This window comes from Buteo buteo, chromosome 2, assembly GCF_964188355.1.
Source record: "Buteo buteo chromosome 2, bButBut1.hap1.1, whole genome shotgun sequence".
In the NCBI taxonomy this organism is placed as follows: domain Eukaryota; kingdom Metazoa; phylum Chordata; class Aves; order Accipitriformes; family Accipitridae; genus Buteo; species Buteo buteo.
The window spans coordinates 71,402,345-71,474,433 of record NC_134172.1 but is presented as its reverse complement, the minus strand read 5'-3'; positions in this window follow the sequence as shown (position 1 = coordinate 71,474,433).

Genomic DNA, 72,089 nt, shown 5'->3' with positions numbered 1-72,089 from the left:
AAGGTATTTCTCATGTCAGGCTGGAGGCAGCACAGAACTCTAACTTTAAAGCAAACATATAAGTAAAACAATTAAAAGCAAAAAAACCCCCCACAAGTCAAAAACCAAAAAAACCCTCCACAACCCTCCAGACACATACAAAGCCTGATATTGTCAGCTTAGCTCTAATCACAGCAAAACACAAGGTAACCTTCTCAGTAGGCCAGATGCTGACTTGTGAGCATCACCAGAGATGCTTTTCTTCTGGCTTGACTAAGGACCCACTCTTCTGGTGGCTGTGAGAACGACTGCCTGCAGTGAGTGCCCACGGGGAGAGAGTTGCAGCTGTACCTTTCTCATATCCAAAGACATCTCTAGCCCATTGCAAAAGGTGAGATGCAGAAGGTAGGTGGAGCTGTCACTATTTTAGGATCTAAACTTCCACCCCTTTTTTGAAAGTCCATGGAATATGCCTCACGTAGTTACATTCACTACCAGTAAAAATGGGAACTGGCTCCTAAATCATCATGAGTAACCTTTTAAAATTCAACTCTGAGACTAAGACTGTTTTGCTGAATTAAAACAAGAGACCCACAAGTATCTGCACTAATGAGCCTTAAGTGTTTGCCTAGGTGATAAAAACCAGCTCCAGTTTTTCTGACTGTTCCAGAACAAGGCTGCTTTGGCCAAGGAACATGACCTTGGACTAAACCTGAACTTGTAGTGGTTTAACATCTGTTAGAACTATACCCAACCTGGTAATAAGCTGTTTAGGCTTTGTCCTTCTGGCGCTCATCTGGCTTTGATCAAAGGATACAAGACTACTGTCTAGGAGAAGTCTAATCTGTATAAGACAGAGGCAACCAAATCTGATTAAAATGTGCCTTCTACATCTACCAGTGGGGAGAATCACCTCTCTCTGATTCAGAGGGATCCTTGAGCACCAGTTACACACCAAGTCTCGGTTTTGTTCTCTTCTTCTGACCAGGCCTCTTATACTTACCACTGCTGTTTGGGCAGTAAACTATCCATAAAGGGCTTCAGCTACAGATTTCGCCACTGCCACACAAATACTGCATCCAAACAGATGCATAAATACTGTAGGCCTAGAACAATGATCTTCAGACTTCAAATATGTTCTGAAATAAAAGCAACAGGATCAGGATTTGATCCTGGGTTTCCAAGCTGTCTTTTCACCCACACTCACCTGAGATTTCACTATGCAGAAGAGCAGTCATGTTTCCAAGACTTGCTACCTTTTCAGCAGCGTAAGGTGAAATGACACAAAAATCACCCTTAGTTTTTCTACGTGGCCAGAAAAACTTTTTTTTTTTCAAGAACTTAAAATATTTGAGAAGAACCAGACAGGAGCTGCTTTGTCTATGCACCGCATGAGGGAAAACCTGCTCAAATGCCTCTGCCTCACAATATTCACCTCCTGCCACACAAGGGCAAGAAGGGTTTAGAAGCCAGTTTGCAGGGCTTTCCCTGCCTCTGGACTCACGTACAAAGAAATTACATTCTAATTACAGCAGTCCACCCTTCAAGTGAACTGGACTAAGCCTGGACGGGATACGCTAAAGTAGCACAGCCATGATACGCAGCCTGGGATTCACGAGCTGCATGCAGCTCTCGTGGGGGACTACAGCCTGAAATCTGCAGCGAGGTGATGCTGACGTGGGCACCGCTCCGTCATCCCAGTCCTCAGCCACGCAAGGAAACACCTCCGCAGTGGACATAGCTGCCGAGGTGAAACTGCCTGTTTGCCCATGACCTTGTAACCACCCAGTGTGGGACCCTGGAGAGATGCTGTGGTCACGCAGCTCTTAGACATACCTGAGCACACCTCTCGTGGCTCTCCAACACATCGAAGCTTTGCTCTTAGATTCGTAGGCTCAGCCAGGTGATGGGGACATGCAATTCCCAGTCAGACAGACGCTTGTAACAAGGTCACTGGATGTGGAAGGACTCTTTTCTTCACACTGGACTAACTAAATATAGACCTGGCTATCTGCTATTGTGACAAAAAAGGTCTTCAAAAACTCTTGCTGAGGTGGCCAAAGCAATTAGGCAGCCTCCAAAGGGTTGCTACGAACGCCACGCTAGTTTCCTCTAAGGCCTGCCACTTTACTTGCTGTTAATCAGTTACTAAATAAAACTCTCACTTTCCTATGTTCTGTTTACTCAAAAGAGCTGATGAAACCACTTTAGGAGGTGGTTTAACCCTTTAGGTAACCATCTAAAGTAGTTGTAATTAAATATCTGCCTGTAACTCAACAAATCAGCATCAATACTTCAGACTTCAAGGGAGAACAGGACTCCTCTGCTGCTTGGTAATTTGAAGATAGCTAACGAATGAACGTCAGAAAGTTGAACAGACAATCTGCCCAACATAGCAAACTTTTAATTTACCCTGCCTTGTTTATGAATAAGATCTTTACAGTGCTGAGCCACCTAAAGCCGCAGCATTATTCAGCTGCACAATTGGAACAAAACAACAAACAGTTCAAATTAATTCTGTATAAAGGCAGAACAAATTGTATCATTTGCAATGCAAATGTGATTTCAAGCTTCATTAGCATCTTCTTTAAGGTCTAGTGCCTCAGTAGTGTAGGATAGAGTGATGCTTCCCAACCTCCTAGACGTGTGCCAAACACCCTGCCACTCCTTAGTTCCTTCTGTCAGGGAATAAAACAGAGGAACACAATGAGCATCAAAAGCCAACAGTGGTAACATAACTTGCTTTGCTCTAATTTGGAACTAAACCCGAAAGGCTAGCTTTTGCTTTAGTGGAGTAAATTCCTGAGGAACCCAAACATTGCCATTTATTCTACCTTTGGTTAAATAGCTTCCACAGCAGCGAATGGGGATGAAATCAGGTATTAATTTCCTCAAAAACAACCCAGACCCCTATGAGCTTTCTTTTACTCTCAGGATTGCAAATGAAATCATATACTGAGAAAAAAATTTGTAAAAATGGAAATATGAGATAAGAGCTCCAGGATTTGACTGCTCCCACCCTGTTATGCTTTTCTCCTGAGCATCCCTTGTGCTTACAGCACAAAGGCCAAATTCTGCTCAATCACACAGGACTGCAGCAATGAACAGTGGGGTTGTGGCCCTGGGACCCCAGCAGGGATGGGAACACCAAAATCGTATGGCAAGAAAAAGCAATGTGCGTGCAGCAGGGTTCATCAATACAGGTACAGCATTGTGTTGGTCCGGACCTCCCAAACATGAGAATGACTCTATGGGAGAATGCTTGATGGCTATATAATATATAATCCATTTAATATTGAGTAAGTACATTTAATGGAAGACATGGGAACAAACTACTGATAGATATTTCAGAAACACAATATTAGAGATATTTAAAGGCTGCTTACAGGGGAAACTATAGAGGTTAAGTTGGTTTGTGGATTCAAACTGATATGACTACACCAGAGTAGCCTTCCACGAGGGTACCTGATTTATAAACCTCCATGTAATAAGGATATTTTCATGGACTTCTTTAACTTTATTTGCATAACTGGAGAAGCCTTTACTTGCAAGCAAGCCCTCCAAGGGTGGTTGAAGAGTACGGAAATACCAGTGTTTTGACATTGTGGTCCACTAGAGGTCCTGCTCAACTCAAAATGATCTCAACCTCCCTCAGCTAAATGTGCTAAAATGCAAATGAAAATATGCCCAAACTGTGCACACAGCCTGAATACATAGATGCATATGCTAAATTTAGGAAACGCAAATATGCATCTGATTCATATGCCCAATGACTGCCGGTGCAGGAATAGATCAGTTAATTGGCTCAGGCCAAAGAAGCTACAAGGTAGACAAAACACCGACTGTTGACCAGTCCAAGTGCATAATCACACCAGCTGCATGCACAATTGAATAAACACCTTTTATCAAATCACGCTCTGTACTATTGAAAAAGAAATCTGAATGCCTGGTGTCGCCTTCTGTCTTAAATCAAAAATCTTACCTTGGGTTCGTGAAACAGTTTGCCAAGGTTCAGCATGGGGCTGGTGAGAACCCATCTGGCATTCGGGAGTCTTGCGTGAAACTGGGTGCAAATAGTGCATCTATCAGGAGTCAGACACTGGCAGGAAGCGAGATGTGAAAATCGAGCTCTGCTGGCAATTCCAGAATAGCTGGGTGTGAGTAGAAAGATAGCTGATGCCACCAGCTACCCAGCTAAGGCAGAAGGTACCTTCAGTGACACCGAAGTACACAAATAAAACATCGGTTGCACAGCACACTAGGAGCATTTCTGAGAGAACAAAAAACTCTGAATGGGGAAATAAAACATGGATTATATGCACAGATAAATATGTGCCCTTAGATGGTGTGTCGGACTTGGATCAGCAGGGCTGGAGTTCAGCCACTTTGGGAGCTGATGTGACCCTTTTCAGCCATCCACTTTTTGGAAAAGTGACCTGTGGTTGTTTTTGCCATGGGGAGCTGTGCAAAACCAAGCAGGCAAGTGGGGTGAGTGGCAGAGGACTGGGGTGCAAGAGTGCTGCAAATGCACAGCAGTTGCTCACTGCTCTTTCACAGCTCACTTTAAATCTTACTCTGACAGTGGCAGAGCTGAACAGCCTTACTCAGCTCCTGTTTTGCTCTTTGAGTCATATCTTTTCATTTTATTGACAAAAGCAAGTTTTCCACCTTCTCAGCACTGCAGAACCAACACAGGGAGCAGATTCCCCTGCATGCATCATGAAGACACAGCACAGCTCTTGCTGCCAGTAGCTTTTTCTGAGGAATGGCAGATGCAGACAAATAAATACCAGCTGGTAGAAAAATCAAGTCCTGATGTCTCATCTGAGGCTTAACTTTTACCTTCTCATTTGAGAGGTCTCCTTTAAATCAACACAGGGGGCCTTCCAAAGCTGCACACATGCCATTGCTCCAAAAACTTCTATAATCATATCTTGTGAACAGACATGAGTCATGAGCAAAATTCTGAAAGCCAAAAAGGCTTTAGAATTAATCTAAGTAATCATCACATTACCATCAGTGCTGCCTAAATCCTTCCTATAACTCACTTTGGCATTTTACAGATAAAGATAAGGGACAGAAAGAGTCCAACTGGCCAAGCTACCTTAGCCTATAGGTGGGCATATGGGAGGAGAAAAGCAAAACAATACTGAGGGTTAGCTGAAAATGATCCAGTGACCTGGAAGAAGGGACAGGTGGAGAAAAGCAGGGGAAGCAACTGAATACTTCCTCCCCTGAAAAATGTTTGTCTACCTTGAAACCTAAGCATCCAGACAAGGGTCCTGCGGAGTGTGTGGGGGGAAATCACGTGTTCTCCCCCACTGCCATTTTCATGTCGTTTATTTGGCCTGTTCAAGTAAGCTACGCCCAGAGCCCCTGAGAGTCTGCAAAGCTGTAGTTACAAATCCAGCTGCAGCCCAGAACATGGTTTTACACAGGGCTTTGGCATGGCCTCGCTCTTCTGCGGGAGCCTCTGTATCAGAAATACCCACTGCCTTTCCATCTCTTGGTGGTAGTGTATCATATCCTCCTTATAGCCGAGACAATTTTGCATCCTGAGCCAAAGAACATCATACGGCAGAGTCAAAACTAAAAAAATAGCAGGAACCAAGAAGGACAGAGACCAGAAATTTATTGCGGTTTGAGCTTTGTCTGCACTAAGGCAGGAAGAAGGTCGCAGAGGGAAGAACCCCGTTCAGCCGAGCTGACCTGAGCAAAGCGCAGTGTCTACAGGCAGAAGAATAAGGACAGATGGGGGAATTGTTAATACTATAACCACAGCCCTCAGAACTGGAGGTGAGGGGGTGCAAGGCCTGCAGCAAATATGGGAGAAATTTGAGATACAGTAGGTGCTGTTCTACCAAAGCCCTTGCAGTGTTTTTCTGATAGAAAACAAGGTCTCTCACGTATCACTTCTAACTTTCATAAAGTATCAATGTGAACACACTCTATAAAGTCCCATGGAAACAGGTCACAATCTTCTTGTCAGATCATACCTGAAAGGCACTATACATATATTTATTTCCATCTATTTATATAGCTTCCATCACCATAGTAACTTATCCTTCTGTTAATACTACACAGTATCTTCCTTTAGTCAAGAGAGGTAAAATACAGTTTTCCATTATTAGAACTCAAGGTTACTGCACCATTTTCAAAAGTGATTTCAAGACCACATCATGGCTTGCCAAATTCTGTGCTACCGGTGATGCCTGCTGATTACTTTGGCCTGGGATAGGAGCAGGGAAAGTAAGCTCTCCTCCAACAGGGCATCAGAAATAAGACTGCACTGGAGCACAGAAAAGAGCAATATTAATTCTTGCATTCTGTTCCATCTCATGCCAAATCAACTGCTTTAAATATTGGATTTTTTTTCTTATGCTTAAACCAAAAAAAAAAAAGGCAAGAGAGAGAATATGAGCCCAAAGAGAGGCTGCAGGCACCAGTTGCTGCATATAATCCCTGAAAGCTGTAGCGCTGTGAATATATTTCTGATTATGTTTCAGTTCTTCATTATTAAAAATGGGCTGCAGTTGATTCATAGTTTTGCTGCAATCAGCTGAAACCCAATTACCATCACAGCACAAACCACTTCTGATGTGGACTCTCAGACTGCCAGGAAAAATTACCGCTGTACTAATTTTCCCCAGTGGCAAATACAGCTCATTTGTTTACACAGTTTGGGAATTTTCTACAAAACTTTGTACAAACTAAAAACTGCACGGACTGTTACACAGGGTCTGGACTACTCAATAGAGCTGGATTTTTCCATTTCAGAGAACTTTGATTTGACATTGACCATGGCACTGTGTTACAGCATCACCAAAACATAAATCTTTCCACCATGGGAGAGAACTTGCCCCTGGCCCTCTGCAGAAGAACCCCCAACATAGCCCTACACATACCCTACCTGCACCCTGCAGATCCAAAGCTTGCTCTCTCCTGGCTTTCTTTTCATCTTTCAAGTCAAACCTGTTCTCACAAGCCCACCAATTTTCTTTAGAAACACCATGGGGTAGCAGCAGGGTGGGGAACGTTTATATTTTTGCCAGACATTCAGCATAAGCAGCGTGAGCAATAATGGCTTGTCACTCTGCCCATCTCTTTTTCTCTTCCCTCCCTCCAACCTGTCACTTTTCTTTGGGATTGCCCACGCAAAGAACTAGGAAATGGCTTTCATTTTCCCGGAATATTAGACAATTTCTCCATGCATGTACTTTTGGTGAATTATCCCTACAGAATTACAGCCCAAAAGGTGTTGGTAGGCGGCTAAGATTGGGACTGTGGCAAGAATCAACAAATTATTACACCAGTACTGTGTTCTACCCCTAATTATAGGCAATTTGCATCCACTATATGTATGCATTTATGCCAAAATATAGCCCAGGTTAAGAAAGAAGAGTGATTCGTGCATCAGCTAAAGTTCAGGATGCAGCATACAGAAGCACAGGGAAGAGGGAATGTCAGAACAGGGTTATTAGGAAATGGGCAGCAGAAGAGAAATAAAGCCACACTGCATCTTCGTGTTTCTGTCCTTCTTCAGAGGTTGTCAGTGAAGACATATCTCTATTGGCAACATCACAATCGTCTCCACAGCAACAAATGTGATGCTGCAGAACGTTGAAGTATCTATTTTTAAAAAGGTAGGAGGAAAACACAAATGTGGAGCATGTAGGGGTTGCACAGCCACACAAGTCTAATGACTATAATGGGAGGTGCATAAAAATACTCACTGAAAAAGAAGCCGAGCAAAATCAGCTCCTGAAAATTTCTCCAAGCATAACATCTCCTGGACCCCTCATTACATCTCATAGGCAAAGATAGCAAAGAAGTCACAGAGGGAGCAAAATTGTCCTGCAGCTGGTCTCACTGCCTCTCCTCCGAGATGCTCCCCAGTCCCACAAAGCCGAGCGAGGCAGGTGCCAGGAGAGGTGCTGCACAACCATGAATGAAATACCCATGCGTGCGACTCACGTAGTAAGAGGGACCGGCTTAGGAAAGGACAAGGGTAAGCCAATGTTTCACACTGTGTTAAAGTGCAATTATTTCTAGAGGAAGACCACTTACCCTTAAAAGGGCCTGAAAAGGATTTGCAACCATAAAACATAAGGGGATTAAAGTGAAAGGAAGTTTCTTTTCTAAGTCTGATCCAGATGTAGCCAAAATGCTGTAAGAAGCATTGCCTTTGGGTTCATTTAGCTGTTGCTAAAAATCCTAGGAAATGTCTATTACAATTTGTATCATCCAAAGTTATGAAAACCTCTTCAGGTTAGCTCTTCTTGGAAACATTTCTGACCTTTTGGATTGAAACCTTAAAAGAACAACTCTTAAAATGCACGGGTGTGTGAATCTGAAATCTCGTTGGCCACCTTTCTGCTCAGGTCAGGACTCCTGAGTGGCTGAGAATACCTGCTCCTTAGCAGAGTGGGACACTTCAGAGAAAAGACCCCCTACTATTCATCCTTGAGAAAATAGTCTCGGTTTAAAACATGGGCTGCAAGTACCATGAACGTAGCAGTCTTCTTTAAGGCTGTAGTACCTTTGTCAGTAATGCACTTTATTTTTCCATTTCTGAGACAATTCTCTTTAAAAGCCATTTTGTCATGAGACCCAGTAGGGCTTCCTACAAAAGGGAGAGATAGATGCACCCTGTTCCCCTCTGCCGTTCGTGAACTCTAAATAAGGCTCTCATGCATGAAGAAAGCAAGCAGGACTCTGGTAACCAGCAAGCACATTCCTGGGTAGGACAGGTCCTTCCCACCGCATCTGGCAGTGTTTACCTAGAAAAAGAGCTCAAATGCTTGAAAAATAAGAGCACGGGGTAAGAATAGATTTGGGCAAATGAGTAGTGGTGACCTGCGATGCCTCCACATCCCTTTTATCACATTCTAGACAACATTGCTATTCCTCACATTTGTGAATTGCAAATTGTGAACAAATTTAAGCAAACCAGAATTCTAAGAAGATGAAAAAGCTGTGTTTAAAATTTGTGGAGGAAATAGAGTACTGTAAATATTTTTAATTGGAGCTATGAATTATGTTTTATGTTGCTTTTACCATGCACTGTGTATGTTTTGAAATCAGTAGTTTATCACTGAAACTGGCTGATAGTTTCCACTGAATGCACACTAACAAGAACTGGGATATGAGAGTACAATAACTACTGTAGAATAAATGGGAATACTTTTCACTGCAGAAGTAATATATCTTTCTTCAAAATAAGTCTCTCTCCTCTGTGGCTAGACAACAGAATTTGATTGTCTTCAGCCTATCTGGAAGAAAAAATGCTGTCAGAAAATGCCAATTTCTCAAAAAAAAAAAAACCAGAGTAATGTATGAATTTTTAAAAACATTTCATCTGGAAACATTTTAGACCCTGGGAGGACTTTCAGAGAAACCTGGGAGTGGGAAATGTTTGCTCTGCTGGCCAGGGGTGTCTGGAACCCAGATCTAGATTCCTTTCCTCTCTGGATCAAGCTAAATGAGTGCCCACACTCTAGGAAGCTGCCTTTTGCCAAGCAGGCAGGTCTCCATCAAAGTTGTGAAAGGCTTTCAGCTTCAACCCTACAGCACTGCTCAAACATTTTTTTATGCCACAATGAAAATTTTTTTTTTTCAGGATGGGAAATCAATTTCCTTCCCAACTCCATTTTTAAACAGCAAGTCAGAACAAACCCACCTACTAAAGGCTTCCTTCATACTTTTAGAGGTTTCTGTTCCTCTGCATCTTGTAATGACTGCAATTCAGATATGCATAAAAAATGAGAAACAACAAGGTAATGGCACAAGACTGTTCTACTTTCTACAACAGTACTGCCAGCTGCCTACAAGAAGAGAGCAAGGCAGTAGAGAAAGACAAACCACCCCTCACTCCCTTTTGCAGGGATGAACCCAGGTGTCCATCAACCCCACCCTTACCAGGCCCACTGGCACCAGTGGGTGCACGCTACAGGGATGATTTCTGCATTCAGAATAATATATGAAATTTTGAAAAAAATCTGACCCCAAATTGTCAGATCTCCATAAACTGGGGAAAAAAAAAATTAAGAAAGCAAGGTTTGTGGAACAAGGTAATGCATGCCCTTCACGCAACATCAGTGGAAGCTCAGTGAATTGTTAAATACATTTAAATTCCCTTGTATTAGGGAAGATGAATCCTCTCTGCAAAAGAGTTCACTTAGAAGACTGAAATTACTCTGCTAAAAACCAAGGCACTCAGAGCATTTCTCACATTCCTGTGTTTATGGCATTAACTATCAGGTAGGACTGGCCTGGCAGCCCACAGAGAACAGCACCAAGTCATGCTCTCCATTTGGTATCGCATGTGTCCACCAAGAAATTGTGAGCTGGTGCATGCCAAAACAGGTCCAGGGACTTTCAACAGCAAGAGTGTTTAGAAAGAAACCCCTAAGCACTGATCTTACACGGCAAACTCCGCTGGGCTGCCCTGTCCACCCCAGGAAAACAATAGCTGGGCTCATGGTGGGTGATTAACAGTTTATGTTATTGAAACTACATGCATCCCTAGGGGTTCAAAGATATCTCTTCCGCACTTCTTAAAACACAACTGCACGATCAATCTTGTCATCTGAACTAGTATCTGGTAACAGCCTCCTTTCCTCTTCTCTTACTGCAAGCAATGAAACTACCTCAGAATACAAAAACCTGCAATGCAGTAGAGCAAGGGTTTAGTTTGAGGTATATTTTTGACGGCCCAGTGTCCCAGCCTTCTGCTCTTCAGTTTTACCCTCTCTGCCCACATTTGTACCTCAGTCCTGAGAGGCCCGTGTGTGTGATTGCCATCTACAAGCAGGAAGCTGTGGTTAGTCCCACTCATTCAGCTCTGGGTGCAAAATGGTTCTCCTTTCCTGACAATAGATATTTAGAGATCTACATTCCTCCCAGTGTCATTATTTTATTTCTTATTTTTATATTGATAACAGAACGTTAGCAGGCACAAGTGTAATTCATATTTCATTATTTTCCTGTCTCATAAAATACAGAAATTCAAATCACCAAGGAATTAGAGGAATGAAAGGAGCATTATGTTTGAACAGCTACAAAATGTGGTTTACATCATGTAATGGGACATGTTTAATGCAGTTTTGCACAGCAGCCTTTCATCATTTACATTTGCCTCTGGCTTAATAAACTGTGTCATTCTGTTTATGTTTGTTACGGTTGGATATAAATGCTTCCCAGGCAGCATCCCCATGAATCACACCTGGAACATGGAAATTGGCAATCAACATTTTCATACATCACTTACGTGCTTCTGCCTCTCAGCCTTAAGCTTTAATATTTTATTTAGGAATGTGCCAACTGCTTTCAATTAAACTTGATGGCCAGCCATGAGCACCGATATCAGACAGTGTAAAATGATGGAAGGTTTCAGCCTGCCATCCTCACTCTGTGTAACAACTTGTTCCAGGAGTCATCATGCTGGTGAGGATACATATGCCATCTTAGATACAAAGGAGATGAAACAGGGCCTCTGACATGTATTTTGTCATTACTACAATAGCCAAGTGTCCTTCTCCACAAAAGATGATGAAGTCAAAGACAGAACTCCCACTGACCCCACCAGAGATGGGAACTCACCTCCAGCCTTCTGGGGGCTTCGGGTGCCGACAGCAGCAATGAGCAGAGACACGTTACTGGAGATGGTTCATCTGGGAAGTCACCTTTCCCAATGAAACCTTGCCTTCATGTGCTGAGAAAGTCCTCCACAAATAGCCAAGTTTGAATGCCCGTGCAGAGCAGAACCTCATGGAGACATCGCAGGAGTTCAGCCTACGCTAAGGTCAGTTGACTCAATATATATTTTTAAGCCTACAACCAGAGTAAGATTTCACAAAAGACAGAAATTTGCTGTACGTATTGGGAAACTGTCAAGACACAGCCACATTCACACTACAGCTGCCCTTTGGGATGTTGGAGCTGTCAGAAGTAACAGAAGTGGAAATAGGGAGGCTGGAAACGCTGCGTATGGCCCATTTCTAACCCCGGGCTTCTGCAGGAGCAGCGACTCCAGTGCTTTTCAGCACACGCGTGCAGATTTGCTGTACACCAGCTAAGGCAAAGCCTTGCTGCAGGTAGATGCAATGTGCATAACAGCACAGGGATAGCGGGGGGCTGCCGTGCAGCCTGCAGCAAAGGGAGGTGGCCCTGGAGCTTCAAAGCCTCAAGGGCAGGAAAGGAGAGAGGTATTTGGGGAGTCTGTGGAGCCCAGAGCGCAGCAGGGAAATTTCGGTAGGAACAGGCAGGGCTGCATGGGGCCAGGGCTCTTCGCACGGGCATCACTAAGCAGCCCTGATGGGGCAGCGAGGAATAAATAAACACTACTTTTCCCAATCTACAAGTGGGGAAAATAGGTTTATACACATTTACCACTGACTAAACCACAGTCTGACTTCCCTGTCCTCTTCAAACCAACAGGCGTTTGCAAAAGAGATGCTAGTAGCTTGGTACCAAGGACCCATTTGAAATCTGTGGAGCTCAAAGTGCTTCACAGACCCGAGCATCCCTGGCTGCAGCGTGCTGTATGATAGCTGAGTAGTATCTCAGTACTAGAGATGCAAACTACACAGCACGGAGAGGTAATGCTGTTCTCATAGCAGGGGAACATGACAGTGACTCACCCACAGCAAGTCAATGGTAGTCAGAAAATGAAGATAGATGCCTTGACAATCTCTGTTTTCCAGTGTAAATATGAATCCAAGAACATCCAGAGAGTATTAGATTTAGCGTCCAATAAAACAAGAATAAACATTATGGGGATTTCTTTAAAAATTGCCTTGCATAGGCATTTTTATGCAGGAGCGATTTCTGATGTGTAGAAAACTATTCACTTTATGAAAGAGATTACAAGCGCATAGATCTCTAATCTATTCCATCAGTTTTCATTAAAAATCAGGAGTTGTGCAGGGTTGAAAGTTCTCCAAGACTTTATTAAATTGGGCAAAGCTGGAGGAGGAATAACAAATATGTTCACAGGGATAAAGTTTTGCTCTCATTATAAAATTCACACTTTCCTCTCAATGCTGGGTTTCCATTCTTTCCCTCTGGCACTTTCTGGCTCTTGTTCATTTTGATGTTCATAGTTTTAATTTAAATCTAGATGCAGTGTATATGATATGGCATAACAAAGATCACAAATCTTGTTTGGAAGCTGCATTTTTTTATAGGGATGTCAAGGAATGTCTTTCATAAAATTCTACTTAAAATGCTCTTCATGCTTAAATGATAGAGTTACAAAGTCAGCATAATAATAGAAAAGAGGGTGAGAGGGAGAAAGAAAGAAAAGGAAGTGAAACAGTTAATAAAAGAGATTTTCAAATGAGATTTGGAAGCAAAAGCAGTGCCAGGAAGGCATTTCAATGGAAAGGAACTACCCTGCATGTTAGAAATTGTAGAGGAGAAGGTTCTTGTATAAAACTTACAGCAGAGTGGAGGAGTACAGGCAAAAAAAAATAAAATCACAAGCTATATAGAAAAGCACTATGGCCAGGGTAATTCGGGGATAAAAGGAGAGCCTAGAGAAGGATGTGGCTGCATCCCTACAGCATGCCTGTAACAGAAGGGGCAACATGAAGTGTGTCGAGAAAGGCAAGAGTTTTCAATTAGGCACTAATACTCATTGGCAATGTCCTTAGACACAACTAAATCTCCATCCAGGACATAGTGGAGGTAGGAATTTAGGGCAGCAAGAAGTTCAGACTTAGAACATTACTGGCAAAGGAAAGGAAAGAAGTCAAGAACAGCAGCAAGAAACAGGGAGACAGTAAAACTGTGCTTTTAGTCTAATCATCCCCTGAAGATTACACTGTACTCAGTAATTGCGTGGATGGCTTCCATTCACAGCAAACTTATTTAATTCCAAATAATTATATGACAGATCACAGCTGCAGTATTAACAGATGCATACCCTATCAAGGTATAAGAGGGAAGAGGCCAGAAAAGCAGCTAGTACTTCTGTAATACTTCCACACTGCAATCACTGAAGTTAATTCCCAAGTTCCTTAATCAAAACTCATCAAGAAAACACAGTCAATGAAATCAAAAGAAATATTGCTTGAATAACTCTTGAGATGGGATTGGAGATTTTTGCAGCACTACATTATTAAAAATGATGGGCAAATCCTAATCAGCTTCTAATAATATCAAGTATAATAATCCATGTGATTTTAGTAGCTACATTTATCCATTTTAACTACAAAAATCACTCATAACCATAAGCTGTCAATCTCAAGCAGGTTTGGAAACTCCACTGAAAGAGAAATTAATTAATTGAGCCTGCAAAATATCAAAAGAAAATGGTAAGGAAATATTTTTCACCGGCCCTCATCAACGTTTCACAAAACAAAAAGAACCCCAAAGTGGAGCACACAATTTGAAAAGCATAATTTGACCAGCAAAGTGACAAGCATAATCAATAAGACCTTCATTAGGCTTCCAAGTAAACAGAATAGCACCTAGGTTAAACAAGCTGTAGTTAAAGTTTACAAATTTTGTTTCTTTAGTGAAGATTTGATACAAAATCCACTGCAGCCTCCTGCTGTCGAAATCTTTCTATGGTATGTCAGGAACTAAATCATATACTTTCCAACACAACACTGCAAGAAATATTATGATAAACCCATTCTATGTTGGCATTGATGCATTATATTCATGACTTGAAATGATAAAATATCCCTAATGCAACATTTTATTGCTTTCATAAATCAAATTCAAAATGACATTATATTTCTGGTAACGTACTATGAAAGACCTCACTCTTTTATTACACAGACCTATTCCGTGCAAAATACAGTGTACTCCTACCACAGATCACAAGAAACACTTCCAAAAATTTCCTCAATGTCTGGAGTTTTCATCCTGCCTTTCTAAAGACTGGCTCATTGTGGCTGTTCCCTTTCCAAAGCAAAAATAATTTGCAGTGGTCTGGAATAGCATTTTTTTTTGCATCGAACTCAACCCAGTGACAAACTCATTGTACCATGAAGATGGAGAGTTCAAACACGTTGAAATCCAGGCACGTCTGAAAAGCTTAGGTTTCAAATACTCATCTTTTCCAGGCAGGCCTCAGAATTAGCTTAGGCTCATTACAAGATGAAGTTATTCATCACGGCTACGATGTAAGCTCTTTGTTCTGAAACACGCACAATTAACCATGGTGTCCCATGTATGCACTGCTTGAGGTCCCTCCATCTGCATTTCAACTGTCTCACTGTGCCTATGGTATTTAAATAAATACATTTGCCTTATTTGTTAAAAGCAGGGGCACTAAATGACCCAGTCCTTTAAAAAAAAAATAAATCAACTTTTCAGCACTTCTGGGATTAAACACTTATAACAATGGAGTTACATATGGAAGAGGAAAATGGACACTGGCACCTACATAAATGGAACAGAATTCCCCTGAGAACAGACTTTCTTATCAAGTTTTATGAATTTTCTGCTTCCAGCTGGATTGTGAGCACAGTTTTTGCTATGTTAAGAGAATCTCCACTTCCAATCTGGGTAGGAATCCGGGTTTACAGAGAAATATGGAAATAATTAAACTAGGGGAAAAAGCTACTCATGTTTTAATTTCATGCTTAGGTTCATTCAGAGTTTGAGATGTAAGGATGAGTCATCAGTTCTTATTTTATTCAAACCCAACCCCTGGAGAGGGTTAGATTACATGAAGTTACAGCCTGTACTCTGGCAATTAACCAGTTTTGTATATTGGCTGCCATTTTTCTGATCCTTCACATCCGAGAATTAGCCTAAAATCCACCAGCCAAAAAGCAGAGCCTTGTGTCACTCGCACTCGGCAGCCCCCGAGCGCAATCGCCTCGCTGCCACCGAGCTGCCGCAGCTCCATCGCCTCACCATTAACTCCGTGCCAAAAGACGTGGCCCTGAGAGGCTCCGAACACTTTCTGGGACACGACGGACTGTGCACGGCTGCTCACGAGAGCTGAGGCTTTAGGGTTTTTGGTTGTGACAACTTATAGGAAGCACATGCAGGAACGCTTGATGTAAAAAGAAAGAGCTGCTTGTCTGTCTCGCCAGTCCCCCTTCTCCTCCCTTAGTCATGCTGGTACCTCAGGGTATAGGGAAAACGGCTGGATGTCACTTATAACTAAGGAATAACCACAACTTCTGAAGTCCAGACAGTGACCTTTCCTAAAATACATGATTTTCTGACAAAAGCACCTGTAAATTAGAAGGGGCTTGTCTGCGTTTAAAGGGTTTGGTAAGGGGAGACATTGGCTTTTTTCTTTGCTATACATCATTAGCTGTATTGAAGACGTTTCCTCATTGTAATTCTGAATGGGAATGAGCACTGTTCCTCGCAGAATTCTCTGCACAGTCTCATCTCTTTTCCTTTCATATGCTCCTTCAAAAGATTATTTTTAAAATGTAGTGCAATCTGGTTTCAGAAAAAAGAAAAACAAGAAAGTGAAAGGCCATTTCAGCATAGAGCCAAAAGCCCCCTCACCCCCAAAAAAAAGACAGACAGTATGGCTTTAGCTAGAGAAAATGGAATGATATTTTCATAAATTCCTGAAATGCATCACAACACTTCACAGTACAATCCTACAGTAAGAGCACAGAAGTCAAAGAGACCTCTTGGTCACACAACCATACCCCCAACTCCAGACAAATGAGATGTTAAGACTGTGACTCTGTTCTGGGTGTCCAGTGGCACCCATAAAACAAACTCCAAAGCAAACATGAATTTAAAGACTTAGCTCAGCCCAATAGCTGTCTGAGATGATCTAAGAAGCCAGGGTGCACTTTTCTGTATACGAGCTACATTCCTTCGCTGTTTGATGAATACCGATCAGCTGCACAGCCACAGGAGCATATTTCATTTGAAAGATGGAGCTGTTTGCTGTACCCGCAGAGATGAGGTTTCAATAAATGCAATATATGAGACACAGGTCTGATATATTTTTCTTCTTTGCCTACACCTCTTTTTTTTTTTTTTTTTTTTTTTACAAGTATGAGAGTAATAACAAAGAGGATTCATTTGTTAATAATCAGACTTCTATTTCCACAAGCAACTACAGTGTCCTTCAATTACTTGTTTTAACAGGAATGGGAACCCAACAAAGTTAAAGCTTCATTAATAATTCAGACTTATTTTTCATAGTTCATACCAAATCACTTCACTTATGCCTTCCATGTGCTATTCCCTCAAAGGTTTCATTACCTTTTATACTCCAGCTGGGCTCATAACTCTATTCTTTGAGAATGCAACTGTGGTTTTAAACCATCGCCCTCAACAGAAACACATTCCTGATGGTGGGTTGTACATACCTTGCACCTCTTTGAGGTCATCAGAAGCTTCCATAGTCTTTGTTCCTTATGTTTTAGTAATTTTAAAAAAAATAATACATTGCATAGACTCAATGCTTGATTTGTATTTAACTATGGTTAAAAAAAAAAAAAAAGGAAGGGGCTAAGCCCTGCCATCAATTACACATTTTTTTGTAAGCATCCACAAAATGCAAGACAGCCCTAGACAAGCAAATAGTAAACTCAAGTCTGCCAATGCCTTGATACATTGTGAGCTTGATTATTTATTATTGTGTCTTGGTTCATTACTATAGCACCAGCACACATTAGGTTTGTTCTTTCTAGCCTTCCCTCAGGCTGTTTTGACAGGAGAAAGACTAATCGGTAGTGACTGCTGATGGGCTTCTGCCTCTGCCTGGCCTTAGGACATTCAGCAGGTACCTGGAAACATGGGGACACACTGCTGAGGACTAGGATGGTCCAGTCGGTATTTCATTTGCAACCCCTTCTAGCCAAATATACTCAGTTCCAGTTGTAACCACTGCTCCACAGAAAAGAGAAGAAATTATGCCAAGACAAATTCTCAGCTATTGGAAGTCTCTCAAAAGCAGAAAGTCTAAGGTGCCTTTTTCATTCAGATCTACAGGCTTCAAAAATCCCCTCTAAACTATACCTTCTATGTACCAGCACACAACAAATCATCAGATTTGGTAGTGAAAAACAGGATTTCCAAAGTGGGAAACATTTGAATTCATCATTAGAAACTTTTTCATCAGTTTGCCCAGACCACTTCATAGAATTTATGAGCACTTCATATCCATCAACACTCATTTAACTGCCAGCCTCAGACAGGCTTTTCATCTTACAGACCATTAGACCTCTGCAGTAAAGCAGAAGCCTGATTTGACCCATGCACATATTGTTCTTTCTTTTTCTTTTTTTCCCCTCCTTCTCTCTTTTCACTCTGTTCCTCCAGCTGAGTTGAGAGAAAAGTGTTTTGGGCACTTTTTTACAAGGCCCTCAGCTTCAGAGTCAAGGCCTGGCTACATCTTACTGATCTTCAGCCATCGACGAGTTAGACATCTCATCCAGGCTTGGCAGTGAGCCTAAGCTCCCTCTACATTAAAAAAAGAAAAACAGGTACATTGGAAGGGTAATTCATCTTTTCCTAAGACAGGTACATGGATCACCCTGTGGAGACTTAAGTTCTCTGTGTAGCCTACAGAGGGAACCCAAACCCAGCTTAGCTAGGACAACTTGTGTCTAGATGGTGGCTGGGTGAGTTGGAGTGGACTGAACTGTTTCTTTGAAGAGATGTGCGCTGGTTTCCAGACACAGCTCCAACCACTGTGCACAAATCAAGCTGTACATTCGCTGAATCTTGTGTTCCCCAAAGATTCAATCACCTGAACATACACACAGATTTCAGGAGATAATTGTAAATCTTTCTTCACAATACGGCACCTGAGGCATAGTGTAAAAAATGCTTTTGAAAATCAAACTCCCTCTTGCAACAGGTGAGAAAGGATTACCTAGTGTGTACATGCTAGTCAAGGAACTAACTAGCCATTCATGTTGGCAATTGAATGGGACAAAATAGATCAGCATATACATAATTATTGGAGAAATAATTCTGCACCTAAAACCCCAAAAGAAAGTTTTTAAAAAATGAGACAGGAGCAAATGAAGTCACTCAGAGCACCCAGGAAACCTATGAGAAGCCCATCTCATAAGAGTTTTAGTTGTTTTATCTAAAAGATAATTTTTTAAAACCTGCTGTCCACAACTACATTTCTTAGTATTAAAATACCATGTAATCTAAAGCCAAGCAGCACCAATAACTAGCATTGCAAGAGTAAAATGGATTACATCCAGATGAGAGTCAATATAATGAAGCTTACAAGTGACAGGAGTCTGAACCACCACTCACTTGGTAGCCCAGATTCATGAACAGCAATTTTCCCTTGAACAAGAAGTAGACAAGAAAGCAACCACATATTTCAGAGTTAGAAGTTGGATTTACAATTAGAAGATTTAAAACAAACAAAAAAAAACAACAGAGGAGATTGAATGTTGAGGGCTGCTGAATGAGTCATATATCAAAAAGACTCCAATCTAGGGAGGGTGTAGGATGAAATTCAGCAAGCTGATTTCAGCATCTTTAGCATTATAAACAATTTCCACTGCTGCTAGATATTCAAAAATGGTCTATACACCTAAAAAAACCCAAAGGTTGCCAATACATTTCTTGTTAATTCAGAGTAGTCTGTTTAAGTTCACCTGTCCTAGAACTATACCATTCCATCTACCCAACAGAATTGGATAAATCAGTATATATCTGATGATGCTTCATCTGCATAATCATACCTGTATAGATTGTTAACTCCTAGGGCAGGAAGTGAATTCATTATAAATCTCTTAAAAAGCTCAGCAAGTAAAATATTAAACACTATATTCATCACAGTCATTATCTGACGGCACTAGACCCATTACATGGTATACCATGGGGCCAGTGGGCAGGATATTTCAAATTAGTCAATGCTATGGCTTTTTGTTACCATGATTAATGCCATTTGCATGCTGCAGAAGGATCCAGTTCAGCTCCCACAGTGTCACACCCACTTCTCCAATAAAAATCATACCTGTTGCCAAACCCTGTCCTGTGGTCCTCTCTTAGTCTTTTCTTCAGGCAAAATTCCACTAAATGCCAGTGGAGACTTTTCCTGACTAAGCACTTCATTCTCTGACCCTTTAATATTATACTTGAGAAGTATGTGAGTAATGCAACTTGCTATTGGCACTTTTCAACACACGATTCCACGTAAAGTTCTGCTACATATCTTAGTGTGAATTCAGCAACAAGCAGAGTAAACTAATGGGTTTGATTCCTAGTGGGGAGCTCTGATCACTTACATTTAGTCACACAGGCTCTTTCTTTGGCTTTTGACCAATCACTTGAACAACTTTTGCCTCAGTTTCTCTACCTGTGCCACATGGCATAGGTGGTGATGAAAGTTCGTCTGTACAGCAGTTTAAAAAGCAAAAAATAAATACATGGCATAGCACCTAGTCAGGAAATAGTAGTAAATATACACTCAGCATTTCAGATTCCCAGTTGGGTCCCATCCCCAACTAGCACAAGTCTAGTTACAGCTTGATTCCAACATATCAAGAAGCGGACCCTCAAGAAACAGAGAAGCAACTTAAAACCATGTGTCTGCAGCGCAGGCTGCATTCACTCATATTCATCCCACCCAGCATTCAGACGCTGCACTTACAGAGATGCGATGGGTTTTATCTTGCTCAGAGCGAGGACTGATCTCATGATCTTTCAAGCGAGAAGTAAGAGGATCTTTATCTAGAGCTGAACAATCCAGCTCTGGGAAGTGCCATTACAGCTTACTCATACCCACGGAGGGAGGTTCGGCTGGGCTGCCCAGGGAGGAACAGGCTGTGCAGACACAGTCGCTGAAAGGGACAAGCACTAGCAAAAGGGACTTCATCGAGAAGCGAAGAAAAGTGTAAGAGGTGAAAGGACGCCTTCTAAGAGACACAGTGAAATGCTCTCTGAATGGAGTGCACATAGGAAAGGAAGGCAATTTTCCAGTGCTATAAATACATATATAAATAAATATATATATAACCCAGCTGCATACAAATACACACACTGTTACAAGCTGAGGAGGCAAAAGCAGCTTCTTTTTTAGCAGAAAAGATGGCAAATCTTACAGGAGGATGAGAGAGAGTTAACACTAGAGTAATATTGCCTCTGTTTCCTAACAGACTTATGAATATATAAAATATAAACCCCCAGCTTGTAGCTGCTTCACAAGTTCTTACAATGATTGCCCTTAAAAACAAATCTTGGGTTTCATCTTTAAAGTGAATGAGGGAAGAAAACCAAATATGTCAATGACATAAAGAGACAGGATCCATCAGAATGTCGATCTAAAGCCCAGGTATGTCTCAGACAGGACTCACAAACAACAACAGGAAAAAAAAAAAAAAAAAAGGAAGAAACAGAGTTTTAGAAAGCAATCCTGCAACAACAGCCACCTCACTAATGTATTAACAGAATCATCACAGGCTACTGTGAGATGTGGAGTATGGCAGCATCTCATTTTGGGTGATATTTGCTTTTTCCAATCAGGAGTTAACACGGTCCCTCTCATCTCATCTCTGCTGCTCTTCTTTGCTCACCTTTGTACAACTATTCTCTAAACCGGGGAGGTTTTAGTGAGTAAACCACTCAAGACAAATACCACTTCAGACAAAATATTTTCCAAAGCCTAAGGTGCAAAGAATTAACTTGTTTTACCCAAAGCACTAGGTGTCAGTGCTTTCTAGTGTACTTCGCTCTGATTACTGCAGGTGACTGACCCAGCTCCATACAAATACACACAGTCACAAGCTGAGGAGGCAAAAGCAGCTTCTTTTTTGGCTGAAAAGATGGCAAATCGTACAGGAGGATGAGACAGACTTAACATCAGAGTAATATTGGCACTGTTTCCCAACAGCGTTATGAATTCAGAAGTATTCAAGCATGAAAAAGACAGCTAGAAATTCCATAGTCTGAGTCTTAATCTGGCCCTTTACTGAGAAGAAAAAGATAATAATTAAAATATATCTACAGAAAGCCACAAAAAGCTGCATTTTAGAAGCAGAGACCTTTAATTATGCTGTTGAGAAGAGCCAGGCAGTCAGAGCACATGAGAAGAGAGGTTAAAACTACAGGCTGAGGAAAAAAAGATTGCAATGGTCGTTTGCTCGGCTGACTTGGTGACTTGGTTAAGTCGCTTCATCTCAGTAATATGAGGCTCGTGTTTAGCTGTCTTAGAGGAACGCTGTCAATATTTTCAAAGCACATCACAGAAGGTAACATAGAAGGAGCTCCACAAGAATAAAAGTAGCATTGTTCAATTCTCTACCATCATTAATATTGTAATTCCTGTTCCTAACAAGCCAGTACATTTTTTTTTCTGTACCAAAAGTTCCAAATTCCATAATGTGAGAGAATCCTCAAAATAAAATGAAGGCTTTAAAAACGATGGCCTGTTTAATCCAATCATTTAATCAAGTTAGAGAAAGCAGGAGAGCAGGAAAAAGGGAGAACAAGAGCCTGAGAAAGAATGAAGACATGGAGGAGAAAAAAAAAAAAAAAAAAAAGACTCACACCTCAATTGTGACTCTTCTCAGCTTAGAAAGCATCTGGCTTCCTTGTGTCCTAATCCCTGCCTGGCCTTTTTAAAAGCAAATATCACCACTGACGCCTGACTGCAGATGATGGCTGTGCTCCATGAAGAGGAGTGAATTCCAGCAATACCTCATCATTCTTCCCTTCTAACTCAGCCACACAGACAGCCCAGAGCATCAATCCACAGTGACATTTGGGCTCCAATTATATGTCATTGCATTAAAAGCCCAAGAGCTGATCTTGCAGCATTGTTCTTTGGTATGGAACCCCTTTATGAGATTCCTAAAAGCTTTTTAAAACAAAAATACAAGGACAGCTCTAATAATTACAAGAAACTAACCGCTCTGAAGGGTAATTTGAGGTGGCTTTTGGTGGGGACTAGCTGCTCTCACAGTTGCGTTTCTGGGTCTTTTGAAGCTTCCCGTTGAATAGGAATTTTAAATGCTACATAGTGGAGGTACAGCCCTCTCCAGCCTACATGAAAGCTGGCAATTACACAGCTGCAGACAACATAAAAAGCCTTTAAAAAAATTACACACATACTTTAATAACACCTCTGCCTTCTTTCTGCCTTGCACACCAGGTGCTGTTTGAAAGGCTGAGTTCCTGCCGGGCCAGAGCTCGGGAATGACGAGGGGCTGGTGAGAGCTGCTGGAAGGGACGGCTGGCTCTGCCGTGTGATTATGCTCAGGATATTACAGGGTGAGACAAGCGAGTCAGGGCTGTTCCCCTTCCCCAGCACACGCTGCCTCCTGAAATTCCTTCTTTTCTCTAAGAAATCTAATTATCAAAAGACAGAGCTGCAGGGGACCTACGAATCGTGTACATGTTCTTGCAGCACTTAACAACTGCTGTGCAGTTCCTGTTAATTAAGGCTCATGATTTGCATTTACATTGGGCCTTACTTGATTACACACTTTGTTCCATCCTCAGGGGACTGTGTAATTCCCAGTTCAATTGCAGAGAGGGGTGTATTAGAGTCCATTGATCAGGGTGAGATAATTCAGGTGCAGTGTGGCACTTCATGTCGGGCCAGCAACAGATGACTTTGGGTACTCTCTGCCACACCTCTTTCCAGCAGTACCTAATACACCCAAGAACTTAGGCTTTCTAATATATATTTTCTTTCTTTCTTTCTCCCTTACCCTCTTTTGCCCACTTCTCCCCTCCAAAGACACACATTCCCTCTTCCTTCCAGGTGTGTTTACAGCAACATAGTACACATGAAACAGGAATAGAAACCACTGAGAGCGCTAGGGAACGGTCCTTCTCTTAACAGACTTTCAAGACCTCTGTGCCAAAACCTGGCAAAGTAAGCGGCACTTCTTTATGCTTTCTTGCAGCTCTGGCCCAAAGACTTAATAACAAGAGAAGCATCCACGTGCTTGTTCTGCAGCTTGAGAAAATAAAGCCAAGGAGACCAGGCCAACACGTACCAACATCATTGCCTTTGGTCAGTATAAACTGTGGTTGCACATAGTGACATTTGCAGAGACTCTCTGGCAGGTTTAGGAGAAAACAGTCTGATTCTTCCCATTCCCTGCTCTGGAGTCCCTCAGGACTGAAAGACCCATATTGATACATCGCCCCAGCATGAACTTCTTTAGCTTTGCAGTCAGTTGAAGGCAACACATTTTCCTAGGCCAAGCCTAAGCTCACATCCACTTTCTTCTATACATCATCACTCAATCAGCATGACATCACTGGTCACCCTTCAGACAATAAATATAATTTCATTTTTAATTCTATTTGCTGTTGCTCTTTTTTTTGCTGAATTTCCAAAATTTCTTAGCAGTAACACTGTCGCTGTCAGCCTGTTTTTCATGTGACATAAGCTTTTGTTAAAATGAAAATTCAGACAGTAGGAGAGGTGGACCACAGGCAAATGACAGTACTGAATTTTCTTTCAACCAAAAATTACATTAATTACATTTTTAAGAACACAGATACGTTTTGATGGTTTTTTTTATAGAGGGTGGGAATAGTTCATACCTATGCATATATATAGACCCTTAAAGATATCCCCATACTATTGTGTGTATTCACGTAACTCTACGGAGAAATGTTCATTCTCCTTCCCAAGGTAAATTAACTTTATGCCGCCACAGTTCCATAAATTCTGGCATCAGTGCTAGAATATTTACAACTTTACAGCTCAGTTATCTCTGCATTGAGATGCATCACATGGTGCAGATTTATCCTCAGAGAACTAAATCTCCACTGATTGTCAAATGAGGGGTACCAAGCAGCTATTCTCCTTGGGGCCCTTTGACCTTGCTATCTTTATACGCTGCCTACAAGCTGACCTTGCCCATAAGGTAGGTAAGCGTGTCTCCAAATGTCTTTCCCTGCTTACTCGTCAGACTTCTCAGCAAGGCAGCCGGTTATCAAACGTTGAAGTTTAATCTGTATTTCAGGCAGACTTCATTAAAAAATAATAAATACCCACTAAACAAGCGAGTTATTTCCCACAGTTAAGTTCTGCTTCAGAGTAATTTCCGTGATGTCTTCCATAACCTCATCTTGCCATTCATTGCATCATTTGGCAGAAACAGTCATGCCTCTGACTGTTCAGTTTGAAATCAGAAGCACAACAAAACAGGAATTAATTTTGATGTTTTATAGAGGTCCACACCATTAGACAGCCAATATTTTTGAGGTCAAATATCTTTTTTCCCTTTATCCTTCCACTTGACTGAGAATCTTTAAGTTGCTTAATTCTTCAGTACTGAACCTAGCTTTACCCTTTACCAGCAGTGTATTTTCTTCTGCTCAGCTTGAAAGGATAGTTTTAACTGATTGACTCAGACATGCTCCAGAAAGACTTTCTTTTAATTCAATTTTTAAATGAAGAACATCATCTTCACATTAGGAGCAGCAATAAGGAAGAAAAAAAAAATAATTTCTCAATAATTATTAAAAAGACCAGAATTTCAATTAAATTCATGACCAGTAACAGGAAGGGTAAGAGGATCCGATTACAGCAGCTCTTACTTCCATCAGATACTCCACGGGAATAAAGATGACCACATATGTGAGTAAAAATCGGAATATGAGATCCCACATTAAGATGTTGGCTCTGAACTGCAGCAAGAAGCTTTGATTTTCTGCCACTTCCACTGACAAGCAATGTGTTTCTCTCCTCTAACTTACACAAAATCGGTATTTATCAACAAGGTTTCCTTTGGGTTAATAGATATAAAGAACCCATTACAAGTACCTTGTTCTATATCCTCCCAGTGTGCATTAAAGATTTGTGATTTGCTATCAGCTCAGCTAGACCATAATAAGTGGAAGCAGAATTGTGCCCGCCACTCTATAAATGGAATTTTCAAGACAGGAAAAAAAAAATTTATATATATGCTGTTCAATAGGATGAGAGATGGAGAAAATTCTTGGCTGTCAGAACAGCTGCTGTTGTAAGGAGAAAAATAATGTGTGTGTCCAGTGTCCCTTGCTTCCAAAAAAGAACAAAATAAATCTTTCCCTTTCATATTTGTCTCATTGCAGGGGTATCATCTCACTGCCACAGAACTGCTGCCACAATTTGTGAATGACATCTGAATTGAAAGCCTCTGCCCATTGCAAAAGGGGAATGCATGCAGCACCATGTAATCATGGCTGTGCAGTGATATTTACACTTTAATATCCTACCCAGACAAGCAGAAAAGGCCAAACTAAAAGGGCTCCTACAAAATGAAAGGGGTGAAGTTTAAGAGGTTATAGCTCAAGAACCAGCTGCAATATAAATTTATAAGGCCAGTTTTCTGCAACTCGCACCTTTGTATTGTCACATACACTCTTACGAATTGGTAAAGATATAGTCCACACTTGCAAATCACCGCATCACTTGGAAAACACTGAAAAAACTCTTTCTAGAGTTCAAATATACCATTTCAAGAAATGGGAAAACAGAAGGTTTTAAGCTACCTTGGCAGAAGTTCACTGTTGCATTGCCAGGCACCTCAGCATATAATCCAGTTTACCCAGCTTACGTATCATAAATGAACTAAGACATAACTTAGAAGGTTGTAGGATCAATCTCCAACTCTATTTTCTCTCCATTTAATGTACTTCATCTAGGTTTACCAACTTTCTAGTGGAAACATCAGATCCACAGAAGAAGCCAGATTTAACTGTAAAAATAACACCTGGGTAACATAAGACCAGTTCTGGAATCTTTGCCCTAAGTGGGGACAAGTTGGGACTGCATTATTACCCAACTGGTCTAGTCTACTTTCTTTGCTGATGTTTCACCACCACCACCACAAAAGAGACCCTGGAAGAGAATGGTCAACTGACCTGAACGCATTGTCACAAGCACACCTGAAAGCACGGTTTGTAACAGCAGCCCACAGTGCTTCCACACAGGCTGCCTATTTGTTCATGGAGTTTAATTGATAAGAAAATGTCAGGTTTGTTTGTTTTTTAATTGTTTCTCTGTTCAAGTCATCAAAAAGTTCTGGAACAGAGGAGACAGAAGCTCTTTGGAAAGGAAAAGGGCAGCTTCGTATCTGCGTGATAAATTCACTGCAGCTAATGCGTGTGTTTGAAATAAGTGATCTCTCTAGAGAGTCTAAGAGCGTCTTTCCTGAAAACAAGTAGGAAAACATTTTATGAGTTGTTAAGTTCCTTTCTGTCCAGAGCAATGGAAGAGTTGACATCAGTGCAATTATTTCTGCTGCTATGTCCATGTCTGAATTGAAATAATTTGAGTGACAAATCATTTCAGCCAAGAGGAAGGATAATACTCTTCAAACCTTAAAGAATTAAAAGTATCTAAATCTGTGCTGCATGGGAAAACAAAGTGTACAGAGTTTACTGAAAGTGCAGCAAGATGCTAGGAGACAGACGGCTCTATCAGCTGCTCTCCTCTGTTCTGTGATTACAGATTGCTAATCTTGAGTCCCAGAGCGGTGCTTATTTGTACAAAGTGCTTTCCATCCAGAAGATCTCAGAATATCTGGGAAACTGAGTTACTGTGAGCATATATATAGCTCAAGGGTCACTACCGCTGAGCCAGGCTATTCCCTGCTCACAGATGTTTTGTCTTTGTCTCATATATAAAACATATATTACGAAAAAGGAGGAAACTCGATGAACATATCATGGTTCCAGATAACGAGGCTTTCTGTTACAGACTTCATGAGCACTGGCAGGTGTAAATACCCATCACTTTAAGTGGAAGAGAGCTATAAAGACAATTAAGTCTCCTGCCTCAAACCCCTGGCAAAGACAAGGCTTCCCTGAGTTTCAGACAATCTGTGCGGGGGAGCCTTATGGAACAGCATCCTGGGATGTGCAGAGAAATGCGAGACAGCTCATGTAAATACACAAAAAGAGAAGAAAGCTGCAAGGCTTCTTGGGTAGAATTACAGGGCACAGTTTGAGCCTGGGACTTCATACTGCAGGAAAACCAGATAAAGGTTAGGTACTGTCTAAAGTCTGCCCCTATTTTCTCTTAATTTCTTGCAGAAAGCCAATTCCTTCAGGAGGACAAAACCAGCAAAAATCTCTGGTACAAAATTAGAAGTATAAAATCCCTTATTTTGGCTAACTGGTCCTGCCCAAAAAGGCAGTATTTTTAACAAAGGAAACATCTCTGAACATGGTTGCTTACTTATTCTGCTGCTCTACTGGATCTGGGAGTTCCTACACAAGAAGACAGGCAAGTCTGATAAAATTTCCTGAAGTATTTAAAGGAACACTATTCAATTCCCAGGTACTAAAATAGCATCACTATTAAAGTCTAAATGCTAGAACACTGAGAATAACCCTTTTCTGCAAGAAAACATAGAAGAATATTAACTAGACAGAATTGGTTCACACTGGAATTCTACCCCATTAAGATTGATGCTCTGTGCAAAAACAACCAGCCAACCATCCCCATGCAGATATTTCATTTACAAGAGCCACATTGGATTTTCTACACAGATATAATGGATGTATTCATTTTTTAAATGGTACATTTGGAATGTTACATTTCCAATATGATGGAAGCTTTTATTCAACTTCTAATCATAAATAAGCCCAGCAACTTTCTGAGAATCTGGCTACACTGAAATAATGGTGCAATTATACTCATATTTAATTTATGATGATAGACAAAAAAAACCACTTTCGCTCCTTGAATTTCCAGTACTTTTGTTATTTGCTGTAAACAAGTCCACAGAGTGACAGGGCTTATTTTCTCTTTGTTTGTTTTCAGAAAGTAACATAACCAACAACCTAAACTCTGGTATTAAATCTCATCCAGTCTGTGACAGCAATGACATGTCAGCCCTCACTGAAAGAGAACAGTCATTGACCACAAAAACAAAGGATTTTTTTTTCCAAAAGGAAGTACTTTTTTCTTCATAAATGCAAGTCACTTACATGAAAAAATAGAAGAAAATTAACATCATTTGACCCCAAATGAACACATGCAGCTGCAACAAGACTTCAACAAAATTTAAACCATCAGTCAGAGCCTTTTACCTCTAGCCTGCTGATAGCTGAGCGTAAGCAACATGAATAAAGGTGCTCAGCATTGTTCCTGTCCTCACTTTAACTCAGGCACAGACTATTAGAAGTAGACATGCCTTCAGAAACGGTTTTTTCAGTGTACAAACACACTTCACAGTAAAATATCTAGTTCCTTTTTAAAATGTTTTTAAATGGATTTTAGACAAGTAATGGCAATGCACAATTATTGTCTTTATTTTCTCCCAGACATTCTCACATTGATGCTAGGACTCAGAAAATAAAGTAAATACCTGGATAAATGAGAGTCAGAAATCAACAGTGGAAAGAAAGGGAGATAGCAAAAAACCATTACCTGACAGAAGATAGCTACAAATCTCAGCATTTTTATCAGTGTTTGACTAATGGAACTTCAAAATTGGGCAAAGTAGGAAGGGAAACAGGTCAAGGCCAAAACACCAACACTGAAAAGGATGCTTGTGAAAAACACTGAGCTGGCAGACACCACTCTTAGCTCCCAGCCACTTCAAAATGGTTGAATTGGTGCATACTTTGCTGCTCAGCATTGCACTTCACCCAGTACCCATTCAGAATTAATACAAACTTTTGTATTGTGCTTTGATATACAAAACATACATCCAGGTTTTAGTCTCATCTCCAAGAACAGACAACACTTATGGTTATTAAAAGACTGGTTGTTTTTTATGTAGCATATCAACACCAACAATCAGGGGAGCAATAGCATGGGATAACACCGATGAGGCGTCTCCTCGCGAGCCTGGGTACCACTGACAGAGTGAGGCAGTGCAGAGGAACGTTTTGGCTAGGAGGGTAAGTTTTGCAAATGGGAAACAAGATTTTATATTCTTAAAGCTGTTTCTTAATTCAGCAACTCTAAAATCAGTCACTTCAATACTTCATACTTCCAGGGGACTAACTTGGCCTGACACACACTGTTCCTCTTCTCATCTAACCCCTCTCCCACGGTTTCAGCAGTTGTGGCAGCAACCTGCCCTCTGGGGCTGCCACTGCAGGGGGAAATCACTTCCCACTCCCCACCTCATTCCTAATACTTAATTACCTTTCCCCTTTGAATACCTTCTCCCAATTATTCCTTTCATTAATATTAAAATAAATATTTAAGAAACTGTTTGTCTTAAATACAGTCTTATTTTAACTGTAGCAGTATTAGAATTGAAAAATAGCCAGCTCACTCGTTAGTATTTCCAGTTTTTAAAAGCCAGACAGAACTTGCCCCTCACCCGCGATAAACCATGCACTTACCTGGCCTATGCCCACAGCAATTGCACCCCTTAGGAACAAAATCTTTTGCTGGATGGGCGAAGGACCAATGTCAGTAGAGGCAGTCTGCAGAGGGTTGTCACCTGCGCCCAGGGCCAGCCCTGAGACCTTCTGCACGCACGGACGCAGGGGACCACCCTGGGGGGCTGTGCCTGTTCTACGGTCTTCGAGGTCTGGTCCTTAACCAGAAGAGCCAGTGATAACCTAAAGGCCTAATGAGAAGCACAGCAGCAAACATAGCGCTGAATTTTAAACCAGGTAAATCTGTGTGCTGTGATAACGTTGCTAAATCACCTCTTAAGCACTCCTGTTCCTCTTCTGGGCTCTCCATCCCTAAATTGGTATGTCTGGGGACTCTAGATGCTTCCGAAATGCTTTGATTGTCTTTAGTTTTCCCTTTCCTTCCCTCACATAGCTCTTCCCTCTTACTGAGTCAATAGAATAATGAGGAGACAGTTCTTAGGTTTTGAAGCTGAGTGAGTAAATGACATTCCTATTCATTATGTATCTGCTTTGAAAGTCTCATGAATACCACCAGTGATAATCACCTAATTTCTATCAATTTATTTCTAGATCACCATGGCATACAAAGTGTACTGTAGGTAGAAGCTCAATCCAATAATTATGAAGTGAAATTTTTTTAATGAATATATAGAGACTCATTGTAATTACAAGTAGAGCTATTATTTGAAATTCCAGACTGGGGACACATTGAATAGAAATACATCTCAGTTTGTTGGAGCTTACACAATTGCTTGAAAACGTCATAATCTTTCAAAAAAGCATATAGCAGATATAGTCACGTTATGCTATACAGAATTAGATCTACATAAAAGGTTACTCCATCTAGTAAGTTCTGCTATTTCTGTTCAGCAATGTAGTAGTGTACCAACCATTACTGCCAGCATCCATCCAGGATGAGGTAATGGCAACCTCTCCAGCAGCCGCAGGCAGAGATTTTAAAGGTGACTGCAAAGAGTTTAAGTCCATGCACAACTGAGCAGTTAGGTCGGGGAGGGGGGAGGCTCATATCAGCTTAGCACAGCAGAAAGTTGGGCAACTGTGACCTTGACTGTCTAAGAGATCTTCAAGGCAAGCCTGAGGCAGAGCTCACTGGAGCAGCCCGTGCTGGTGGTGGCAAATGCATGAATAGTGTCAGACCTCTAATTGGATTAAACTTCGCTGGGAAGCTTTTCTGTGTTGAACCATGTGGCACTTCACCTGCTGCTCTTAAAACATTGCAATTACAGGGTGCCCATTCACACCAGTGTCAAAAATAGCCTGGGGAATTAATACACTTCAGGATTTTTAAAACTTCCTGTAGAACGTATGGAGGACAGTGATCTCCATGCTGGATTTTGTTAGACATCCTGGATAACTCCATCAGCAAGTTTTAGACTATAGAACTTCATTGCTCTCATGTCCTATTTTACAGGACTTTTGTTATAGGTTGTTGAACAAATATGTACAATTTGGGATGTCTTGGTAAAATAAAGGGCAGTAACTAAAACTGACACAGTTTAGACTGCAGTTACTGATAAAGGACGATAATGAGCTCTGTTGTACAGCTAACGTGCAAAAATGAAAAATGGTGCAAAGCCAAATGAATAGTGGCATTTAATGATTGTCATGACAACAAGCTATACATTTTGCTCAAGTCAAAGACTAGAAATTGTATATGACTGCAGATGAAAAAACAAATTATACTTCTTACTGCAGCCCCTGCCAATGCCATTGGTCTGTATAATCCATACTTTTTTCACATTTTAAGAATCATCACAGATCTTCTGTAGAAGGCTGAAGGTCACAGTGCACTTTAATTGAAATGTTGAACAAAAAGGAGTCAAGTGCTCCTCCAGTGGACACATTAGAATTGTCTGTTTGCACTGAATGAATTTTTAGTGACTCCCATGCAGGGTATTCGCAGCTCTGTTCCATGTCCATTTGCCAGTTGCAGGGTTAGTCCAGAACAGCCCCTGGGATCTCCTCTGGGAGCCCAGGACACCTCCATACACTAGCTCATGTTCGAGAAACCTAAAAGCCTGCTCTCAGTTCTGGGTAAGGGCCAAAGCCAGGACCTTCGAAACCTGTTGAATATCTCAGTAAGTTTTGACTTGCAGCCTTTGATACAAACAACCATTCAGTGATCCGATGCCACCATCAATCCAAACCCCACATGTTATTTATCTTCTGAATCTGTACAGCCAAAGGAACCTTATTAAGACAGGTGACTAAAAGATTTCAGGCCAGCTTATACTGAAATTGTGCAAGATGATTTATGAGACTTTTAATGCTATTGAATTTGAACTCTGATTTGACCTCAGACATGAAGCAAAAGCTGATGTATATCTGAATGCCGACAGCTCTCTCCTACAATATATCTGCTCTATACACTGTCCCAGCTATTCCCTAACCAAATTTAGCCAGCAGTGATCAACAACAGACCCAGGCAGTTGTGAGTTATTTTCCTCTGAATCTGACAAACTTTACTCTGACTCAGTCTGATCTTCATTCCAAAATAGGGAAGAGGAAAGCAGCCAAACTGAGGAGAGGAGGAGTAGGAAAGGGAGGAGCAGGCAATTGCTCTGCTTTTGGAAAGAAGAGCAAAAGGAAGCTTAGATGTCACCAAGTCCCAGGCAGAACTAGTATCCCATTTTTGATCTTTTTTTCCCCATTGAATTCAACAGTCACACAGGCCTAGGGATAACAGTGGAGCAGAAAGAATGGGCACAGCATTCATTTGGCATGAATGCATAAGTAGTGAATAATTACACTAAAGATTTTTTTTTTTGGCATGCACAGCTGCCACCCATGAAGAGGATGATCAGAAATCCTGGCAATGGGCATAGAAAAAGATCTAAAGGGGAAATTTCAACCCTAAGAATGCCCCAGTCTGTGTCAGGATCAAATGGAAGGGACATTTGCTGTCCTTATTTGATGATTTGTTCTTTTCTCTCCCCCTCTGAGCACATTACAAGAGTAAATCCTCCCTCTCTAGGAGTCATTTGTATAAGAAAATAGCCATGCCCAGCTCCGCAGTCACTCAGCGTTAAAACCTAGGACTGCTGTGAGCTGGCTCTCTGACTGGATGTAATCTGGTAGCTATTAGCAAGAGAAATGAACTAGAAAATATCCATAATAAGGCACATGACCAAAAAGAAAGTATAAAAAGCAGAATTCATCCCAATGGGAAGGCAGCCATGAAACACTCTGTGTGCTCCTTAAAAACCATGCAGCAGGCACAGTGCTTGCTTTCTGGAGTTTTCCTGCATTAAAAATAATGCTACGAAAACAGTGCAAAGGTTTGTCGTTTGGCGCTCTCTTCTTTCATACCTGCCACTCACTCCCCTCTTCATGCCTACATGAATGCCAGCCAGGGCCCTTACAAAACCCTTTAAGGATATGCGACTCGCTTTTCTTGTCTAAATGCCAAAGCTACTGCCTGTGTTCAGCATTTGCTTCCTTTGGAGACCAGTTCTTCCAGGGACCGAGTGCCCTCAGTCTTTACAGGACTGGTTTACTGCATCATGAGGAGCACAGAAGAGTTTCTCTTCTTCCCTTTCTACCTGGGGGACCACACAAAGGATTTGTGAGGCAGCTGAGGTCTTCCTTTCAAGGGCCATGTTGTTCTCACCAAAGCTACAGAAATTCGTGTTTGTATGTCTGGTGGTCCCAGGGTCAGCACCCAAGCGAGCGTGACTGCGTTTTGGGCCAGTGTCTTCCAGAAGGATGGGTAGCAGAAAGCAACTGTACAAAGGATGAGTAAATTCAGAAAGGGCTATCAGAAGGAAAATATCTGAGTGGAGCGTAGTGTCAAGAAGGCCGGTATCGAATTGAAGGAGCACAGAGGTATGTCGTTACAGATCTCCGAATTGGTGGTCGAAGGAGAGGCCGTGATAAGAAGCTGGAGATGGATCTCAGGAGAGCACATAAAATGAAATTTCCTATTCCTCAAGTGTGAATATAAACAAATCCCACTCAAACGCAGCTCATGTCAGATATTCAGCAGCAGCCCTGCCCGAAGGCCCAAAACTGCGTCGAACGCCAGGTTCACGTGTTTGACCCCAACGTTTCCGATGGCCACAAGGGATGCGGGGAAGCAGGAGGTGCAGCACCGGGAGGACGGCGCCTTCCCTACGCTGCCCCACAAAACGGACCACTCGCTGCAGTCCTGTTGCCATAACAACCATAAGAAAGGTCCATAAATAGATTATCTTCCGCCAGCAGGATATCATATTGGCAGAGAAGATTTAGCTCCAGCTTCTTACGATGCACCTGCTCCTTAAATATATATACACACTCAGAATATGTATAAATGAATATATATATATTCATAAGAGAACTATAGTCAGAGGCACTTACAACCGTGTGACTAACCAAGCTATGAGGGTGACCACTCTGAGTTTTGTGGCAACCATGGAAAGAGAGTTCAGGTCCTCTGCTTCTCCTCTGTGCTAAGGAAGAATTTTTTCTTAAGGTATGTGGCCTAGGAGCCCTGCATAAGTCCTGCCAACTCTGCCTAGAGACACTACGCCGAAACTCCTTAATTCTTCTCTTGTCTAAGTATCAAAAAAGATAGAGAGGAAGGTCTGTCTCACTTATGTGTAAACACACACACAAAAATAATCAGTCCACTCAGATCAGAAAACAATTTTTCTAGCAGGAAAGAAGCATGGAATTCTTCACGATACATGCAGCTCCCAGGCGCAAACAGAATTGCTCTTTCTCAGGTTGCTGTATGATACAAGGGACCTTTACCTTATCCTTTCAGTGAATATCAGCATCTTAAACCTTCTGTGATGACTCAGGGTTTTAGACAAAAAGACATTTATTACAGAAGTCACATTACTATTATTGTTAAATTTTTAATTATTTTTTTTTTTCCTTTATACTTCAGTTATCACAGCAGTGAGGGACTTTTAAACTACACTCCCCCAATAATCATAATAGTTACATCCAGTCATTGCCATCAGGGTTCCCTGAAAGGAAGTGAATACTGTAATTCAAACCTCTTACAACATAAATGTCAGTCATTACTTTCAAATATTATACATTGCCAGCAGTAATAATATGTCTGCCTTCCACTGCCCAGAATGTCACACCACCGGAGCTCTCTGCAGCCCCTTCGCTTGCATATCTGACATGCATACTCCAGAGGCAGAAAAATAACCTACATCAACATAAAATCTCTTTATGTGTAATAAAACCCATCCATCTGTCCTCTTATGCTCATAATCCAAGAACAAAACATCACTTCAGAAACCTCTGTGTAACATCCCTGTACCCCACAATCTAGTCAGCCTAACACCCCCCCTTAATAAGGGGGGATAATAACGTGCCCAATTTTAGAGACAGGAATGGCAGACACAGAGCACAACTGGTTTGCAGCACGTAGGAAGCCTGTGGCAGGACGGGGCTCTGCAAGGATCAAGTCCCAGGACTAGAGCCCTGATAAGGAAGCCCTACATGCAATAGTTTGCAAATCTGGGACCATGATGGCTTGTTAAAGGATGGTGTCGGCTTTCATAATCAAGAACCTAGCAATGCAAACAGATTTATACAAAAAATTCAGGGGAAATGGATAAGCAAATCAAAACTTTGTGCTGTAGTCCAAGCTATCCAGGCTCAGCTCAAAGTTCAGGGCTCTCCTACCAGGTTACTCTCCTATCCCAAATCTGGGGGTTGTCTGATGGCACTATCAAAAACCAGTGAAAACTCTCAAGGATCACTTTATCTTCTTGTCTGTTTAAAATTACCTCATTAGGTAAAGGTCCCCTCCCTCCCCAGCTTTCTCTCACAAATGTAAAACCACCTCTTGGACAACAAGGTCCTCTACTACTGTGTTTTGTTGTGGAGACAAGTGTCACAGCCCATATGATACAGAGGAGGAAACTGAGGCATGGAGACGTGGCATGTCTGAAGTAAGGTCACCCAACCGACCAAGTCAGGGACAATACCCAGGCCTGTTGACCACAATGCTATGTTTTACCACTAGATCATATTGCTTACCAGCAAAACCCATACCCTAACCGGGATTATAATGATCTCTATCTACTATGATTAATAACTCTCTCTCCAGACTCCTCAATTCTCACCTGCACCAGATAATACACTGAGATAAATGAAGATAAAGAAAAAGCTTCCCAAGAATCTGATTACATCCCTATTATTTACTCCAAGACTCCTGCAGCTGCTTTAATCGTACTGACGTTGGGCTAAACTTCAAAATAAATAACATGGTGCATTTGCCACCACCATTAAATGTAATTAATGGATACGATTAGTCAGCTAAAGATAAAATTCCCTAGCAGAAAGTCCATAGCAATGTGAATTTTTGCTCTATTTTTTCAAAGTATTTTATTTACTTGGCATCTCTGGCTTTGTTTTTCATTCATCATAATCTTTTTATCCTCTGAAATCTGTACTGATTTCATTTCAAACTCTGCTCTTAATCTTATCTAATAAATGTAGATGTTAGACCATTTCATATTCCAGTTGCCAGGGAAGTTGACAAAAACAGCTTTTTAAAATCTCATTTTTCATTTAAGTATTTTTCAGATTATGTTTTCAGCACATTCAGTCATCCTGTTTACTTTATTCTGAGTCTAAATAAATGTGCATCGTGGCAAGCACCTGTGACTATAGGGCAGTACATATTCAAGTTCAACCTGCAAAGAGCTGATTCCCGGACTTTGTGCATCTGATTTGGAACCTGTAAGGCATCCAAATGAGAGTACAATATTGGCACATGATAAGGTACCTCATTTAGTGTCCAGTTCCTCTGATGCATACAAATGGCTTTTTATTTTTTACCCACAGCAACACCATTTGTGCATGTGGTCCCATTAACTTTGCTTGCCAATTAAGCAAGCAATTATGCATACGTTTTACTGACAAACTGCATGACAAAATCAGAGTACAGATATGTAAGGAATGAAGACTAGTGCATATGAAAAATCCGAACCCTCATTTTTCCAGCAGTTGCAAGTTGCGTAGATGTTTAAAGCCAGCTGAAGTCAAGGGAGTTGAATGCGCGTAAAGCAACAGCAAAATCTTTTTTTCTATATACTCAGAGATTTTCATCCCAAAGGCCGCAGAAGACTTTTCCAAGATATATAATGAGAGATAAATCAACACATCTCTAAAATAAGAATACCTCTGGGCTAAAATTTGATAATTTTTTGTAAGAGAAACTTAGAAAGCATGGGCAGAATATGCTGTGGATTAAACTTGCAATGAAATCTATTGCTAGGATATAGGGTTAATATCATAGGTCTTTCAAAAGGCGCTTGCATTGCCATGAGATCTTCATAAGGTCCAGATACATTTAAAACCTCAGCTTTAAGTCAGAGCTAAACCAGCTCATTAGCAGTGCCACATGGCTCACTGTTTACTGGCAGGCAACCTACTGCAGGATCCTGCCTCGGTTCTCCTGCACTTCTAATCAACATAACTTCTCAATTAGGGGATAGGTGAAAGGAAAAACCTAGCTGGCAACTGACTCTTGGGTGAAAAATTGGTAAAATAATGGAAAGAAGCATTATCCCCCTTCATACAATAACATTTTTGTTAACAGATAATTCTTAGATTCTTCAAAATAGAAGTTTGCATTTGAGGGCTAGAGCAACTCCACAGCATTTCAGGGACACAAGCAGCAAAATTACGAGCTACTTGCTAGTGACCATTTTAGCTAAACAAATTTTCTGCTTGTCCTCTAGTAAGAAATAAGAAGCTTCATCAAGAGGCCTCCTCAAAATAATATGGAACAAACTTGCCCTCTGCAGTTAATGTGCTGCAACAAACTCCTCCTTTCTAACTGACCTCAGTAGTGCCTTTCCCATGTGAGAAATGAATTCTTGCTACCGCTGCAATGATCAAGCTCTTTACTAGCGATTCTTCCTTCATACACCTTCAGGCTCACTTGAAAAGCTTACACCTCATTTCATATCAATCACTAGAGATGAAAGGCAAAGTTCAAAACAGCTACTTAAGGAATATGTACTATATACACCAAGTAAGTGGGTTAAACATATATTTAAAAACAATAATTCCTGTAGAGAAAGGAAAAAAATCATGGTCAAATTTTGTTATAATGGTGGGATGACTTTTCCCTGAGTAATAATAGATGTGTGAACAGAAAATGGTGATAGAAAACACAGTGTAGGTAACTGCTATCAGACCGCATACAGCTCAAACTACAGGTCACAGCTTGGAAAAAAACAAAAGCTTCCACAGATCAATATTAACAAGAAGTAAAACCAATGTCAGGTTCTGATTTTGCAAAACAACTAGTAATCAGACTAACAGTTCTCCTCATCTCAGACCTCAAAGTTCAAATAAATATTCTAATATTGATTTGCCTCTAAGCATCTCACTTGGAACAGAAGCCCTAACAGAAGAAAGCTGAGTACATGAAACCATAAAAAGAAAAGGTTTTAACTGTTACCAAAATGAACACAACATAAAAACCCAAACAAATAAAAAAAAACCCCAACCAAACAAAAAGCCATCCACAAAAAAAGAGGAAGACAACCGTGGGACAACCGTTCTTTGAGACCTAAATTAACACATGAAAAATTGAAAGTCTTGTTGCACCAACTCATTATAAAACATGTGGCTGTAGCTGCCTCTTTCCTTGATCCTAGTCTTTAAAGCAGCCCCTGTGATATCTACCTGTGGTCTTTACATTAGCACTCCATGCTTGGATGAGAAATTGCCCTGGAATCTCAGCAGGGCTGAGAAAGCACCAACATGGACAAAAGCTACATCATCCCATACACATTTTGTACATGTAAAAAATGCACAGTGGAACTACCACTTGCCCAGCCTACTATTTGAGGGACATCTTGAATATATAGATATATACAATCACGCTTGGTCAACAGCCAGGGACAGTTGGTGTTTGCAGAGATAGATTACAGCTCTGCTCTGCAGTCTTGAAGTCTGTATACATGGAGAAGCATACAGTGCTGTTACCCACAGTGCAGGCAAGAATAACCAGGGTCCAATCTTCATAGCCATCCCCAAAATACATTTCACAAACTTGAACACGACACTAGCTATGCACTAAGTGCCTGTTCTCTTTGTACGTGACCTGCTGTAGGTGACTCAGTTGTTATATCCCTTTCCAAATCATCTCTACAGCTTTACTTTGAGGACTTTTTCCCCTAAAAGAAGTAATTTTTAATGTAAAATAATTCCAATAACATTTTGCAGTTGAAATGTGCTTCTGCAAGAACTAATCCATGCTTTGTTTTGAAAAGAGAGAATAAAATCAGAGGGAAACACTTATTTCTGTAACACAAATCTATAACAGCAAAAGTCAGCTGTAATTTAATTAGCAGCTATGGCAGATTAGAAGATTTGTGTTTCCTTCAATAAAGAGATTTTTTTAGGAGCAATTAACACAAGACCAGATGTGAAGCCTTGAAATTCAGAGAGAACAAAGGTGGGAGGTGGAGATGAAAATAAAGATTCAGGAATTGGAAACAAGTAAGTTGTTTTTTAATTTTTATCATAGTTCTCCTTGCTTGGGGCAAGAGAGGTTACTGCTGTAAGTGGATCAAATGCCTAAAACTGGTCCAAAGCTTCCTCACGTGCAGAGTGTAATTCCTGTTATCAGTCTCCCTCCATTTAGAACAAAGTTGTTTATTCATTAAAAAAAAAAAAAAAAAAATTACTTGTAGCAGAATTATCTTTGTGGGTTCATGAACTTTTATTATTTGTTGCATTTAATAAGCACAGAGGAAAAAAAAAGGTCATGTCTTGACTGGAAGAGCTTGTAAGCTAATCTATCAGCAAAATACAAAAGCTGAAGATAAAGACAATCTACTTTTAGTTGTATTTGATTGTTTTCCTTATGGCTTAGTAGTGTAAATTGAAAGAGTGCTTAAATGTTAGCATATCTGACAAGATGGTAAATTCAAAACAATAAGGAAGCAAATAAAATGATTCATGTGGAATTTTGAAATACCGCAAAATATGTCAGCCACCAGATGTCACAAAACCTGTAAGTGATGATGTACTGCAATGAGAGAAGGGCAAGGCTCTGGCAATAGCACCCAACTGCACAGCATGTCAGGAAGTTTTCTTATTAATCTCCATAAATCTTAGAGTCTTGGAATGAAAGGAATAAAACACACTTAAGACAAAACAAGCTGAGATTTTCTCTACCATAATCTACCTCAAAGTAATGTGTTCAAAACCAGCATCTTGAGCATGACAGAAAATACAGGCCACCTGTGCACTAAAAAAGAGCATTCAAAAATATATAGGGCCAATCTGATCTTACATAAGCACTGACAAGGTCAATATGTTTACCATCACTCACAAATTCTACATATCCAAGCAGCTACTCAAACCACCAAGAATGCAAATTCCCAAATATTTATTTTTATTCACACAGATATATATACACAAAATGCTCACTGTATCCTCCATCCAACAAATCCTGTGTGAAAGACACCATTCAGAGTAACTAGAAAGTACTATCTCAGCTGGCTTTGCTGAACCCATTATCACATCCTTATGGAAACACAGAAAATATGTATGAATCAATTTATATCACGTCCTGATGCTGATAGGAAAATCCTTAGTCTAAGAAGTGATACGCAGTAAACAAGTTGACAAAACACTACTCTTAATATTAGTTCCACAAAAAAATTTGAAATTTTAACTGAAATAAAGATTAAATCTCACTCTATACAATAATAGATCTGTTTCACACACTGGAAAAAAAAAATGTGCATTTCCCCAACCAAAATAGCAATGTAAATCAAGAATATCTATTGAGGGAGAGATCGCAATAGCTATGACTTAGAGAGAAAAAATGATTCCTAACATTCTGCGTTCAAAGAAAAATTCATTCAAAGCAATAAATAACTTTGCTTTGTTAACATAAACCCCTGTTGCTTTTGTGTGATGCAGTAATCTCCAAGAGCTGCAACGATATGAAAGAAAACACATACTGAATTTGCCCAAGGAGGTAGAAATTTATAACCTCTGATAGTGCTGTCCTACACTTGATTGCTTTTATTCACTTCTTTTCTCTTTTAAAAATTAAATGCTGGACAGTAGAGTTACCTATTGCCAGTACCAAAACCTTGTATACTGTATGTCAGATGTGAAAGGTCAGTATTTATACTGTTATATTGCACAACCCATTAATCATCATTTTTCACCTTCACCTAATCCTACTGCAGAATGTTATTGTTGTACAAATTGCTTCGAAATTAATAGAAGTGAGATGGTCTGAGTAACCCTGTTTTATCTGCCTGAAAACTATATTGAGATTTAGTATTATCATTTGTGTTCTCCATTGTGATGAGACAGACACCTATGTTTGCTACTAATCTAAAACCTAATATTAGAAAAAAACTATTCTAAGCAAAATAGAATACATAGATTACTAGTGCTTCCCTAATTTAGAAGCAAATAGGCCATTGCTGGAGGGAAACAGTACCTGTAACTCCGAAACTAACATCTTTAGTACCTTGTTTTTAAGTGTGTTGACAGGTACAACCTGAATCAGAGCCAGGAGCTATGGCACAGTCAGATCAGGGATGTAATCATGCAAATTCCCAGGATTCATTTATAGCTCAGGTTGTTCACAGGAGTGTTAGAGTCAATTCAGGAGACACAGTTGGAGAGCAGAGCCAGGAGGGAGAAACAGGAATTGCTTATTCCAACAGCACCAAATTCTTAGATTAATTTAAGCCAACGTTTTCCCAGCTATATAAAGGTCCAAATCCAAGGTTGCTAAAACACAATGCTCTTGTAGGATTAGCACATTTTGAAACCTAGAGGCAAAAGGGCCACAGGCAGGGTGGGGACTTCAAATGCACAACAGTTAGGGCTAAAGCCTTAAATGCAGACCTGCACACAACATATAAATGGCCCTTTGGTTGGTAGTACTTGGGTAGCACAAATGACATGGTCAACATCAGGCCGTACTTTCCCTGGTTTCATTTGTCTGGAGGTCAGAAAGCTGCAGGAGATGCAAGGCCCAGAAGGTATAAGCGACTGAACCTGATTTAGCCAAAGTAAGGCAGCAAAGGGCGTGAGCAAGCATTTAACCTATGCAGGAAAGAATCCCAGTAAATAAACTCTGTATTGAAGACTTTTGAACACTATTCCATCTGACTCTGGATTTACATGGTTGGTTTGCAGTGACCGAGGAGCTCTGAGGAAGCATTACAACCAAACCAGGGTATCCAGGCAGCGATGCAGCAGGATGCTCGCTGACAGCAGATCCTTTGGCATGGGGGTGCAGCAGAGTGACTTCAAAATGTTAGGGTAGAAGTTGTTCTGTTGAAATTAATTAAGCTAATTAAAGACCAACAGTGAGAAAGATTAATAATAATAAAAAAAAAAGTAAGGCTGATTTTCAGCTGCTTTGACCTTGAGTTGTTAATGAAGTGTAAATCCTCTCGCTAGGAAACGTGGTTACTTGATGGAAGCATGATAGTCTGCAACTGAACCTGCAAAACAGCCATATACATCCTATTTATTTTCTTCTGGTTGAGGATGCAATAAGGAAAGTAAGGGGCTTCTAATTTGAAGCAGCTTGTGACATATAGAAAGGAAACAGAAGTGGTTTTTCAGTCAGATCACCCACTATGTCCAAAATAACAATCCACCCTATCCACTCTGACAAAATAACACATAATAGAACTAAAACTGTGCTGAGAAAAATAGTCTGTTAAGCTTCCCATTCCTCTGATGCCTGAAGTCTATTTTTAATGTTGAGAACTGAAGTTACATACGCCCCACTGAAGCCTGCCTTGCCTCAGCCAATTGAGAGAAGCAGCTTGCAAAGCATTAATAATTCATCTGATTTAGTTTAGCTGGCATATTTCAGCAACCAAACTGCACCAAACTCTCCTGCAAGGAAAGAGAAAGGGATTACTTCAGAAGGAGCTTTACTCCTTCGCAGCATGGGTTTTTTCTCTTTACTTTCTTTCTTTTCCGTGTATTTATTGGCAATGAAAAGCCTCCACAGTCGGTGTAGGAGAAAAATGGTCTCCATATAGCATCAGAGTAGGAAAAGCAGAGACATCAGTAGGACAAAATTTCCATGTCAACCTTGATCCACCAAGCCAATTTATTTCCAGTGAAAAGCAGATAATTCTGTGTTCCTCGATAGTCATTTTAAGAAGTTATCCCTGGCATAGGAAGAGTAGCAAAGACCCTTGGCTGCCATCTCTCCTCTTTCCATGCAGTCTTAAAGATGAACAAAACTTAGATGCAACTCATGTGCAAAACATCCCACTATTTTTTTGTATTGATAAGCCACATACAGCTTCAGAAGGAAAGTCTCTCTTACCTTGCCAGACCAGCACTTCATCAGTTAAGTCCTACATTTATGTCCATTCATTTTACTTTCAAAATATTTTGTAGAAAATGAGAATGAATTAAACCACTGGCTGCCTCTAGGTTTATCCCCTGTATTGATTGCTCTGGAGATGAGTGGGAGTAATTATTCTGAAAAGGTTCATTCTCAAGAGTGAACATGGAGGGTGCTAAATGTATTCAAACTGGTGAATAACATACAGCTGAAAGTGAGAAAAGATACAACTATGAATGAATGAAAAGGAAAGTTCACAAAGGACTGAGGTCTGCAACAATAATTTTTGATGACCACAACAGCATAAAGGGGAAGCTGAGAATGTCCCAAATCAGATTTCTCTCTTCTGACTAAGCAGATGAGATCAAAAAGGCCCAGCTCTATTTCTTGACAGACCTGTTCCCTTCCATGGGATGACTTTAGCAGGGGAAGAGTTGCAGTTTTTTTACAAACTGTGCCCTGGACACCAAGGACTTGTCTCTCCCACAGACTGTGGCTCCCTGGTGTCCCCTTCTCATCTTTCCTGACCACGTGGCTTCAAAGGGCATTTCTTACCAAGGATAAACAGTGCCCTCGGTGGGCTCCTAGTGAGGAGGACATCGATGCAAGTTTCTGTCCAGGCTGTTGAAGATGGTGCAGCTTGTAGCACTCCGTGCACAGCCATCTCCACTCCTTGTTCAAATGCTGAGCAAAATGGGGACTAACACAACCAACATGCCGCGAGAAGTCCCATCCCCACCATAGCTTCCTAGAGGAGAAGGGGCCAACATCTTCAAGACTCACGTGGCGAGGCAGGAAGCATGATTTACTACCTAAAAGGATTTGTCCCAGTTTAGTAGCAACATTAGGTTTCACAACATCTTGCAACAAACAAAAGTCCTGTGAGGCCCACCATTACCATTTATATTATTGTTAAAAGCGTATATGTCAAAACCTGAGAAAGATAGATTATAATCCATGGACATTAATCATCCAAGCACCTGGGGACTCAAAGCTCTGCAAAAGAAAGGACACAATGTCTGACAATACACCTCCAAGAGAAAAATGCATGGTCTGAGACAGGCTGGGATTTCATCAAGAAGAGCTGCACCTCACAAATAAAAGGGTTAGGACTTCGTGCTTTCTGTTCTGTGCTTATATTGTCGCATGGGGAATTAAAAAAATGAGAGGTTTGGATTGCTTAAAGAATCACCTCCAATTGCATAAGCTATAGCTTGCTTAACAGATGGAAAAAATCCATAAATTAGGCCTCACTGAGAGAGAAAGAGACCATTAGAGACCACTTTTAGAAAAGCCATTTACTATTAAAAAAAAAATGGAATATCATTTGTCCTTCCCAATTTGTTATTCTGGCCCACAATAACATGCAGTCCTTAGGTACTACTGGATCAAACATGGAATAGCTTGGAAATATTTGGTCACCCACAGAGAGGAGGCACATTCTCTTTTTTCAGAAAATGCAACACTTAACCAGAGTGCTCATTTTCCCAGTTTTTGCAGCTATTTGTGCCATGCTAATAGAAAGTGAATAGACAGATTTGTCGAACCCACATAGGTCATGGCTTGAATATCTTGTGAACAAATAAACCACGGAAGGGATTTTTTTCCCCAAAATAATTGACAAATTGCCTAGGTTAGCTCATTGTGAGGTATTTAAGTGCCTTGGAGCAAAACCAAGAAGGAAATTGTACAGAAGAAAAGCGGAACCAATCTAACATACTAGAGAGGTCCTGCGAGCTTTCTTGGAAGAGATTTCCCCTTAGAAATGTGGCACAGATCAGTCCCCCCCATGGCATCCACCAACCTGACCACTGCACTGGGGACGGAGTCAGTCTTGCGATAAAAGTGGAATATGCTAGACCGTGAAGTAAAGAACTGCACTTTTCAGTTTGAACTTAACCAGATGTTCCTTCTCACCAAGTTTCCTTCTGCACACAATACAGCGGTGTACGAGCCTTGCAGAGGCAGCGCAGTGAAAAGCGGAGGAAGCCACAGCAGCACCTTCTTCCCAGGAGGACTTCGTCTTCAGGAGAAACATCACAAAGTGGAGGTCACCCTGTGACTGCAGCGACCAGCCACGCGGGTCTCAGGGGAAGCAGCAAGAAGTGCTGTGGATGCGCTCAGGGCTAAGAGCACAAACCTGTAATTACACGTTCTGGATGCAGCCTCCCCGTGGGACGCGCATTCTGGTGCCAGTGTTGATACTGGTTCCCCATCACCGACAGCCTGCAACTCAGCATATTTCCCCTCTCATGAGGAACAGTGTCTTTCCAATGTTATCGTTCTGCTTGGCTGCCGTGATTACTAAATTAATGCAAAGTAATTACAAAGATAGAACTTCCAACTCTTGCTCGCTGTTGTCTAGTGAATAATCCTTCATCTTCTAGTAAATAAGGAAAGAGAAGAAGCAAAATAGAGTAATGAAATGGTATGACCATGTAAAAATAAATAATCAAGATAGCTTTCCTATGGATAGCTGAAAATGGTATTAATTTCCTACCTGGAACACTGATGATGTATTTGGTTCAACAGAAAACACATTTTTCCTTTATCAAAAGTTTGCATGCACAGAGACTACCGAGCTCCTTTAGGAAGAACCTCAGTAATGCAAAGTAAAGGAAGATAAGATCATGTTTTCATTTTCTACCACTTACAGAGTAATGATTTATCCCCATCTTTATGGGCTCCTTTACCTGTCTCTGCAGGAAGAATTCCCATCTAGTCAGTCAGTTTTCAAAAAATTCTTGAGTAAGAATCCCCAAGAATAGGGGTTTTGTCAAAGTACACCTAATCGTCAATTCCTGCATCCTTATTGCAGATATGCTTTTCCCTTTAAGACAGCTGCTTAATTCAGTGCATACAACAGCAGCTCCAAAACAGGGTGGTGGTGGTTGTTTTGAGAAACCTGACAGCAAATCTCTGTCTAAAATACCAAAAGGACCACGTACTTTCTGTGACCTTTTGGTGCTAGATAATGATGAGAAACAAGAATACACTTCAGAGCCTTATCAAAAATGGTACAACTGGGAGATGGTTGGCCTTCTTCAGCATTGCTCTCCAGAGAAAAAGCATAACTCAGGTGAACAGCCATTAAGGTCTGTGTGCTTAGCAGCTCTCCAGACATGCCTTTTAGAAGGAGTTTGTCTTTATTTCTCACAATAAATTTCCAATTGGATGGGAAGTCCTTGAAATGGTAGCAAGTACCACATCAGGAGAAGGTCATTTTTACCTGATGTCTTTGACATACCGGCTCTGATACTTCCCATTTTTGCATCTTAATTTAGCCTTTACAACTGCAAAATCCCACCACTGCTGCATGGGAGCTTTCTACCGATAGAAGGAATTTACTTCATCAGGTGGAAGGCAGCACAAAATTACATGCACATCCACATTCAAAAATTGATTGCTTTCTGGAGAAAGCTTACATGCGAAAAAAATTTAACTGGGAGGTCTAATAATTTTTTAAAACCAGTTAGTATTGCATTTTAACAGATACATGAAAAGAAATCCTCTTGTAGCTTAAATTGCTTGCTGAACTGAAGGTCCCCTTTCTCACCCTAGCATGCCATAGCTGCACCTTCACTTCTAAAACCAGGGTCCATGAACAGCTATTGGGCAAGCTGAGAAACAGTCATGGTAGAAATAATTGGAGAAAAAAAAAAAAATAATCCTGCCAACTATCCAGCTGCACATGGAACCACGACAGAGCATTTTCATGTCCCCTGTCAGCAAGCTTGGCAGCATGAGCATAAGCTTGGGTCATTCAGAAACGTGTGAACAAAACCATTTTTCTAAAAAAGGCATCCAATACATTTTGACTGGTGTAGCCTGTTTTCAACATAAAAATTTGTCCATGCAGAGAGGAATCTGATCGTTTGTCTGGCGACTTCCAGGCCTTCAACAGTGGAAATCCCAGGGCTGCAAACATCAAGAAGCCCTAGCCAAATTGCAACTGAATGGGCTCAGTTTATCCAGTAGCACAGGACACATTCCGTAAGATGAAGATGCCCTTGCAGTAAACTCAAGAGCAGAGCCACGTCATCGCTCGTATAAACCCGTGCTATTCCAGTGGCCACCTCCAGCCTCTCTGCTCATGGGAACACCGGCCTCCATAAACGTCGGTGTTGGGGCACGCAGGCTGCACCCTGTGTTGACTTGCACAGGTTTTAGTGCTGTGAGGAAGTGATGCACTCACAGGACGTGAATAGCTTATTTTAAAAAAGCAGATGTTTAAACAGCTTTTATGTATACATAGCCAAGGATTCCAGCTCTTCAGACAAAATTATGTAGCCAAAGCAGAAATTTCATGCACGGAAATTAGAATATTAGAAGAGTCCAGGAGCAGTTGCAGCTTTTTGCAGGAAAGCTCCCTGCAGGTCAGACTGTCCTCTGGTACACTTGAACAAGAGATTCACAGCAAGACAGGCACGGTTTTCCTGCAGAGATACAGCCAGTTCTCATGAGATTTCATCTGTTCAGGACATGGTAGCCAAATAAAGAAGTATAAATTGCCAACTGACCCAAGCTGAATCTTTGAGATACATCACATACCTCATTTGCTCCCTGTGCTTATCTGTTTGTTCCCTGCCCTCATTGCTCTTACAGCAGACAGACACAGATGTATTTCACGCTGGTGCCAAAAACCAGTCTTATTCCTGTGCCGAAGTCATTTATTAGGAAAACAAATTCACAGTTAACACCAAGGGACTTTTTTTGCTTTTATGCTCATAATTCAGGCTTCCTGATTTTGCTTGTTTCTGCAGTTTCAGATATATATATGAGGCCTGTATTAAAAAGTTGCCTGGCACGAAGCCGGCATCATTTGCCTACTCTTTGATGCCAAATGCTCTTGCTTTTTACATCTTCTTCCAAGATCTCAGACACACAGCCCAGCAGCCATCTGCAGAGCTTTCCCCTCCTCCCCCAATTTTCAATTATTTTGCCATCTAAGCAGCAGTTACTCTAACACGAAGCTGCAATTCCCATAAGACTCTGCAGCTCTCCTTCAATTTAACTGTATTTCTAGCTGAGCTTTTCTTCTGATTTGTGATATTATTCTAATCAGCCAAACAGCACCAGTGTCATGTAACTTCACAATTCCTGGACAAAGCTGTTTGGCGTCCTGCAGCTTATTTCCTTCGAGTCTTATGAATAAATTATATCTCCCAGCACCAAAAGATTTCATTAAACTGACAAACAAGCTCCGCGCCCAAAAGCCTGGGTTTTTTAACAGCCTTTTCCATCACAGCAGGATTTCCCAAGAGAGGTGGACTACCACAGGTCTGAAATCTATACTAAGAGTGAAGAGAGCTCCAGACCAGGCAGGCTGAACACTTACTTTAACAGTCATTCCAGTTTTGAAGCACTGGAGAAGTCTACTTTATTATTCTCCATGCATTTCCCAGATGAAATCAGGGAAATGTGTAATCCCTACACTTTTAAGGGATATTCCTTGCTGGCAGGTGGAGTTTTCAACTCATTCAGGATCAGAGGGCAGCTCCCATGCACTACTTTGATATTATGGGCTGCTCAGAAGTCATATGGGTTATGCTCACTTTGTCTTGTCACTATTGACCTTGAACGCCAAGGTGCCTTCCTCCCTGTGGCTCCCTGCTCTTTGATCTCCCCTCGAACTTGTCCTCTAGTTTTGGTGTCTCCAGCCTCCTTGCTCACATCAACCCAGCAGAAGTATGTGTGGAAAAGTAAAATCAATTTCATTTTTATGACAAGCAAAAAATAATATTTTTGAGCATAAGGAATTTTGCGTTTTTGTTTTTATTTCAGTTACCTTCATTTTCTGGTTTGGCACATTCTAGCTAAAGTTAAAACCTGAAGTTATAATCTATCACATTGCAGAAAGCCATTGCTAGAGAAATCACCAATTAGATATCGTGCCCGCCCACACAGAGCTGTGCATACACAGACAGATTTTTTTGTAACATTTTTTAATCACCTTAGGAAAAAACCCCCAAACTATTGCTAACTTTTGCTGCACTTTGATTGTTGCCACCACAGACGCTCAGGTATGATCCTGCCAGCAATGTGTGCAGACATGCCAAAATGTCATCCATAAAAAGGCTTGTGAAAATTAAGCCAACCAAACCGCTGCCACTAAAAAAGAGAGTCCCACTCGTCCCCAGCCACCCCTTCCCACAGCAGCTCAGGGCTGGCACAGGCATTTGTCCAGCTGCACCATGACCTCCTTAGGCAATAAGCGCCTCTGAAAAGTAACCTGGCAGATCAAAACCAATAATAAACCAAATGCGTTTTCAGCTGGATCCGTTTCGTGATCCAGCATGGCAGAAGAGCGCAGGAAGGGCAGAAAGCAGCATCACCCCCGTCAGCGGGGCTGAGCCCCCCCGTGCCACACTCCCGTCAGTGCGCTGCGATGGGCTCCGAAACAGGCACCGACTGGTAGGAAAGATGTCAGGATCTGTTTAGTAGTGTATATTAGCTTAGGAGGAGAAAAAGCAGGTTGTTTCCACTTGAAACCTGAGAGGAATTTTAAAATATGAAGAACTCTGATTACAGCAACTGTAGCTTGGTTAGGATGCATATGTACCGAGGAGTCAGAGTATTGCTTTAATACCTTCTAGTATGTGGAAATAGGATCCCACAGTTTGGCACAAGCCTTCTGACTGAAGGGCAATGTCACGACCATCACTTCCCACAACCCTGAATTAGTGAGTAAACGTACTTCACTCACGAGCCAACTCATCACCAATTTCAATGTCTTTAGTTTTTCAGGAACTAATGTGTTTGCACTGCAGTGTTGGCACGGAACGTTTCTTTCTGCAATCCCTGCAAGAGTTACATCAATCAATAACCTTTCTGCCATCGCTGCCCTTTCTGCGCTCGTTTTCCTGTGATAGGACAAAACACAAAGCAGGTCCACACAACAGCAAAATTGTTATCATCAGGAAAAAAGCCTCCTGCCCCACATGCCATTTTGCCTCTGAAATCCTCCTCCGATAACTAAGCATGTTCATCCAGAGTACACCAAGCCATCAATGAACACAATGCCACTCATTTATTCCTTTTTATTGAGAAATCATTCCACTGATAATTCAGGCCATTTTTACAGCCTTCCCTTCAATTTATTTGAGCAGCTGTTGTATTTCTTTGGTTATCCCTGTTCCATTTTTCATTTATTCAGGTTTGTAGCTGGTGTTTGCTGCTTTTTTTTTTTTTTAATTCAATGGGTTTACTTTTGTTCCTATGCTCACGTGACATCATTGTAAGAATTGCAGAGAGGACTGCAGCTGTGCTCATGAACATGATCAAATGAGCAAATCCACTACTGAACCTTAATAACTGTCATAATCCTGAAGCCTGGAAAATGCCCCTGCCTGTTAGAGTCAGACCTAAGCCTGACCTTCCTCATGCTGCACACCTCATTACAGAGATCAGAACAAGCAGCCTTGAACTCCCTTGAAGTTCAAAGGGATGTGACCATTTGGATAACCCCTGTCTACTGTACCAGTAAAGATGAGCTCATGTTCAATGAAAGAATCAGAGAGAAAAATCAGTCCTCTTTCTGGCAACTGTGTTGCACTAAACTGCTGAAGTGAACTTGAAAGTGTGAGCTTAAAAAAAATTAACCAACTTAGACAAACAATAAACACAAACCAGTCTTTTGTCCATCCTATATACCACCTTAAACTAAAAGAAGTGTGTCTGAGAGCATACATCCTGCTCTAATTACTTCTCCGTTGATTTAACTCAGTTGTAGCTATTAAAGTTTGTGCTGCCCATTATTTGGGTTACATATTTTTCCATTCATTTCAGCGTCCTTTTTCAATACAGGCTCCTCTGGCTACAGTATGCAAGCTGCTTGCCAAAGATGCCAATAAACATAAAACAGCAGCAACAAGCACATGTAGCTAGTCTGTCTGCATAGGAAATGTGCCACAAACATGTCATGGCAGCTAAGTAGTCTCAGACACATTTGCCTAGCCTATATCTATTTTAATTGCACAATTGTAAAACTAGTGTGAATCCCATTTATATAAAGTGATTTTCTGTTCAGCTAGTAAGCACGCTTTCTTCATTTCCATGGACACACAGGAAGCCACAAGTATTGCAGAAACCTATAATTCACCATGGTGACATTTGCAAGTTCCTGACCAGCCACCCTGACAGTGCTCAAGTGTCACTCAGCAGGGGTGGAAGGTGTTTTTTAAACTTCATATTATGCAAAAATATATTTGCCTTCTTTCGGCTGCCTGTTAAGTCTTCATTCATTCCCCTATTTATGATGCATAATAGGTTTTTTGCTTTAAAAGTTTTCAAATCAGACTTTCCCATTTCGATTCCTACACAAAGACAAATATTTAACCAGCATGTAATAGAAGAATCCCTTCAAGGTCCAAAGAAATGCAAGTGTTTCTATGCCGAAAAGGAAAATGTCATCAGAAATAGAAACCAACAGTAAACACTGTTTTGAACATGAAATGGAATATATCAAAATATACATGAGAGCAGCTAAAGATACATTCTCTGCACAGATACCACTTGACAGTTTGTTAACCTACAGAGAAGTGGCTTCTGCCCCTCTCCGCAATTTAGCAGATTGCCCATGCACCCAAAGGTGCTGTAACTTCAGCAATGGAGGAGACTGTTCTCTTATTCTTCGAATTGCACAAACCCCGTTTTTGCGCAGATTAAAAAGGCTTTACAATGATTTGAAGATACAAGGAGTTTTCTTGTATGTTTGTTTTTAAAGTTGGGTATTGTACCTTTCACAAAGAACCTATAATGTTGATCAAAACTCAAAAGGGCAGTTCCACATGAATTGACTGCGTTTTAATTAAGTTGCCATGTGTGTCTCAGCACTAGATCTATTACTTTGTACAGTATCACTTGGAAAGCAAATTTATTGCAACATTAGCCACACTTACTCACTTGATGTGTGGATTCTCTGATCATCCTTTGCACTACAAATACTACTACAGACAGATAAAAACACATGATGATTGTATATTTGTTTCCTGATGGAATGTTTATGGTGAGTTTTTGGTTTGGGGTTTTTTGATTGATTGATTGGTTGGCTGGGGGGGGGGGGGGGGTGTTTGGGGTTTTTTTGTTGTTGTTGGCCAATGGCCAATTTATAGAGAATGAGAAATAAAGGGAAAATTCAGAACTGGCAAAAGTGTCATGCTTAAAATCAATTTCAATTTAGGTTCAGCCCCTCTGCTGAAAACCAGCCATGTTCTTACAAACTAGCCCACCAATCACAGAAATACATAACTTATTCAGAGGCAAGGTTTTTCTGATGCCAGAATAGTATGCCAAGTGCTGGAATTTAATTCCCATTCCCAGTATGTTTAAAAACAAAGCATAGTTCCATTTCCACAGGTGAATATTAGTTAGGTGCAGTTCCATATTACTTTCATGAGCATATAGCCTTCTACTGAGAAGAACAATGGAAAAGAAAAAAAAAGAAAATCACTGCCTGCAAACTATGCAGCAGCCCTTTTGGCACTCTCTTGTAATCTCATAAGCTTGCATTATTACATCCAACATAATATGCAGCATAAGGTGTGTATGTTTAATTTAACCCAAAATGTTATATAGTATAACCAGCAGCAGCATCTTCTCAAAGCTTAATTTCATATCTTCATAGCTTTCAGCACTGTCCAACCCATGAAAGTATTTATTAATCACACACCACCAGCTACATAATACTAAAGCTTTCCCTATTCCCCAACCCTCTCTCATTGCCTCTCTTTTAATATAGTTTCTCTGTAATAGCTTATGGAAGCTAACAGATGCATGCTGATGATTTTGGGAAGCTGTTGTTGGGGAGGTCGCAGGGTGACCCACAAGATCCTAAAGGCAGCGTCTGACTGCAGAGTTTGCTGATACCGTTGTCTGAGGTATCTTCTGTCCATTTGTGAATCTTACCACAAATTGTCCCATTTTCTGTAAACTGACTAGCTATGAGGTAATATTTACCCAGATGTCTCTTACGGTTCATTTACAAATTTTATTTGTTCCAGTGCTTTTTGTCCAGCTACTTAGAATCCCCCAGATTACTACTATCATTTCAGAAGAGAAGCTCTTCAGACAGAGGGAGGAAAGCAGACAGGCCACTGACGAATGATATGGATTCAGCTGTCTCCAGCTATTGTGAGTTACATTGCCAGAGAATACAGTGTTCTTACCAAAAATTTCCGCTACCTAATAGTATAACAAAACAAAGGTAAAAAATAGCCACATTCACATTAGCATTTCTCTGTCTGAACAGCCCTTCAGAAAGCCAAACAAGTTCACATGCCTGTTAGTTTGAAGGTGCTTTACTATATATTTTCATATTTTAACAACTTTAATAAAGATTACCTGATGTAATATTTTGACAAGACCATCTTCAGAACAAAATGCAAAGCTATGTCTTGCATGATGAAAAAGCATTTTTCTTGGGTCTAAATTCCCCTCCAACTTGCAGAGACTTTTTTTGGACAATGTCTTACACTCATCTATTGTGAGTTTGCGTTCATTCATTAGACCGTGATCATTGCTATGGAGCTGCTTCTTTAGACAGAAATGTGGAAATGCAGGTACAAATCCCTGATTTGAATTTAATTCCCCGATTGTGAACCTATTCTCAACATTTTCCTCTGGGTCATCCTTTATCTGACATGAGTGCATTTGTCACGCCTATATTGTACAAAAACCCTAAACACATGAAATCCTTTCCTTCACAGACTCAGACTCCATGAGATTGCACCCAATGGGTGAGAAAACTTCACAAAATGTTATGAAAACTCTATGTCTGATTCATCTCAAGCCTGAAACAGCACCCACATACGAGGTCCCTGGTCTATTCCCTCTATGCTAAGGCAAGATGAGTTACGTCTAGGCTATCACCACCAAATGTCTGGCCAGGAGCTCCTTGCAAATCTCCAAAGGCACAAGATCCCACAGCTTATTGCAATGCTTCAATACACTGTCAACAGGTATTCTTTCAAATCTGATCTAAATCTTCCCTTGCCTCAGATTAAACCAAATAATTATTGCTTCATTCTCTCCTGAAATAAAACTACTACCATGCTTATGGTGGTGGTTGATGGTGTACTGTACGTGAATCCAAAGCCAGCTGGTAAATGAAACCAACTTGTGTTCAAACCCTAATCCTTCCCTCCTTTTATTAATGTTTAGAGAAAGCAATTACTGCTGGAAGGTACAAGTACTTATTCATGAGGAACTCACCAGTTTGGCTAATGGCTGCAGATTTCAGCTAGAACTAATCTGAGCTTTGCCTAAGGTTCAGTAAAATCCTTTTACAATCTTGAAATTATTCCTGCCAGTCTGTAGTTTGTGGCTTCAACCCAGAAAACATGCTTATACCTCTCAAGTCTTGCTTCTATGATATCAAGCCCAAATTACAAATGTTAGCATTTAATAGTATAACACTATTGCTTTTAAGTACAAAACACTGTCAGACCTTTTGCGTGAAGCAGAAAGGAAAGAGGCAACAGGAATTGCTATAAGACAGATTTAACAGCACCTGTAGAGAAGAATAGCAGATAGTAAAAGACTGTGTTTGAATGAAATAAGCAACTCACGCATAGAATATGAAATACTGTAATGAATAAATAGATAATTCAAGAAAATTCAAGCTGAAGTTCCTAAGCACTATAATTTGAAACTTGCAGTGAATAAAGGCAAGAAGTTTTCTCGAGACAAATGTAAAAGTTCTACTGAAGCTTCTGTTCAAATAGTTGGTGACAATATTTGGCAAATAAACCCACAAAGCTCAGAATATTAGAAAGACAGAAGTTATTTGACTGACAAAAAGCACAAAATACCAGACCACATTACTTTGCAACAGAGAGGCAGGCTATGCCAGATGTTCCACGGCAGTGTATATTTTCAGTCCTCAATTAGAAGAAGAAACAAGAACAAGAAGTCCCAAGCCACAATCACTGCAAAACTTTGGAGGAAAAAAACTAAATCAAGTCTCTTATGATTCTCTAGGGACTTAAGTGCCCAATAAAATGGGCAGTTAACCATATAAACATAGATCTCTTCACTGCTTTAATTAACGTGACTCATCTAAGTCACAATTTTCTCAGAAACCTCAGGTACGCTCTTCTCAAGGGGGGAAAAACCCCAACTATACGATAGGATGAAAGTTTAGTTGACTGAAAATTCACATTTTGGAGGTAAAATGTATAGATTGATTCAACATCTTACAAGGAACAGATAAACAGAATTTGCAAAAAGGTGTACCATGCTTTGTGACATTCAATACATGTTTTCTTTTTCTTTCCAAAGGGAAGAATAGGAAGAAGCTACTACGTTGCACAGCATTTCAAGAGAACTGCAAATTTATAATGTATGCAAATGAACACTGAACAACCACCGCCTTCAGGAAAGAATAATGCATGCCTACTTCTCCATCTTCAGTGGAGCAAGACTTTTTTCATTTTTAAAAGGTGTACAATCTTCTGGTAACAGAGGGCAGAAATAAGGAGTGCATCTTTCAGCATCAGGAGATGTTCTGTACTGAGCCCACTCCAGCTTATAAGTGAGCGGAGAAACTGTCCTGAATCCTGCCATCTGCAAGTCATACCACAAAGTTTGGAGAGATGATCAGAACGTGACACTATTCTCATAGGAAACTGGGACATTTTGGAAAACTAAGTTTTCTGTTCAGAACCAGAATTAAAGTTTTAGAAATTTTCTACCAAAAGAGAATCCCAAAGGATGCATTTCAGGGAGAACGAAACTACTTTCTGAAATGAAGCACAGGCTGTGATACCTACTGCAGACCAGTTGCATTGACACAACTCTGGAAGACTTCCCAGGCTGCTCCCAAAACTCTGAGCCCAGGGGCCCCAGTTCCCACAGGGGCTCCCCTGGCTGGATGCACCCAGGAGCACCCCTGGCACGGGACAGCAGGTCCCAGGGACTGGGCTGCACCACAGGAAGCTCTACAATCTTTTGTCTTAAAAGTCCAAAAGAGGGAATGGCCAAGCTTGCAACTTTGCCTCCCAAGCTAGTTTGTGTGTATGTGCATACAACTGCTCAGATGGGAATTAAGGGAGACATTAAGGTTGGAGACTGGTGAGCCAACGTGGGTGAAGCAAGAACAGATTTAACTTGTCTGTCCCTTTAACTGAGTCCAACCCCAAATCCTGCCAAGGATTCAAAACACTTTCGGTTAAGTGTTTTTCCATATGACACAACTTGCAGTCCCAGGGTTGGCACAGAAACAATTGCAAGAATAAAGAAATGCTTTCACTGGCCTGTTGGAGAAGCACAGCTAAGGGGATTGGAAAGTCTCCTGTTTGAAGATGCTTTGCTTCCTTTGCTGCTCAGGGAACCTGGAGAAGTTTCAGATTTCTTGTGACTTTTTTCAAATGGAAATTTTGAGATCCTAATCAAGAAACTCCCTTCTAGCTCCCCCTTTGCCTCTCTGGCAAATTTATTTTTCTTGTTCTGTTGCAAAACAGGTATGTCTTTTTCATCCAAAACTGTGACGTGAACAAAACTACCCAGCAAAAGAGCCACAGAGGTGAAGATTCTTCACCTTGGGCAAACCAAGAAATATCATCAGTGAGAGAGCCTTTTATGAAGACATTTTGCATGGCACTCTGCCTGCAGGATTTCTGATCACAGCTTTTTTGCATTGTTTAATCCTCTGGCATAAGAGAAGACTATATGAAAGATTATTACAGAGCAGCTGAACAACATGAGATGACCCATCCTTAATCCTACCTCTGTTTTTTTCATACCGTTGTATCCACTGACCACTTACTCCACACAGAAAGAGATCTCCACAGCTTTCGGGATAAACACACCATTAAAGATTGTTCTCAAGGAGCACTGTGCATGACACCTAGGACTACAAATAAAATAGAAGGGACTTTTAAACCTGGGTGGTAGACCCAACTCTTCCCCTTTAGCACTCCCTGTACAGATATTACATGCTCTCAGTTATGTGAGACAGTAATAACTGCCCAAAATAACTGCAGTCGGGCTAGATTTTGTCACATCCTTATTCTGCTACTTTCTCATCTTGTACTGTTGGCATATCACCTCCCCCCATGAATGAATTCCTGCTTCATTAAATGTTAACTAGAGTTTTTCCTAGTGCTATATAGGAGCGTTGTGAACTATGCATTAATGTCTGCAAAGAGTTTGGGAATTTTGGACAGGAGATGCAAAGTAATTTATTGCCTGCTATATTATAATCTCTCTGGGCATAGCTATAGCATAAGGAAAGGGGGGTGAACACTGGATTTGCTAACCTTAAAACTTTTGTCACAGCAATGATGAAAATCAAGTAACTGTGGTTTTAAGCGGGAATTTAGATGTAATTCAAGTTTTTAGTTACAGGTAAACTGTACTTTGTCTGAATTACTAACTGTCACCAACCTCAGTGGAGGACACTCCTAAAATGCTCTGTCCTAGAACAGGAACACATGCAAACATGTCAAAGAAGTGACTGCAATAAATAATATGCAATCTAAACATCTCAATACTGCCAACTTGCCTTAGATCATTTGTTTTCAACCATCTACCTACATTCATTATAACTTCCTTCCTCTGCCAGAATCTTTATTGGTTTTAACATAGGTAGACAGCAATACTAAATAGCATTTGTGCAACTAATACTTACCTCAGTGGTCATTTTACCTCTGACTGAACTGCAGAGGTTGTTCTTGCCGCAGGGTAAATCTGCACAAAATGGTCACTGAACAGTTTGGGCTTCAGGAGAAGATCCATTTCACTCTAGTGACATTAAACTACATTTGAACTTTAGAAAACCTAATTTTCTTTTAGATCAATATAGTCAATACAGGTGTTAGGGGAAAAATAATTACATTTGCTGTACTTCTGCATTTCATGATAACCCATGCGCAAACTGTTTGCTGGCCTACAAAAACTCTGTTCTTGTCATGAATCAAAAGGAAACATTGATGATACACTACTCAGATGGAAGAAAACCACTGACAATGGACACAACCTCCACAGGAGTTGCAACCTGTAATTATTTCCTTCAGTGACTTAAATCACTTTGCTCTCACTGAGACATTCAGGAGTCAAATGCATTTTTTTCCTGTCTTCTATATCTGACAATGAATTTTCTGGGATATTAAAACAATGAGTATCATTGGCGCCACAGCTATCTGTGTCGGTGTTCTGTGGATCAACTGGAAGTTGTCTTTAACATACAGTATTTTTCTATAAGCCTAACAACACTGGATTTATTGAGACAACTGTTAGCTTCTCAGTGAAGAAACTATATCTTCTTAAACATTTGTGCAGTATGTAGTAAAACACAACCTTGATCCAAATATAAAAAGTGTTTAGGTAGGAGATGGAAGGGGTGGTTTCTTGAATCAGAAATAATATTCTAGCCAGGAGATACTCATGAAAGTGGAATCTTAATATTTACTTAAGCTTTCAGCAGCACTGGATTTGTGCTACAATTTATTAACTTTTCAAATACTGCACAATGTACCTGGATACAAAAACATTAGCCACAAGAAGTCTACCAGAAAAATACTGTATCTGAACAGTGCCTATTCTAAACATACATCTGGGCTTGATTCTGTTTCACCTGAAGTTAAAGACAAAATATTCATTCCCATATTAAAAAGTAGGATTTTTTTTTTTTTTTAACTTGTACACAAGAGGTCCAGGAAAAGGAAAGAGTTATCACAGACCTCAGCTACTACCCTAAACAAGCCCAGGAACAGAAAGGTCTGTTGGCAGCACCTGAAATCGCTGTGTGCACGTTGTGGACTACTGTCGCAATGACAGCTGTGTACCCCTCTGTCACTAACCCAGCAGCTGGAGCACTGTTAGCTACAGAGGTCTCCAGGTGGTCTGCTGAAATGTTAGGAACCACTGGCACTCTTCCCAAAAACGGAAGGGTCCAAGAAGGCAGCCAATTCTATCAAATTCAGATAAGCATCTGAGAAATCCTCCGTGAGCCAAGCAAGATCAAGGGGAGACAGCTCTACACATGTCCAGAAAAAACCCACGCTACAAGTAGTCCCTTGGCACCTTTTATCTGAACGCACAACAAGCAAGTTGAATGGCTTCTATTTTCAGTTCTTCATAGTATCCAAAATGGTATTCAGTGTTTTTCACTATGTACAATAGTTCCTATGTATTTTACATGTTGTTCTACACTTTCCAGGAAGTTCTGACAAGAAATAACTCGGCAAACAATTCATGGTATAGCACAAACAAGTTTACTAGCAAGCCTTCTCCCTGCTCGCTTTGCATGTAGAATCATTTCTATTTTAATAATTTTTAGTTTGAAAAATTGACTCTAGATGAGCATTCCTTAAAAAAAAAATAATCAGACATTATTTACACAACAAAAATTGCCCATTTTTATATAAAAAAATATATAAGGCCCATAAATTTTATATAAAAAATATATAAGGCCATGTCAGGCTCAGCAACATGCCGGGAGAAAGTGCAGTTGAGTGAAAGGGAATGCAAACGGGCAAAGTGTGTCAAGTACCACAGACCTGAAAGTCTTTCAAATGGAAACACAGGTCTAGCACGCTGTCTTAGAAAAGCTAGAACACGTGCTGCAGCAAGAAACACACAATTCTGTCTTCCGAGGTACAGTTCTCGTCAATAATGGATACCTCTTAGCATTCAATTGGATTTCACCACCATTTAAAGTTTAATAGAGCTTGTTCATTTTCAGCAGATATTTTTTCCCTTGAGGAGCCCCAACACTTTGTTGTCACAGTTTCTAGAACTGTTTTGCTGGCTCTTGGCCCAGACAAGTTGTTACTGAATGCACGCCTTTATTATTCCTGAACAAGACAGAAGATTTGACAATTCTGATAATGAGCAAGAGTTGGATGCTCCAAGGAACATCGACTGCTCCCCACATTCTAAATACTTAAAAAGATACCCTGAATATTTACAGGCCTCCAAATTGGATTTGTTGCAATAAGAACTTCAAGGAAAAAATTCTCACTGCTCTTTTGCAAAGAGGCTGTGACACCTACGCTCTTTAAGCTAAGTATTTCAGTGCTGCAAAAAACCCCAGGTATTCATCTGGAAATGGTCAGTGATGATGCATTTGAGTTAGTCTGGGTTGCTAGAAACCTGCTAATTCCTAGGCTAAATTTAATGTCTGCCACCTGATGTGCCTCTGGTCTTGTTTCAAAACTGTTGCTTAGGTTAAGCAGCTTATTTCTCTACACAAAGTAGAGTCCCTCTCTGCCATAATTTTGCTCAGCTACACAAGTCACACTGAGGTGTAATACACAAGATTGACAGATCTCATTGCTAGTTTCCACATTCCCCAATTTCTCCTCATCAGACTTGTCTATACTAGAAAAGCCTGCCAACCTAAAACCCATATGGTTTTTCTTAGCACACTTGGAGACCCTATTGTTTCCATGCACAAGGGCACTCCAAACAACATATGGATATGGAATAGATATGTTTTCTAGCTGGCCATAATACCAGCTTAGTAGGCACGAATAAGTAGACTCCATACAGCTTCACCAGACATCCCTCAGAATATTCTCCCATTATTGCCCTGCTGTGAATTTTGAGTTCCCAGAACCCTTTGCAAAGCCAGGATTTAAGTGACATTGTGACTAAAGTGAACACAGCTAGAACAAGCAGGGGAGAAACAGCAGTCTGAGTCAGGCAAAGGTGCTAAGTAATAAGACTGATAACAAACACTTCCTTCTGCTAAATATGCATCACCACACAGTTTGTTTTCTGTCTCAGTCTTATTCTCTCTCCCCCTCATTATGCCTCACCTGGAAAATAAAAATACTCGTGCGTTCCCAGAGAGCAGTATCTGCACAAAGCCACGTCTGAGCATTTCAGAAACCACACAATAGTTTCTGTTGGAAGGGACCAGAGATTATAATTTGAATTAATTAATCAGTTTCCCCTTTAAGAAGCTATTATGCAGGTGAACCACACGAATATCTTTGTGACTTGGGTGAGAGTAGGACCCAGTCTACAACTTGCTCTTTAAGGAAAAGACTGACGTGGAATTTGACGTTGTTCACAAGTTCTATTTGGGCACACAAAAGTTAGGGTGAACAAACGGTGAGCTGTACTGCCAACCACAAACTCACTCAAGAAGAATGGAAACAGATTCAGCTGGTATTTCAATAAATGGTTGAGAGACCTGCACAATATAACGGCAGAGGCTATATTAAAAGTGCTCAGTCTCTCCTATGTGAAGCATTCATTCTCAACACTAACAGTCTGCAGAATAGGGATTAAGCTGGCCAGAGAAGATTAGGAACTGTCATTCATATGGCAACGTTCACTCTTTTGAAAAATAGCTTTAAAAGAAACTAGGAACCTGGAGCCAAGTCCTCTACCTTGTATGACTTCCTCAGCCAAGCTACCTGGGATACGACCTGGCCACAGCTGATAAATACCTGAGGGTATAAGTCTAATGTCGTTTGTCACACATTAGGTTTACAAAATTACCTTCTAGGGAATATAGGTTGGGAATATAGCTGTTACCCAACTGTCAACAACTAGATCCAGAAAAAGACAGTTCTCCAAAACAGGTCTAAGAAATCTGTAATCTACATTTTTGTCTTTTAACCTAAAATGAGAAAAGATTCAGGCAGTGAAATCCTGTAACCAGTCATTTGCAACGCCACTGATGAAACTCAGAGCAAGTTTTAGACCACTGCACCACACATTCAAATAGAAAAACATTAAACCCTTTCCAATTTAGTTGGAAGCTTCTTATGTAAAATGAAAACAAGAAGTTAATTTGTTATGCCTTTACATTCATCTTGAAAACTAATGGCCAGAGTACTAAGCTTCTAGACAAATTCAACCTGAAGTTTATTATTTTTCTTGGGAATTATATTTACATCTGGAGCCACAGACTGGAACATTCAAAGAGTCAGTGCACAGCAGCAGCATTGCAGAGCATTTTATCACAGAATTGCATCCCTGAGATTCTTAGCTGCTCTGTGCTGAAGATGCTAGCCATCCTCTGCAACAGAGAAAGAACTTGCAATATACCATATGCTACCATGTTTATGATATACCGTAAAGATTTCATGTCCTAACACTGTCAAGGTTAAGCTTGTACAAATGGCAGGAAGGACTTGAGGACCCTAAAGTAATGGGAGACTTTGAAGCCAATGACAGAACCTTAAGAGAAAGGATTATAATGAAAACACAAATGCTGCTGTGAAGACCTTGTGCCCTGAAACAGAGAATTGTTCTCTGCTCGCAAATATTCTTGGCGCTGAAGACAAACCTTTACTCGTGTTATTGGTTTTGAGGTTTGCAAGTGTTTTAGCTCAAGTTCCCTGTGGTAACAGTTTGATCTCTTCAGTGTTACTACATTCCCAGAATCAAGTCAAATCCAATAACATGGTGCAACTTGCAAATAGGATATTTTTTTCTAACACATTTCTGAATGATTTTCATTATTACTATTGAAGAAATGAGGATCAGACAGCCATTGTACTGAATACTTCGGGTTTTTTCTATAAAGCTGTAGGAAATTTTGTAAGAGCAGAACAGTAACTTTACACTGCCAGTCTGACCACACATCTTAAGTCTGTATCAGCACCTAATAAACATGCAATCACATCAGCTTTTTGCAGGAGGATAAAAGTGAGAAATGTGAGTGCTGCCCAGGCTCACAAATTCAGCCTTCACGTTATCTAACCTGCAGGCAGCAGCAGAGTTACGGGAGGAGTTTATATGCAGTTCCAGTAACTGCCAAGCAAGCCTATATAATCAAGGGAGCCATTTAACTTGTTAAAAGTGAGGAACATTCCACACCAAAGTGCTGCCTTTCATTTATGCCCAAAGAAATCCTTCTAATAGCAACGTTTAAAAGACTTTTCTTTGGAGCCCATTGTAACACACCTCTGTTCTTTTCATCCTCTTGCGAAGCCCACCACTGAGAGACCAAAGCTATAATTTCCTTTGCTTCTAAGTGCTCCATAGGTCTAGCTGACCTTTAGAAAAGACATTCCTTTCCCTCACCATCTCCTTGAAAGCAGCTGGTTTTTTCCGAGCACACCCTGTGGTCCAGGACCTCCTGGTACCATGGGAGAGTGACAGGCAGACGCAGCCCGCAGCACCAAAGACCACACGGGATCTCCAAAACGCTGCCTTGCCTAGCAGGGTGGTGGCAAGCACGCAAGAAAAACATTGCTAGACGTGCAGAGCAAAGAGCACACTGAGCCTCTGACATGTAATTCTGTCACTGATTGCCCCACTCTTTCCTTGGCCAGAGCTGCACTATTCAGCAGTACCTGGAGCCCAGACTCGTTCTGCCTAATGCCTGTAATTAACCCTGTGTGGAGCCTCGGGCAAATCACAGGGACCGGCTATTACATATCAGCCTGGCTTGTGCATTCGTTTGAGGCAGCCTGTAATTTCTTAGAATTTAAAAGGAGGTTATGTACAAGCCAGTCAAGCTCTTCGTTAGACCTCAGCATTTGCTGTGTACCATGCATATACAGATCTACGCAAAATAAGGCAACTAAAAAGGGCTTTTACAGTATCATGGGCTCTACCCCCACATGCCTGCAAAAGGAGAGCACGCTCGCCATGAAGGAACACAGTCGGCTCGGGACAACCACCACGAGTCAGCTCAGAAGTCCAAGGGACTTGCCATGACAGAGACTTGACTAGAAGAGCAATGCTTCGCTCATCCCAGCAGCCGACCTCCTAACGAGGGCACAGGCTGCACGGGAAGCTGGAAACCCTGCGTCATCCCCACGGGTGTGATCCTGCGTTTAACACCTTTATGACCCTGAACGTGTAAGCCAGCCACACACATCTCCTTGGCTTTTTATACACAGGAACTCTAATTTGCATGGAGGCTTTTTATTTGTTTAAGTGTTTGTTTCTTTGCAAGACAGGCAGATAAATAGCTTTCTTTTTTGTATTTACCTCCTAAAACCTACAGGTCAACGTCTCTCAGTTTACTAGACTGAGAAATTGCAATTTCCTTTTCACTAATGTATCTAAGAACTTTGTTTAATTAGCTCACATAGAAGTCTACAGGATCCCTCAAAGAGTTGTCCTACCATTGCAGAGAAGAATTATGACAAATTCTGTCAAATAATGGAAAGCACTAATTGCTGAGCCTGCAGTCCACAGACAAGTCAGCAGAGCCTGGGATACTAAAGTGAGGTGACAAGAAATAGAGAACTCCAATTTCACGGAGCAAGGAAAGAAGAAGGTGCCAGGAGCTAATCAGAGACCAGCTCCACAGCCTACAAAGCACCAGAGCTCTTCCTACACTTAACATAAACCACATAATTTGCAGTTCAAAGATTTTACAAGGATCAGAGCACTGGATCTCCCCATTCAAGTCAGCTGTCTTTTAGCAGAGACTGCTTGTGGAGTAACTTGCTGACAGAGAACAAGCAAACAGCTCCTCTTCTACTGCAGGTAATTCATAAATGATGGGCATACCAGTGGTGTCCTCCCCTGGATTCTGCCCACTTTATCACACTCTTGACTCACAAGTAGAAAGGGTGGCAACCAACTGTAAATGCTCAAGGGTTTCATTCCTCTTTACTTCTTAATGTTGATTTGCAATTAAATGTTTTAAAAGCCACATTGTGGACAACCTGAACATTTCTGCACACTCCACTGTGAGCATGGTTTTTAATCACTTCTTCCAATAGATGAAAACACACTATATTTATCACCTGACGTTCAAAGCCAACAAACAACAAGATGAATCAGTGCATCTTCAGTGTGATATGTGGGAGAGAGATGTGCTAAAGTAATAGATGGGTTGGGTTTTTTGGAGACCTGCTGAGCCACTGACCAAGAGCACAAAGAAATGGGGACTGAGGGAGTGAGGTGCTGTTCACCCAGCAGCTACCCCGCTGGAGTTGTAGCCCATATGCTTTGGGGACCCAGAGGCATAACACACAGGCTGTACTGTAGCAGCAGGGATGTAATGAGCTTTCAAAAGTAAAACAGTTTTATAAGATGATCTCCTCTGCATTATTATGACAACTTAATGCACACATGACACTACTGAGTTGCAGACTGATGCTGTCCAGATCATTTGAGATTCAGAAGAAAAACTGCATGAGCTTAATGGAAAAATTAAGACAGTAATTCCCCCCCCTCCCCCTGCTTCTGATAGGGATAAAGGGAAAATGCCAGATTTCATCAGCAGTAGACTGACTTTTCAGTTATTCCAAACACCATTAATACATCATCTTCCTTTCACAAAGTTAACTACAGCCAATCGTTTCATTAGTGAACCTTCCCACACTCTTTAGAGTCTGACATTGTCTGGGTGTACAGAAAGGGAGGAAAGGATAAAAGAACAACTCAAACTAAACAGTCTTCTCTGAAGTCTGTCACTGTGAAAGTTTTCAGCTGCAATTCTCCTTCTCAGAAAACCCTGGCTTAGCCAGGGTCCCCCTCTCACAGTTAAAGATCTTTGAATAAGAAAGATGGGCACTTTATATACTTACTATATAGGACATACTTAGAAATTTGTTTTTCTACAAACTTAAGCTTCAGCTCCACAGCCCTAACTACAGTCAAACAGTATACTCAATGTCACAGTTAATATTGATACTTTACCATATTCTTTCGATATTAGCAGCACCAAACATCACCTTAATAGCAGAGGTTGTATTTAGCACGTGCTATCCGGGGTGTATAATTTCAGTGGTTTCAATCCAATATGTAATCTCCCTTTAAGAACATGGTTCCAGAAAGGTAATTACTTCTATTTCTGTTTTAATCAGATACTGACACCACAGACATGTACAGTATTTGAGGCCTTTGGATGAAAAAGATGTTAACAATAGGCAATGATTTAAAACATACTAACATTATGTTTTGCTCAATATAGGACCTTAAAGGTCTTACATTTGGATCCCAAACTTGATGCAGTCATCTGCAGAACATGTGAATCTAGACTTTGCTTTGGACCCAGCTTTAACCATAGCTGATCCTGCTAGTTTCTTTAAAGAGAAAACATATGGACAGTTAGATTAACCTAAGAGTGAGGCATAGTAAAACCAGACCAAACAAGCTCTAACATCAGTCTTGAATGGACATTCTCATGTCACTATAACAAAACAAAAATGCTACTACAACAACAAATCCTAGATTAATGAGAATCTGGACCACCTTCATTTATACTGTAACTCAACATCTGGTTCATTAGAAGTTATTAAACTAACAAATTTGGTACCAATCAAAAGGTGCTCTTCAGAATGCTTAAGTGGCTTCTCAATTTTATTAAAGAGTTTCAGGATGAAAGTTCTTAATTGTCATGAAACCCACCTTCTAATACAATCAAGCTTTTGTCTAAACAGATCAAAAAGAATATTCTTTCAGCTAGTGTTGGACATAAACTTCTCCTTTTCTTCTGACAAACTTCTGCTCAACTTCTGACACAACACAGATGTTTATTTGGCAGATGCTTTCCAAACAACTGAGACATTTATGTAAACATTTTAAAATAAAAAAATCGTGTAGTACAGAGTCACCTCATCCTACCATAGGAACAGAAGGCTCAGTACCTATTAATCACCAATGAAATAATTTCAACAGCCTCATATGCATGAGATCTTATTCTAGCACTAGAGTTTAGTGCAGCTGTAAGTCTTTACACAATTAACTTCCCTATAAAGAAATTGCAAAAAGCATTAATGATTGTAACATTTCATTAATTAGTAGTAAATACAGGTGCATCAGTCAGACCAACCAACTCAGTAGAACTTCTGGTGCTCACAGCTTGCTAATATGCTGCTAATTAAGACCATCAGCATTTCTTTTAATTAATATATTGGCTTTCTTAAGATTTAATTCATATTTTACCAGCTCTCATTTTTCCAATTCAGAACATATACCAGGCAAAGACTATACAAAAAGAAAAATAAAACCATTCTATTCACGTTTGTGGAGAGAAATTCAGCATTTTAGCTTCCAGCTCATTCTGCTTTCCAAATTAGGATGTGAATGTGAGAGAAAGACAAAGAAAATGTACGTGAATGGGTGCACACATTCACATACGCAGTTACATCTCTTTTTTTGGGTAGGAAAGGAGTTGTTTCTGGGAATTCTTATTTGCTTGCAGAGATGTTGGCCCAAGCTCACCTCCGAGATGTGAGGTCTTGGTTCAGACCTCATTTGTGCTCGGTGGTAATCATCCTTTGGGATGCATATTTATGAGGAAATTAAACTCTCCTCTGCAAGCATCATTATTTGAAAGTGTTCTTCCAGCCACAAGACCCAGCCATTCAACACCACAACATTGCAGGCATTTTACGGCTCTTTCTCCTGCTCACAGTCCAAATCTCCATGCACAGTGATGCCTTCATCCCTAGCTGGGAGATAAGAAGAAAACTGATGACAATAACACTGCAAAAATCACATCAGGACCTACTCTAAAGTGTCTCCTAACTTAGAATACTATCTAGTTTGCACCAATTCAGAGATTAAACCACCAAAAAAAACAGAAAAACAGTGCTAATCAAAATACATATTCTTACCTCCTTGTATGTTGAGTTCACAATACTCAGCTAAAAAAAAAAAAAAAAAAAAAGCACATGCTTCTAATTTAACCAGCCTTTCCTGGCTAGTTATGTTGCAGCTACATCATATTATATTACAGCTTTTCTATAAAGCTGAATGCCAGTTCCTGCTCATCAGGAATGCTAGCACACTCTGGCAGCGTGTGACCCTAAGAGACAGCCTGACTTTCTTAACAGGAGTTAAGTACCACATGACAGATCCTTTTCAGGCTTGGTTGTTTTTTTTTTTAGTTGTCATTTATATTTACAGTGGTTCAAATGTAGAATGCTGTTTGGCCAAACTGGCTTCTCAGTCTGATTTTTAAATAATCTTAGCATTGTAAATATAATAATGGTACTGGAATAGTCCAGAGGACCCTTTAATAGCAGAAACACATTTGTGCTTGGCAGTAGACAACGACAATAATCATTCTAGAGTGTTGCTGCCCGAGAGAGTCAGGTAAAGGCTATATAGGAGACTGCATGGACACCAGAGCCAGAAGAACTCAAGATTCTTGAGTAACCTGGTGCCTCTGAAGCCAGAAACTGAGATTCACCAACAGTCCACAGAGCTTTGTGTTCAGGAGTTTGGGAACTGCATATTTTGAGAACAAATCCTCAGAGGACTGGACTGGTTCAGTGTTCATAAGACTTGTGTCTCGTGAAGTATAAAGTTACAGAATAAATTAGTGAATCACTAGTTTAGATACATATCTCCAAAAGCAAAATGAGAACTACTATATCACCACATTTTTTAAAAACAAAAAAACCACTCAGTGGATCCTCCCATCTGCTTTCTTCTCTGCTTCGATTGCTTCAAACCTAATGGAGCTTCTGAACAAGTTGTGTGTTTAACAGCAGATAGCCCGAAGAGCTGTTTAACTAAGATTCAGAAATTGTCAAATATAACCTCATGAGAATTTACCTAGAGGCAGAAGAGGGAGATGAGAAACAAAACTATTTCCATTTTTTCTTGCTAGAAATATTACAAAATATTAGAAAGCTATCTAAGGGGTTTGCATATATTAAAACTGAACAAAGAAATGCCTTTAAACAGTACAGAAATTTCAGTTTCACACAGATACATAGCAGTTTGTCAATCCTCAATTAATCTTCTCATTCCCACTTTAATTCCCTTTCTACAATATTGGTTTCCTTTAAGACTGAACATTGTCAGGAACAAGAGGTTTCAAGTGAGTATAATAGAGTTGCATCTGAGAACTTAGGCTGATACCAAGTATGTAATCAGTCCTTCTCATGGACCAAATTGAAACACACAATCATCAATTTACTGTAATCAACCAATGACCTCATACTGTTCCGGAAAGTGCAAGCAGCTCACAGTAACCAAGTCACTCTTCAGTGGGGAAAAAAATAATATAGTCATCTGACTTTCCTAAGATGGAGCTCATAAGAATCCACATCCAGGTGAGCTAACCAGGTCTTTGTCGTTTACAGCAGTTTTCTTAGAAACATAGGATTCCTGCTGTTAACCTGTCTCGATGATGACAACACATAAAGACTTAATTTCCCCTAACAATATAGCAAAAGGAGAAAGCTAATTGCTATATGTGTAGCTGCCCAAGTTCTTTGCACAGTCACTAGATTTTGGTACCAAGCAAGAAGCACAACTCCATCCCCACAGACTGTATGTACAGTGTCAGTACCACTTCTCAAAGGGATTCTCCCCATGGCACATTCCCAGCGAAAGGCAAATTCTCTCCAAAGTGAAAAGTTCTCTAGAATCTGATCCCCTTTATCTCCTAAAAAGAAAACAGCAGCAAAAATTCTTCAGTCATTACATTTTTTTTCCAGGGCAATTATCCAGTGATGGAGACATCTGAGGAGTGTAATCCCTCCCAGTGCAGTATTCCTTGAAGGGCTGAAATCCAACTAAGAGTGTGCCTGGAAAGGAATATTAAGGGGGGAGGATAGAAATATAGGCATTAAGAAGGACAAATGTTCTGTTGGTAGACAGGCTCATGATGAAAGGGGGATTACGATGATAAAAACAACTTTAAAACAAGGAGAAAAACTCCCCACATTACAAGGAACAAAAATAAACAAAACTGTCCTGGCAGAAAATGCTGCATCTCCACTGGGCCCCTTACATGGCTAATACCTCAGAAATCCCAGTCCTTTGTTTGGATTTCATGTTACTTGTCAAGTGAGGACAAGTGCTCTGTACATCTTTGTAGTTTGCCCATATTTCCCTTTTATCTTAGGGAGTTTCACATTTATTTTAAGGTTTTTTGGGGGAAAAAAAGCACAGTCTGGCTTATGTCTCAATAGCTTTGCCAAGCAGGCAGTAAGTCTTGCACACTGACACCAACAACTAATCCTCCCTGTATTAGGCAAAAAAATGTCTGACAGAGATCAAGTTTTTCACTACGTAGAACAGCAGGTAGATATGCATGTGCCCTGCAAAAAAATAGGGCCAGAAATCATTGTTCAGGTGATTAAAACATGTTCTGTTATGAACTGTTACATTTTATGGTAAATTAGAATAAATTTTAAAAAAAAATCTACTCGATTTACCCAGAGAGCTAAGATTTCTCCCCTAAGGGACGGACTCTCTCTGCCTCCTCCAAGCTGTGTGAAATACCAGCTCCACTCTTCAGACAGGCTTGACAACAACCCCACGGAGGATGCCCTTGGACTCTTCCCCCTGCCCTGAGCAGCCACGACAAGGACCAAGCCTGGACCAAACCTACATAGGAAACCCTTCATCATCCTGAAAAAGCAGCTGCAAGGAGAAATACGCACAGCACAGTGGTGTGCACACAGCTATGTCGGTATTTGTGAATCACCAGCCGTCAACCAGCTATTGGGCTGCCCAGGCTTGCTGTTATACCTTCATCAGAGGACTGTGGGTTTGGTTCAGGCACGAAACTTCTGCGAGTGTTTTGCACTACAAAACCATCTGAACCTTGACGCCTCAAGTTGTACTGGTAAATTAAATTTCTAGAGGGTTTCTGCTGCTTTAGATAGAAATATATTACTTCACCTACTTTATCATGGGCACCTTCTCTTGAAGAAGCCACCTGCTCCCCCTCCATTATAATTCCAATGCTAGGACAATATTTGGCATGGAATTATTAGGCAACAGTAAAAATGCATTACTCTCAGGTCTCCACATGCTGATAAGCTATTTAACCAGTCAGCTATTTTTAGCTCTGCCAAGCAATCAGGATGCTGTTCACAAAACACTTCACCTTAAAGTATAATTGCTTTCCTCAGATGACATTGTCAGGCTCTGTTCTTTTCACCTTTAATGTGAAACTTCAAATAAAAAAAGATAAGGTGGTTTATTGAGAAAGTAAAGACCGTTCTTAATGGTAGAGAAAAATGAATGTATAATAGCCTAAATTTTACTTTAATGATACCAAGTGATTATTATCACTCTGGGAAAGGATGTTGAGACCTAATGGATATAATAACAGGAAGGAGGCGAATTGGTCAAGAGTTACGAAAGGAGCAGCACGCACCGCCTGTCACTGGCCATTTCTGAGGAGGCCTTGGAAGAAGTTCTTTTCGTGGCTACAACCTCAAAGCCACATGGGAGCTTCGGCTGATTTAAGGGCCACATCTTCCATGTCTACACTGCTTGCAAGAAGCCTCCTGCCTTCAGAGCCAATTGACTGCCCACAGCCTCGGAGGAGCTCTCACACTCAGCAAAGCCCAGCCTTACCAGCACAATCTCTAATACCAAGCTATGTACATTTTTTCCCTGCCAGACTCTTACCCTTCTCTCCTCCCCTCTTGATTCCTCAGATCCCACACTTACTGTCTCCCACACATGAATACACTTTCACTCTCTCCCAGTCTCAAAGAGCCCTTCTCTAAAAAACAAATTTTTGCTCAAGCTGTCCACTCTCCCTAATCTCCACAAGTCCTAGCACTTTGATCTTCTCAGGCTTAGGATGAATGAGACTATCTGAGGTTTCAAGAGATTTGCAGACAAGTCTGATTCCTGCTCTGATCTCTGGGATGTTTATGTAAGCCCA